The sequence below is a fragment of the Chinchilla lanigera genome, unplaced genomic scaffold, assembly GCF_000276665.1.
Source record: "Chinchilla lanigera isolate Chin_1 unplaced genomic scaffold, ChiLan1.0 scaffold00031, whole genome shotgun sequence".
Lineage (NCBI taxonomy): Eukaryota > Metazoa > Chordata > Mammalia > Rodentia > Chinchillidae > Chinchilla > Chinchilla lanigera.
Window position 1 is genome coordinate 10,715,369 of NW_004955432.1, and position 72,089 is coordinate 10,787,457.

Consider the following 72,089-nt stretch of genomic DNA (forward strand, 5'->3'; position numbering starts at 1 on the left):
GGCTATCTAACAAAAGAAATCTACAAGCATAAAAAACAGAAAACAAAATAAATGGAAAACGACAAGATGAAGAAGCAGAATGGATCAAGAAGCAAGATCCAGCAATATGCTGCATTAAAGAAACACAGGTAACCCAAAAAGAAATTCATAGACTAAAAGTGAAAGGATGGAAAACAATACTCCATATCACAGCAGCCCAGAAAAAAGCAGGAGTAGCTAATATATATGCAGACAATGCTAACTTTAAGCCACAACTGATCAAAAAAGCTGAAGAAACACTACATACTTGTTAAGGGAGAACTCCGAGAAGAAGAGATAAAATCATAAAAATTTATGCACCAAACACAGTTTATCCAACTATATGAAACAAATATTAACACACATAAAAAACTAATGAAACACTAACACAATTGTAGTGGTAAACCTTAATATACCACATTCACAAATAGATAAGTCAATGAGAGAAAAAATCAACAAAGAAATATTAGAATGAAATCAAACCTGTGAACAAACGGATTGGTAAATATCTACAGAGTGTTCCACCCCAAAGCATCAGAATACACATTATTCTCAGCTGCATATGGGACATTCTCTAAAATAGACCACATATTAGCTGACAAAACATGTTTAAGTAAATGTAGAGGAACTGAATTTATCTCATGCATACTATCTGACCATAATGCAATGAAACTGGAAATCAACAATACAGAAAATCACAAAACTACAATGAAAATTAAACAATGCCCTTCTGAACAACCAATGGGTCACACAGGAAATTTAAGACAAAATTAAACAGTATATGCAATTAAATGATAATGCTGATATAACATACCAAAACTTATGGGATCCAGTGAAAGCAATCTTATGAGGGAAATTTATAGAGATGAACTCACATAACAGGAAAACAGAATGAGCTCAAATAAACAGCCCAGTACTGAACTTCAACCTTCTAGAAAAAGAAGAACAAATCAAACCCAAAGCACAGATGAGCAGGAAATTATAAAGATAAGAGTAGAAATTAATGCAATAGAGACTAAGAAAAGAATATATATCTAATATATATCTAAGAATCAAACAGTTGGTTCTTTGAAAGAACAAAAAAATTCATAAACAATTAGCCAACTTCATAAAAAAGAGGCAAGAAAAAAACACAACTTCAAGCAATTAGGAGTGAAAAGGGGGAAGTCACAATAGATCCCACAGAAATCCAGGAGATCATAATACCTACTATGAGAACCTATATTCTAAAAAGATGGAAAACACAGAAGAAGTGGACATATACTTAGACACAAATTGCCCAAATTAAATCAAGAAGATATAAAAATTTTAAATAAGTTGGTATCAGCCAGTGAAATTGGCTGAAAATGTAATTAATAATTCACTAACAAACAAAAGCCCGGGCTCTGATGGATTCACTGTTGAATTACACAAAAATTTAGAGAAGAACTAATGCAACTAATGCTGAAACTCTTTACAGAAATTGAAAGGGAGGCAGTACTTTTGGAATCATTCCTGGAAGCAAGTGTTATCCTGATTTCAAAATGAGAGAACAATGCAACCAAAAAAGAAAACTACAGGCCAATCTCCCTAATGAACATAGATGCAAATATACTCAACATGATACTGGCAAATAGAGTACAGCAAATCATCAAGAAGATTATACATCATAACCAAGTAGGATTCATCCTAGGGATGCCAGTATGGTTCATCATATTCAAATCAATAAATGTAATACAGGGGGCTGGGGATTTAGCTCAGCGGCAAAAGCGCCTGCCTGGCAAGCGCAAGGTCGTGAGTTCGGTTCCCGGTACCGGAGAAAAACCAATAAATAAATAAATAAATAAATAAATGTAATACACCACAGTAACAGAACCAAAGATAAAAATCACATGATCATCTCAACAGATGCAGAAAAAGCATTTTAAAAAGTCCAACACCCATTCATGATAAAAACGCTACAGAAAAATGATATATATAGTCTTTACCTCAATCTTATAAAAACCATCTATGACAAACTAACTGCTAACATCATATTAAGTGAAAGCTTTCAAAAGCTGAAAGTGTTCACTCTAAAATCGGGAGTAAGATAAGGATGTCCATCATCCCCACTCTTATTCAATATAGTTCTGGAAACATTAACCAGAGCAATTAGACAAGAGGAAAAAGTGAAAGGAATAAAGATAGGAAAAGAAGAAGTTAAATTCTCATTATTTGCAGATGACATGATACTATACATAGAAGACTCCAAAAACTCCACCAAAAAATTTATAGATCTAATATTCAAATTTAACAGTGTAGTGGGGTACAAAGTCAACACTCTAAAATCAGTAGTATTCCTGTACACAAGCAACAAACTTACAGAGAGTGAGAAATTAGGGAAAGCACACCCTTCACAATAGCATCTAAAAAAAATGAAATACTTAAGACTCAATTTAACAAAGGAGGGGCTGGGGATTTAGCTCAGTGGCAAAAGCGCCTGCCTGGCAAGCGCAAGGTCGTGAGTTCGGTTCCTGGTACCGGAGAAAAACCAAAAAAAACAAAAACAAAAAACAAAAAACAATTTAACAAAGGATATAAAAGATCTGTACAGTGAAAATTACAGTATCCTAAAAAAGGAGATCGAACAGTATATCAAAAAATGGAGAGATATTCCTTGCTCTTCGATAGGAAGAACTAACATAGTGAAAATGGCCATACTCCAAAAACTGCTCTAAAGATTTAATGCAATTCCAGTTAAAGCATCATTAGCATACTTCACAGATCTAGAGAAAACACTCTTAAAATTCATTTGGAACCAGAAGAGAACTAGAAGAGCAAAAGCACTGCTGGGCAACAAGGACAAGTCAGAGGGCATCACAATTGCAGACCTGAAATTATACTACAAAGCTAGTGTGATAAAATCAGCATGGTATTGGCAAAATATATATATATATACAGGCCCGAGGATCAGTGGAACAGAATAGAAGGTGCAGACACAATCCCAAACATACTCAGCCACCTTTTCTTTGACAAAGGAGCCAAATACATTTACTGGAAGAAAGACAATCTCTTTAATAAATGATGCTAGAAGTACTTGCTTTCCACATACTGAAGACTAAAACTAGACCCATGCCTATCACCATGCACTAAACTAAAGTCAAAATGGATCAAAGATCTAAATATTAAAACAGAAACACTAAATCTACTGGCAGAGAAAATAGGGAAAAATCTCAAAGACATAGGTGTAAGCAGAGACTGCAAGAACAATACCAAGACTGCAAGGGAAATACTACAAAGAATCAACAAATGGGATCTCACCTTATTAAAAAGTTTTTGCACAACAAAAGAAATCACCAACTGAGTGAAAAGATAATCCAGAGTGTGAAAAAGCTATAATCAATTATCCCTCAGGCAAAGTACTTATCGCTAGAATGCTACAATATTTGAGAATTGAAAAAAATCAGACTCCTCCAAATTCAAAGACCCAATCAAAAAATGAGGATCTGAGGTGATTACACACTTCTTAGAAGAAGAAATACAAATTGCAATTAAATATATGAGAAAATGTTCAATACCCTTAGTCATTTGAAAAATGCAAATTAAAACAACACTGAGATTCTATCTTACCCCCGAAAAAATGGCTATAGACCAGAAATCAACCAATAACAAATGCTAGAGGAGCTGTGGGGGAAAAATGAATCCTTCTCCACTGCTGATGGGAGTGTAAACTGATACAAGCACTGTGGAAACTAGTGTGGAGATTCCTTAAAAAGAACTAGGATTAGAGGTTCCATTCCCTGCAGCTCTTCCCCTTCTGGGTATCTTCCCAGAAGAAATGAATACATCAAACCACCGTGATATATGTGCACCCATGTTTATAGCAGCACAATTTATAATAGCTAAATCTTGGAAACAAAGCAAATGTCCATCAACCAAGGAATGGATGAAAGTGATGTGGTCTTTTTATGCAGTGGAGTAGTACCCAGCCATAAAAAGGGATAAACTGGAGACTTTTATAGGAAAATGGATATAAATCCTGACCATACTCATAAGTGAAATAAATAAAACCCATATATGTAAACATCATATTGTCTCACTAATATGAGAAACTGAACAAGTAAATAAGATCCAAAATGGACAATAGATACAGTTAATTGGGAAGAAACTGTTCAAAAGAAAAGACAAACTCTGATGAGGGAAAGGGGAAAAGAAGGAAGGAAAAAAGAAAAGTATATATTTATACATAAGATAGTTAAGATAGTTATACAGCTAGTTTCTCTTAGTCCATTGAAAAGAAAGTTTTGTACTAATATTGTTTTGATAAGATATCTTGCCTAAATCTTCTGCTCTGAATAACTGCTATGAAGACAACAATATACAAAGTATTAATTATTGTAACTCTCCTACTAACCTGTTTTGAAATTCAATTTTATTCTTTATCTTTCTCTTTAAAAAAGTAGTATGAGCCTGGTTGTTTTCACTTGCAATAAGTATCATTCAGGTCTCACTTTTACTTTTTTCCTGCTGCTATAAGAATTAGATTTGTTGGTTGGTTGCTTACTTGTTTTTAGGTACAATGGATAGAAACCAGGGCCTGCACACTGAGCTATACCCCTGGCTCCTTTTAATGTTTTTATTTTGGCTAGATAAGGCTTTAATTTATGGTCCTCCTGCCTTAGTCTCTCAGGGTGCTGGGATTGCAGGCCTGTGCCACCATTCCTGGTTGAGAATGAGGTTTTTAATGAGTTCCTCATCTCCAAGTTAATCAGGAATTCTGTTAACAGTCAGCGGAATCTCCCATTTTGGCTGGTAGATTGCTTTCAACCATTTATTTCTGATCTCCAGGACCCTAAATGTTGATTTGTGTACTTTGAGGTAGTGCAGATTTAAAGAAGTCCCTGGAAACTTCTGTAATTTGTGAAGAATAGAAACCACATGGTACTATTAATGACATTGTTTTATTCTAGACTAATTCCCTATCATAAATCAAAGTAAGGGTTTAGTATGCACCATTTTTTGAAAATGCCAGTTTCCCAAATTGAATATTTAAGTGGTTTTAGTAGTGATAAAATTGAATAATTCCAAGTTCTGACTCTTCATCTTGACAATAATATATATTATATACTAGGATGTAATTTACATAACTATAATTAATTTATGAGATAGTTAAGCTTGATTGTGTCAACTTGATTGGTTGGGAGCCAGCCAGGGGATAGATAGAGTGCACTGCTCTTGAGCCTGTGGGGATGGGTTCTGGAGGTCTGAACTTGGGTTCTCTTTATGGACTCTAGCCTCTTCTTCTCTGTCACTGTTTCCCTTGCTCTGGTTGCTGCTGCTACAAACTAAGCAGTTTTGCTTCCCCATGTCCCTCTGCCATGATGTTTCTGCCTGAAAACTAACCAGCCAGAGATGGGTCTCCTTCAAATGCGAACCAAGTTAAACTTCTCCTCCCTCAAATTATGGGTGTCAGGTGTTGTGTCCAGCAACAGGAAAGCTAACACAATCTCTTTCTTCATCCATAAAGCAAGTGTTCCTATTTGTTAATATAATATTCTTCACAATAACAATGTGCTGCAGGGTTACGGCCTGCACTTACAGTAAGTTGAAAATTTTCAACAGAAACAGACTTTCAAAGAGTGCGTATCCCTGAGCCTGTGGTACAACTGTCTCACTGGGCATTCTCTGAATGTATTGCTGTGTGAAATAGTGTTCATTAAAGGATAAGGATTACAATGTACTAATTTGAAGTCTAAAATATACTATTGCAAATTAACAACAACCAAAGCACTTTAGAATTTAGAACAATGAAAGGTTTCTTCTTAGAAGGAGTATTTTTACCATGAACATATAAACAATTGCTGGTGGCTGATGATAATAAATCAAGATAGAGCTTTACTTGGTTTTATTATCATCTTTAAATTCTTTACAGGGAGTGCCTACTCTTATTGCCTGAACTTGGGGTGGACTGCTTCTACCATTCTGGCTTCCTAAAGCGCTGCTGAATGAGTATTTCATTTATGTTGAACAAAGTATTTCTAATGAATCAGCATGGTCAAAGTAGCCATTAGAGGGAATATTCAGTGTGGTCTTTGAATCTGAGAAGTCACTTAAGCTGCGTGGAATGGGTAAAATCCAGGTACATAAAATCAGTGAGATGAGTCTAATACTTTTAAAGAACCTACTTCTCTAGTATGGAGCAATGATTGGTATAAAATGAAAGAAGCAGAGAGAAAGGAATTCTTTTCAACTCTCCAGATATTGGGGCTGGGGATTTAGCTCAGTGGCACAGCACCTGCCTGGCAAGTGCAATGTCATGAGTTCAATCCCTGATACCAGAAGAAAACCAAAAAAAAAAAAAAAAAAAAAGTTACTGTCAACTCTCCAGATATTTTTTTTTATCCCAACTATAACAACTTGGACTTTGTGTTTATGTTGAAAATTTGAAACAGTGAAAGAGTGTGAACCAAGAGATGGCATGATTTTGGTCAGTAAATGCAAATTTTAGTTGATTCAGGAAATGCTCTTACTGAACTGAAAAAATCTTTAAAGAGGGGTTTAAAGTTATAGTTAAGTACATAACTTCTCTAGCACATAACCACCTTCTTTTGTTAGTTTGAGATCCTCTTCACCTATAGTGGGCAAATCTTGATACCTTTAAGCATATGAAGACTACACTGTCTCTCTTCTTTGCACTTGTTTTATAAAGAAGCATGTAATGCAGTTCTGGCCAATGTAATATGAAAGTCTGGTAGAGGCACTTGGAAAAGTTTCTTCTTGGCAGGTGAGGAAGAGACTAGCGCTATCTAGGCCTTTAACATGCATTGGGAATACCATGATTTGTGCAGGCAACCTCCTTGAGAGTATCATAATCTAACAATGATATGGAGGTTCTTAACCCACAGGGCAATCTATGCTCTTAGTGGCATCCTTAAACCGCTGACTCAGCCATCTCTGGAACTTCTCTACCTCTGGATTTTGGGTTATACTTGAGCCATTTGGGATCAGTTCTTCTGTTGTAGTCAAAAGCATTCTAACTGAAATGTTTCCCATACTCTTCATATATACTGCATTAAAATATGTTACATTTTGTGTAGACGCTATAAGGGTAGTAGTCATGCAGATCAAGACAGAACGTACTTCTGAATTAGGAAGCTTCAAGGAATTAAACATATTTTTCTTTGACTGCCACTCCACTATGGCAGCAGGTCCTTTATGTTACTTCTTGATAACAAAAGGAGTCATTTATAGGATTGTATAAGGTACATTGAATTACACATATCTGCATCCTCAAACATACAGTGACTTCTAGAATACTGTTGATTTCTGCTCCACCTCTTAAGGAGTTTCATGTGCTTACTTCACATTATACCAGGTATTCACAGAGTAGTAACACTTTCTTCCAATGACTCAAAAAGCAAGCTGGTGGTCATAGTTATATACAGTCTTTCTCATATTACAAGGGTATAGCATATTATATTTAACAGCTTCATTATAAAGGAACACTTAATATATGCCCACTAACTGTACTGTAGTTGCACAATTTTTTTATGATATATTACTAAATTTTCATAAAACCAGACCTAAGAATTAATATGACAGCAAGAAAATACAATAGATACATGATAGCTATCCACTTTTGTAATATTTAAGAAACTGACACTAAATGTTACATCAATTTTTAAAATGCTGAATGGAATTTTATTGTGTGGATTCTACAAATAACTCAAACTTCTGCTTATTTGTAAAGCTTAAACAATTCCTAATACATACTGTTGCTCTAGAGGACAAATATAGCTATATTATTTATAGATACTTGCTGCATTTTTAGTTTAATAAATTTCATTCCACAGAATTCATCACAAACACCATCAGAAAGAATAGTATCTGGTCTATTTATAACACCTTTACAGTTATCACAGTGAATTGTGAAATATAAAAGTAATAACAGGCATTTTTGTGAAGAATTTCTTTCACATTCAATGCAAGACCAAATTTAATTCTGGAAGAAACTCATTGAACACATACTGACCAGAATGCATTAACTGAGTTGTTTATTTCATATGGAACAATAAAATGAAATGCATTTTGTCTTTGCATTTCTGTAGCATAATAAAAAATACATTGAATTTATAAACAATTTGTTTAGTTATAAATTCACTTCCTCTGTAATACTTCCACCTCCTCAGATTCAAATTTAGCACAATTACTCTCTTGCTGATTTATTAAATCTAAAAATATTAGTAAACATAAATGAGCAAATATAATTTCTTAATAAGCCTCAATTACTTTTATAAACAATTGCAAATGTGTTGACACAGTTGAACAGTTATTGATCTCATTTTAAAGCAGATGATTATTAATTTACAAGGCAGGAATACACAAACACTAAAATGTAAAAATATTCCAAAACCTTACATGCAAAAGTACTATCATTTTGGTAGTGGCCCAGCAAGGTAGGGCAGTGGGAGCAAAACACTCATTAAGTCACATGGCACTCTTGATAACGTTCAGAAAATTGTGCTAGGTGCAGAATTCAGAAGGGATAACAAATACCTTCTGTAGAAAAAATATGAGGACCAATATGTCTAAAGCATTTGTGTAATATTGTCAGAGTTATGGCTATTTTATAAATGAGGGCATGAGGGTCAGAATAGTTAGATAATTTAGTCAAGGTAGCATGCATGGTAAACTACAAGAATTTACATCCAGTTCTCTGGGAAGTTAAGAACCATATGCTTTGGCTATACTTTTTTGTCTTTCTTTTTGGATTTATAATCTTTTGGGTCCAATAGAGACACAAGCATGAAACAATGAACAGTAAAAAGCCAATTATGATTTTCTATCAGAACACGTAGTCCAGAAAGTGTGCACGTGTGTGTGTGTGTGTGTGTGTGTGTGTGTAAGTTTAGAGGTGGAGGTAAGTAAACACAGACAAAGGCAAATGAAGAGGTTTATGTTTCTTACAGCTCTTGTATTTGGTTTAGATCTTCATTTTTCCCCATCTCCTTAAAGTCGACCATCTCTTCTTTTTACATTCTTACCCATCCATCCCCAATGTCTTCAGTCTTCTCTGAAGGGAGAAGTAAAAACAACGTTTTTGAAGAATGTGATTTGTCTAATTGGTCTGACATGTAGTAGAAGAAAGAGATACTGGTCTACCATAGACAGCATGAAGTATAAATTTCTGGACTTCTATGTCACCGGTTGCCCACTGACTTTGCTCTTATCAGAGTGAGTAGTGGGGAGTGAGGAGGAGGAATAATAATTAAATGCATATTTTTCTTCTTGGGACCAAGGGAATGTTCTAATCCAATTTTAATTAAATTTTAATAGTTTGATCTCTATCAGAATTTTGAGCCCATTTTCATTAACGTTTGTTAAGAATTCAGACAAGAGAAATATGTGATGATTTGGTATCAATGAACACCAAACAGCTTTGAGAAAGGTCTTATTTTCCTGAAGAATATGTTTCCGCCCTGAGGAATGCTCCCTGTTGTGAAAGCGTTTGGAACTTGGCAGTCTCTCTCAAACTTCCACTACAACAAGTAAAATTATAAATTTGTCTGTGATGTTCTGGTCGATATGACTGAACTAGAGATTTAGATGCCGTACTCGTCACTTGGGTGAAAAAAATACCATTAGGACTTGCTTTTTTTCTGGTAACAAAAGAAAAACCAAGGCATTACCTATTGGATGGTCCCCTGAGGGCATGCTAAATTCATGTATTTTTCTACTGCCTTCAATGTAAAACTCTCACAGAAATCTCATACAGCATGTAATTCTGGGTTGGAGATTTGTGGATACTTTAATTATTTTTATATTTAAGTCTCATATTGCCTCTTTCTATCCTTGATTGTTCATTATTTTAGAAAAGGCAATTTTTTCTTTTTCTACCTGGTTTATGATCATTTCAAGTGCCCTAGTTAGTGTCAATGGCTTTAATTATGAGTTTCAACATTGAGCCAGAGTGAATTGAATGTATATTATTTGAAATCAATTTTGGGTAAGTAATAATTACTCATCTCTTTATTAATTTGATGAATTTCTGCTAGGGATTTTCTTTTGTCTTCACAGGAAGAGAGTATAAATTACTAATCACTTTCAGTCAGTAGCTTTTTTGTAAATGAAATATGTTAAGTTTGTAACTAATCTCTGATACAAAGTTAGTGTTATAAAAGAGGTTTTCCTTTAGAGATAATTTTCTCTGAAATAAAATTCTGTATAATCTAACACATGTGAAAGAGAAAAATAAATGAGATTTGCAAAGACTAATCATCAAGAATTTTGTTGAATGGAAAAATATAATTAAATACTAGCAGATAACAGAGTTGGTTGTAGAGAAAGTCTCCTCAATCAGGCAGCCGGGGAGTATTGTGTAAATACCTCCTCTTCTCTGGGCAAAAAAGCTAATGAATGCAATACCACATCGAACCTCATGAGAATAAACACCCGTTTCTGACCTTTTACATAGCTAGACTCCAAAATAATTGAAAATTGGCATATTTTACACATTTCACTGACCCCTGAGAACATGTCTTGCAAATATACAGCTATAATTCTTACTCCGTAACCCTATTCAAAATAACAAAACTGTACGTGAGCCCAATAAGACAGGAAATGTCTTACCTTGGCATTCCCACAATGATAATAATGCTATACAGGCAACAGTTAAAGTACTATATGGATTATAAAAAGAATTAAACATATAAAAAAGAAAAATGTGTTTATAAATACAGGGAAGTAAATTTTAAATATTTTATAGTGTCTGACTTTTGACAAATACATATATACACACTCCAGACTTGCTAATCGAGTGTGTTTTTCTTTCATTCAAACATTTTTTTTTCTTTTTCTTTAAATATTTAAGTGTTTCCACTACTAGCTGGAAGGTATAGCTGAACAATAAATTGTCAGAAATAATATAGAAAGCTAAGAGAAGACATAATATTGAGAGGATTATCAGAGTTTGTCAGGTTACTGGAAGAGGAGAGATGCCATTATTAAAATATTTTTAATAGCTTTGAATAAAATAATAAAAATTATTAAGGATATTTGTCATTAGGAAAATTACCTGGCAGAGGACATTGTACAATATTAAGACAGCTCTCTTTACACTGAACTGATGTCTAATAGATTGAAATATAAGCTTTATACTGTAAATAATATCTATGCAGAGATATCTATAGGACATAATAAATATGTTTCTCTCACATAATTGCACTTTATTTAAAAGCCCAGCCATAACTCTAAACTATATATCCTGGGAAAAACAATATGTTCCTTTAGGGGAAGAGAACCTAAAATGTGGATCAAATGTAATAATTACAAAATTGACATACTGCCTTTAATGAATTAGTAAACAATAAATCAAGGCTCAGGCAATCAATGCCAGAATTCTACTCCTGCTTTGAAATTTGAAGATAATTTAGATATATACAATTTTTCTTAGAATAACAGTTCAAATTAAAATTACATATAAATCTCCCAATTCAAGAGGAAAAGCAGTTGAAATATACTTCTGCTAAATTCTAAATAGCCTCACATCATTTCCCAGTCTCTTGTGATTGACCCTCATAGATATCCGTAGTCAGACTAGTCAATCTTTCTGACTGCAGACTGACCCTAAATCATCTCATTTATGGTACCAGGGTAATTATTAATAGAGTCCACTTTCACTCTCGAAAGGGTCTTAACCTGAACAAATTATATAGTTGTCCTAATTAAATGAAGGCAACATATATGAAATTTTATTAGTGATACGGGTTCATTGTTAATGAGATTTAACTATGAAAGTTTTAATTATATAGTGTCTCTTCATGAACTAAACTTACTTTTTTTTTTTTTTTTTTTTTGCCTTTTTGAGACGGGATCTCGCTATAGAGTTCAGGATGGCCTTGAATTCACTTTGTAGCCCAGGCTGGTCTCGAACTTGCAAAAATTCTCCTGCCTCAGCCTCCCACGTGCTGGGATTACAGGCATGCGGCACCATGCCCAGTGTAAACTTCACAGATAAGTATTTTATTAAATGAAATGCATTTTGATATTTTGCAACTTATTTCAGCAGCTGCTATTTTTAAAAAGTCCAACTGGGATAAAAAAGTATTCTTGGAAAAACCCTTCCAGGAGGCTTCACTTTTCTAGAATGGGTTCTATTTGAGGAATCAACTTTAGGTTGTGCTCTTTCCTATCTAGAGAATGACTTGGCACCAACATTTGGCCAGAACTGTCCTGCAGAATTGCTGTATCACTTATTTATGTGTGATCATTTGTGAATATTAGCTCTAGAATTTGAGCTGCCATCCAATAAGACAGAATCTGTTTATCCTATGTTACACTATCCACAGCAGTGGCTAACTAGTCAGGTAACAGAACGAACATGCATAGGACACTATTCAAGGTGTTGGTTTAAATGCAAAATAGGTTGAATGATGGCTATTTTCTGCTTTAATTAACATTTATAGAAAACCTATTATGTGCCAGGCATTTTGACACAATTTTTTTATTCTAATAAGGATCTGTGAGGTGCATGTTACTTTCCAGATGGGGCAATAGAAAGCCAGAAACAGTAAGTGACTTTTTAAAAGTCACTTAGGTGGTAATTAATGGAGAGTTGATTAAATAAAGGCTGATTGATTCAGTCTGAGCTCTTTCTGCTCTACCTCTGTTCCAGTCTTTGATATCTTGCTGAAAGGAGAGTTTTCAGGGGGATAGAAGGTCATTTCCACAAATCTAAAATAGAACCCTTGCATAAGAGTTGAAATTATTTGTATTTTACAAGAAACATCTCAATACTTTCCTTAGGGGAAAAGGGGAGAAACAGGGTCATTTTTATTTTATTTTTCTACCATATGCCCTTAACAATTTTCTGAAAGAAACTGTCCATTTCAGTGGAAAGACTCTTACTATGCTATGACAGCCTCATTTTCTCTATTTCATTTATTTTTGGAACCTTGAAGTGGGCTAAATTGTGTGGTCTTTTCAACTCTAAAGCTGGAAATTTGGCTGTAAATTAAAGCATCTCAGAAACCAAAAGACAACAAAGAAGTCTGCGATCTTTTCATTTAGATTCCAGAGGTGAATAAATCACTTGATTATGTAGATATTTGAAGTATAGATGACAAGGTATCAAAATAGCCCCGCATGCAATCATGGTTGCCACAGATGTCGAAACTTTGCATGTGAGATGAAAGCTTGCCACAGTATTAAACAAGCAAATCTGGGGTTCTCTGATGCTGTCTTACTACTGGTCGAAAGCTTAGTGTTTCAGGAAGGCTGTCTCTTCTGATCAGCAGAGCAAGACAGTCCTTCTTGGTTCATGGTCACTGCTCATCTCCACACTGCTAGAGGAAAAACCCAGACCTCTGACTGCATCTAGTGTGATTTTAGAAGCTATAGTTCCCTCAGCCTTTAGACAGTGTGGAAGCATGCCCTTCCTATAACACCTGAACTTAGCTCTGGGGAGCAGACTCTGGAAAGCGCTTTCTAATGAAGTTGATTTTCAGTGTTACTTACTAAGAGCTCTGGGGATAAAATTGTTTAATGTGCTGTTATGGTTTGTGTCTGTATGTCCCTCCAAATCCTCATGCCGTCATGGGGCGGGCTTCTAGATATTTGATTGATCCATAGTCCAATGCTGAGATTATGGGTGTGAGTGCTACACCTGCCCTGGTGCAGATAGTTTGCATATGTAAGGGAGGGAAAGAGGCGGCTTGCAGCCACTCCTCCCTTTTGCTTTTTTGCTTTGCTGTACCCCCACCATGAACGGTTGCCCTCTGCCATGTGCCTCCCTCCCTTGGAGCCAGCTGAGTATGGACTGAAACCTCCACAGACTGTGGGCTCAATAAACCTTTTCTTCTTTAATTTTGGGCATCACATATTTTGTCTCAGCAACAAGAGAAAAGTAACCCACACATGTGCATATAAAAACTTAAATTATAAAGGCCTCTGCATCATCAGTCATGGGAACTACATGGCAAGAACACAGAAAGAGATGAGACAGGTCTATAGATTTCCCCCACATGTGTCACCACCCAGCCTCTGAGTGCTGTGGTGGGGAGGCTGGAAAGCAAGAGAAGATAAACAGCAAGATTTTGTAAAGTTGACCATGGTGATGATTTCAGCAAAACTGCTCTGGGGATTGCCACAGACTTCTTAGCTTTTCTCAGGGCCTGGAGGTAGAGGCCTGTGATACCGTGTTCAGTATCATGACCGTGATGATAGATACAAGACTACACATTTGTCAAAACTCATAGAACTCTATACCACAAAGAATGGTGCACACATGTACTATGTGACTTTATAAAACAAAGTGGACCAGGGTATAAAAAGAACCCCAAATGCAATAGAAATTATAGCAAGTGAACCTACTGTAAATGCATAACAGTGCAGGAGGCATAAAAGAACTAAACTCAGCTACTTTGGAGACGTACTCTGAAGACAGACAAAAAGAGATGCACTTATTTTACTTAGTAAAATTGTTTTTCTCATATGGCTATGTATTCATATTTCAGAAAATATTGTCTTTGTGTGTAAGAATTGGAAATGAAATACATGCATTTTGGAGACTATGAGAACCAGTTTTCTTGGCATCTATAAAGGAAAGAAAGTACATATGAGGAGAGAGATGATGAGAATGAGCCCTGTAGTACTGGGCTGTAATCACAGTGTCACTATGAACTCATGATTTTAAAATATATACATATATAGTGTAGATAGAGAAAGAGAGGAAAAGAGAGAGATACCGAGGTAAATTTAGATGTTTATACATGAGTTAGTATGCATACATATATTCTCAAACTGTGTCCATTGAAAGGGATAGAAGTAGAGACAGTGGTAGCAGTAGGTATACCCAACACATAGATCTTGATTTTAAAAACATTATCTAATAAAAGGGATCAGGGGTCCTTGGAGATGTACTTGATTCCAGGTCTGGGACAGAAAATATACAAGATGAAAATCTACCCTCTTGCAGTGACAAAAAATAAGGCAAAGCTCAAAAATGGATGGAGACACATTTAAAAATCAGAGGAACCAAAAAGAAAAGATCCCAGTGTCCAAATCTAGAATTATTTATAAAAGCAGTTTTTATGAAAACTGCTTTGAACTATACTCCATAAAATAAAATAAATGTATATGAGTAGAGTGATATAAATATTCATTTGACTAAATATATAAGTTGAAGAGATGAGACAGATCTTCCTTAGGACTGCAACTAGTAAATGAAAAAGGAGAGAGAAAAATAGAAAATTATCACAGGAATATCATAGTAAAACTTACCTCATATAACATCCACTGATGGATTCTAAAGTTAATGGGAAAAGTTTGAAAAGAAATAGAATCTTTCCATTTGAAAATACTTTATCCAAAAGTTTTATTAGTTACACAAGGGTAAATAGTCATTTCAGAGTGGAGAAATCTAGGAGATGCTACTTTTACAAAGTGATCTGTGTTAATATAGCGAGTAATTATATTGACATCATAACAGTGAGAAGATCACTGTATATCACTTCTGAATGATTCTCGCCAAAAGCTCATAATCTCAATCTAATCATTCAGTACTATATTGAAAGACCAGAGATGCCATTATCATAAACAACCAAGTTCATAGAAATTCTATACATTAGCTGTCCAGTACTTTTTAAGAGTGTTAATTTCACAGATCTGATGTCACAGATCCAGAAACACTATGCAGACATGGCAGCTAAATACAGCATGAGATTCAGAAAGAGCCTGGATCAGAAAAAGGACACAATAAGAAATCTTAAAATCTAAAGAAAGATTGCACTTTAACCAATGGTATTGTGTCAACCTTAATTTCTTAGTTCTGATAATTGTACTATGATTATAGAAGTCACTTGCACATTTCAGTCAAGCTGTGTAAAGGATATAACACAACTAGTTTTGCAATTTCTTTATAAATCTAAAATCTTATAAAAGTTTTAAAAATGTACCAAAATATTAAGAACAGTTATCTTTGAAAGGTGATAATATAGGTGAATTTCAAATTTTTTCCTTTGTTCTGTTTTTATAACTCCCACAAAGTACATGTAATATTCAGAAAAGACGTTATTTTAAACTTTAGGGAGAAAAACCCCTCATGTGTAGCTTTCTTTAGTGGTGAAAAAAATTAACAAACTGTGTTTGAATTTCAAAAGATAATGCAAAAAAGTTTTGTATCACATGGTAAAAAGTATCTGAAAGCTTTAATGGAAAAGATTTGGACTTTGATAGGAGACATTCCATATCAGTTATTATATGCTGTCATTAAGTATTCCTTCATATTTTAATTATAAGCAGCCTGTTTCTTGGTTTTGAATGCTGAAATAATCCTAGACATAATGAGTTTATTTGAAAAACACATTTTTCCTTTGAATAGTTGAAGAATGCTGTGATACTATCTTTTAGTATTGCGTTCAACCATATGTATCTATTATTGGTTTTCAGTTTTCAATATATTATGCATATACAAAATATACTTTCAAAAAACCTACATTTTTTTAGAAGATTCTGCAGTGTGTCAGAGTCATAATTCTGACAAGTTGTTATGTCACTCTGGGCCTGTTATAGATGGGACTGAAGGGAAGCCTGTTTCTCTTTAGATTTCTAGGTAAATGTTAAGGAGCAGCTGAGATGAGCAGAAACAGGGTAGCACTGTTACCATTTCTTGGAACTTGAAGGACCTGCGGTAAGAAATAATTATGTCTTAGTTTCTAAACAATTTGAAAAAAGAAGTTTAAAGTTAAAGTATATATACTTACATGAGAGTTGCAGAAAAAGGATATAATCAGTGGATTAATGGAAGATTTACATTATAAAAAATAAAAAGCTTCTCAAGCAGTCTTTTATCCATGTTCCTCCTCTCCCTCTTCACATCTAGACCATTTTTCATGTTATGAAAGAAAGATGTTAAAGTCTGGGGATCCAGCTCAGCAGCATAAGCATTTGCCTGGCAAACCTGAGGTCATGAGTTTGAGTCTTGGTACCAAAAAAAAGAAAGATGTTAAGATTTTACTCTCAAAAGTGGAATAAAGAAGGTATATCAAGACTATTTAGAGGGATTTATTAAACATGATATACTTGAAAGGTATCTACTTATTACATAGACAATATGTATTCACTTTTCATGGTGCAACGACAATAATGTGTAAGAATACTTGGTACTATCAACTTTATACTCTCCCAGCTTAAATATAAGAAGGGTCTATAAGCAATAGTTTTCTAGGTAATCATATACATACATTTTTAATTTTAATTTTTTTATTTTAAAGAAACAAAAACCAAAAACAATAAAAAATTTCAAAACAAGATGATAGAAAATTAACAATACTTGTTATATTGCATATTGTTATCTTCAAAGTAGTTGCTCAGATTACCAGGTACAGGCATGCAAAATTGATCAGACAAGATAAGTACTAACTGTTCCTTTCAATGAACAGAAATTAGTAATACAATTATCTTAGCTATTTTTTTGTATATATATATGTCTTTTTTCCCTTCCTTTTCTCTTTTCCCCCCATCCCAGTTGTTCTTTCCTTTTGAGCAATTTCTTTTCCTTTCACAATATCTATTGTACCTTTTGGATCTTATTTACTCTTTCAGTTTCTTACACTAGGGAGACTATATGATGTTTACACATGAGATTCTGATTTATTTCACTTGTGAGTATGGTCTCTAGTTACATCCTTTTATCTATAAAAGCCCCAAGTTTATCTTTCTTTATAACTGAGTAGTACTCCATTGTATAAAAATATCATATCTTTTTTATCCCTTCTTTGGTTGATGGACACTTGGACTGTTTCCAAGATTTAGCTATCACAAATTGTGCTGCTATAAACATGGGTGTACATATATCACTGTGGTATGATGTTTTTATTTCTTCCAGGAAAATGCCCAGAAGGGGAATAGGTGGGTTGAACGGGACCTCTAATCCTAGTTTTTTGAGGAACTTCTAAACTGATTTTCACAGTGGTTGTACCAGTCCACACTCCCACCAACAATGGAGAAAGATTCCTTTTTCCCACCAGTATTTGTTATTGGTTGATTTCTTGAGGACAGCCATTCTTTCTGGTGTGAGATGGAATCTCAGTCTTGTTTTAATTTACATTTCTTGAATGACCAATGCTGTTGAACATTTTTTCATATATTTATTTGTCATTTGCATTTCTTCATTTGAGAAGTATGTATCCATCTCAGATGCCCATTTTAAATTTTGGAAGCCTGATTTATTATTTTTTAAAAGTACAAATTAGCACCACAGCATTGCATAGGTATTTGTTTCATAATTCATTGAAGCTTATTCAGAAATGGTTGATAAAAATGTCATTATTTTATGATGGACACGTCAGTACTTAGTAGGATCTATATCTTCTTGAAGGAATCACAACACAGACATGGATCCATCCGCTGTTCACAGAGCTTTCATCATGAAAAGTGACAGAACAATTCTCTTCAACAGTGACTTAGCATCACCTCTATCCTGTATACAAGACTAGTATTTGGGATGAGTATCAGTTTTTTTGTTTCTGTGAACAAATACCTGCAAAAAACAACTTAAAGAAAGAATCATTTATTTTGGCTCATGGTTTCAGAGAGTTCAGTACATAGTTTAAGAGTGTTCAGCACTGTTGCTTTCAGCCTCAGATAGGCAGGAATGCCATGGCAGAACAGCATGGCAGATAAAAGCTGCTCACCTCACAGAAGCCAGGAAGTAGAGAGAGCAAAAGCATACCAGAGAAAAGGGTCAGAGACCAGACAGAGTCATGTGATCCACTTCCTCAAACTAGGTCCCACCTCCTCATAGTCCCTTCAACTATGAACTCCTTAGTCGTCTAATCCATTGATGAGGTTACCATATGCACAATTCAGTCACCTAAGAGTCTCTTAATCAGGCTGAGGATACAGCTCAGCAGCACAAGTGCCTGCCTGGCAAGCGCAAGGTCCTGAGTTCAATTCCCAGTACCAAAAAAAAAAAAAAGCTAAAAATTTTCTTAATCCACATGTTGATAATCAACATTAACTACCAGCGATATTTTTTGTCTTTGATGTGGGTTTGTTTTCAGAAGTCTGAATTTTCTATGCATTGAATCAGGAGCTTATTGTCCAGTATTTGACAGAAGTTCTTGAACAAAACATTACACAGAGCTTCGTAGTGATCTCTCCTTCTCCTCAGAGTAAGTTTTCAGTAGCATTAGTGAGGCATGTAAAATGTACAAACACCTCAAGGGCTACCGAACTGAACACTTTTATAAATGTATTGTATTAGTGTATATTAATATTCCACAATGATGGGATTTGTTTTGGAAAGTTGATATTTGTGTTGCACATAGCCTAGTTAGTTTTAAACTTATGTCCCTCCTTCTTCTTCCCTTCCCTTTGACACCTTCTCTACCTCCTAGTTTTCAGTTCTCTTTATCTATCTGTATATTTATTTATTGTTGATTACATTTTAGTTTTCTCATATAAGAAAGAACTTGTGGTATTTAACTTTCTGCATCTGTCTAATTTCAGTCACTATGATGGTTTCCAGTTCTATTTTCCTGAAAATGATATCATTTCATTCTTCTTTAATGCTGCATAAAATTCCTGTATATATATGCTATACATTCTTTATCCAATTATCTTTAAAAGATATGTAGGTTGTTTCCACGCCTTAGCTACTGTGAATTGAACTGTAGGTTGTTTCCACGATTAGTTATTGTGAATTGCATAGGTGTACAAGGATTACTAGAGTATGCAGCCCTTATTTCTTTTGGGAATATGTCCAAGACTGGTATAATGGGTCAAATGGTAATTCTATGTTTAGCCCTTTGAGGAATCCCTGTGCTGATTTTCTTAGTGATTGTACTAGTTTTTATTTCCATGGTAGAGAATTAATATCTATAGTATATAAAGAATTTAAAAAATTAACCCCATAAGATGATGCATTGATTAAAAGTGGGCAAATGAACTGAATAGATCCTTCTTAAGAGAAGGTCAAATGGCCAAAAAAGTATATGGAAAAAATGTCCAACGTTTTAGCCACCAGAGGAATGCAAATTAAAATTACATTGAGCTTCCATCTCACCTCAGTCAGAATAACTATCTTTAAGTGGAAAGCTTTTATAAGAACACATTTATTTTTTCAACTCGATATGGATGATTTAGTAACTTTGGTTACCACTCTCTGAGATAAGTAATTGGACTTGAATATTATTTTGCCTGAAAGGAATATATTATTAAATCATTTAGTTTAAGAAAAGTTTACACAGACAATTAAGCTATTCCTAAAATTATAGAAATGCAAATAGACTAATTTTTATTTGATTGTTTTAGAATTGATAATATACCCCAAGTTTACACCATCCAAAGTAATTACATTCAATACGTTTTTCCTCCTCCTTTAAAATGTCTCAGCCAATTAGGCTTAAATGATTATTTCAACACTAATAATGAATTTTCCCGAAGGCTTTTATGGGTTGCTATTTTATTTATTAGATTCATTACTAGTGGAACTCCCCACAGCTGCTATTGCGTGCCCTGGGGAGTGTGTGCTGAGCAGAACGACCGCAAGAGGGTAAGTAGGAGTTCATGTGCAGAGGAGGTGCTGGATGCTCTGGAGGTGCTGGGCTGCACAGTTAAAAGTGCAAAAGCTAAAATATACACCTAAGCCTTTCTCATTCAAATTTGTTTCCTCCCCCACCAAAGCTTGAGCTAATTGGCTTTTTAAGAACTTTGGGTAAAATCCATTCTTAAAACTGTAGTAGTGTTTGTTTTTATGTAGATTGCTTCCAGACACTAACTTTACAGAGGCTGCGTAGTATCTGCAAATATTAATGTTTACATGAACTGGAGTAGCATTCATGTCCTAAGCAACGAAGGTAAAATTTGACTTCTAACTTTCCTTCCCCTACAAACTTTTAGGGATTTTAGTGATGTTTTGACATTTCCATTCACATGTTTAGCTAGTGTACTCACTAGGATAACTCACCTTTTTTTTTTTTTTTACTTCTCACAAACCACGGCAGTTCTGAAATAAAACAGAAACAATACCTATACTACAAGTTTCATTACTAAAGAATGGTTTCGTAGCAATGGCTTCATTACTAAAGAAGGAAAACTAAATTGGAGATAAAAGCAGGATTATTTCATCAACAAGTTTACCTTTCAAGAAATTATATCTGCAAGTAATAATGGATTTTTAAAATCTGGCTTTAAATTCTAGCTCTTTGTTTTGTGTGTTCCTCTTTTTAAAAAATCTGTTCAGTAATATATTTCATGAAATAGAGAGCTGTAATCAGATATCAAATTTCATTAACTTTGTATTTCTGGTAGCATTTCCCTAGATATATGAATATTCATTATTCAGTGAATATATAATGAAGTGAATATTTTCCAAGCAAAGCTCAAATGAATAACTGTTTACATATTTACATGGAATGCATATAATGTAATTATTAACACTTCTATTTCCCTCTAGGAGATGGCAGGACTTCCCTTCCCAGCCCTCTTGAAATTTGGGAGGCCATGGAGCGGTTTTGGCAAGGACCCCTGAAGGGTATACCATTGTCCCTTGAGAAAAGCTTCCAGCTCTATTTGCAGCATCCCCTCTTTCCTCCCTTAGCATTAAAGTTCAGAGACGGAGCCTCCCACCGCATGAGCAATCAGGATGACAGGAAGCAGGATGACGTGTTCCTGGCCAACGTGTGATGAGCACAGCATGAGAAAGAAGTAGATATTGGTGTGCTAAGCTCCCGAGCATTTTGTAGTTTGTTATAATAGCATTCCCAGCCTTTACTGCCTGGTGTGTTGCAGAGATTTACTATTTCCTTCACGCAATGTTCAGGCGACAAAAGTGATCGAGAGGCAAACGAGGTTGGGGTGAAACCCAGTTAACTGTGTAAATAACAGCAGCTGACCCTGAGGAAACCAGAACAAGCTTCAGTTCTACTTCCTGTGTGGTCTTAGTCAATGCAATTCCTACAATTCTTGTTTTCTTTTCTCAGCATGACTGTCTGGCTCATATTGCCCCTAAAGTCTCCTTCACAATCATTGGCTTTTATTATTATTATTTTTGTTTCACTGGGGATATAGCTCAGTGACACAAGCTCCTGCCTGGCAAGCACAAGGTTCTGAGTTCAATCCCCGGTCCTGCAAAAAAAAAAAAAAAAAAAAAAGAAGCAAATGGAAGCCAGAAATAAAATTTAAAATTAATGATTTGGTTTAACTATTAATGAGTAAAAATTAATTGTGGCTTTAATTATTCTTAGTAACAAATCTCTCATGAAATATGTGTGGTAGAAGATGTAAGAATTTTAAAATATTGATATTCTGTACATTAAACACTTATCTCATCAGTTAAGAGGAGAATGAATCTCACATATATTGTATAGTTCTCAGCTTTTATAAAACAACTTATCCAGATAGTGAGTAGCATAGTATATTATTATTATTATTATTGTTCTTATTATTGTTGTTGCCATTGTTGTTTTGCTTTGCTGGGAATTGTATACATTGGTTGTATATATTACTGAATTTGAAAACATTCATTTAACCATTTAAAACATTTTAATGAGAGCTGTGTTTCCCCCTCCAGAACAGATTTATACTTTTTATTTTTCTGCTTCAACTATTATTTACTTAAATTTTGATTATAAAATAGTTACACATAACTAACATAGGTAGTTGCAAATAAATACACAAGGCTAATTGCACAGAGAGAAATTGTGTGGATATTTAGTAACTAATGAATGGTAATAAAAGTGAAGCAAAGATGAGAGCCTGTTTATTCTTTGGTAAAGTATTGGTGCCAAGTGATCCTTCCCTAGTTAAGAAGACAACATATTCCCCTCTGTTTCATCCTTTGGAATGGCAAAGTAATAAAGATGGCCTAATAATCCTCTAATGAGAAGGCATTTTCCCTCCTTTTAAATGAAATAGCAGAAGTAAAATCACTGTGTTACATAAAAGGCCAGATTGAAATCTACTGAGACAGAATTCTCCCACTTTCCCAACCTCAAAAATAAACCACTGGACCTAACATTTTGTGGACTAAGAGTCTTCTATACAACAAAACTCCCGTTGTGTTGTCAATAAGAATAATCATGAATTTTTTACATTTGGGAAATAAATACTTGTTTTATTGTATCTTCTTCCCACTTAAAGTGGAGGATGTTTTCATTGTCTTTTCTGTTTGTTTATTTTTTTAATGTGGGTACTGGGAATTGAACTTATGACCTTGCACTTTGCCTGGCAGGCACTTGTACCTATTTTCTTTTTGTGTAGGCTTTATTTTTTAAACTTTTACTTCTATTAGGACATGCTTTTAGGATGTAACCATTGCATTCATCACGGGGAGTTGGTACATGTACATAACGTGTCAATTCTTTTTTTAAAACTCCTTTTCTTTTCCTCCCTTGGCCTCTCTCATTTTTATCTTTTCATTATTAAACTTTAAATTTCTTGGACATAAAGGTATTTATGAATCCCTGAGTAAAAGGAAACTTAAGTACAATTGTAGGCATGGGTAAGTCTGGGCTATTTTATGTAATTACATATATAATATGCATTATGTATTATATCATATATATGGGTCCACTTACAAGAGCACTTCATTTTCTTCCTTGAGAACTAGGGTGATGGGATGAAACATTTTAAATTAATTAAACCTATTCAGATTCATCTCTGTTATGTGTGCAGAACTCAGAGGGATGTTGAATTAGTATCAACACGTCCCTAATCAGTTACTACTTACAACTCACAAGGAAAGTAACAGCAGGCAATGGATTAAAAACATTGTCACTATGATTCTCCCAAGAGGTAAGTTACCTAGTTAAAAATAAAACATGCCTCCTTATAACAGGGTGCACTATCTAAACGGCCATGTTTAATTAATGCTGTATAGACAGATTTTGAGCAGAATATAAAGATTTGTCTGCAGCTGTTACTATCTGCAGTACCATCTGCATAAATAACTGCTCATGTGGCATCATGACAAGTTAGAAATCTTTCTTTCCATACATTAATTCACCCCACAATTCATTATAATTTTTCTCTTTCTCCAAGATAAAGTAGCAACTATGTACAAGTAATACGCGTTTATTTGCTATTTAATCAACTTACTGTGAGCATGAGCAATCCTGCCAAATCAGAATAGTATTTTCATGTTTAAAAATCTGTTTTTATTGAGGGAAGCTAAATAAAAAGGTTCATTTCTCATAAACACATTTATTACTACTTCAGCTGATCTAATGAGATCTCAGTTTAAGTAGAATGGAAAGTATCTAAAATACTTGATGTGGTCCTGAGCCTTACTATAATTTTTTGGTAGTTGTTTCATTTCTTTGGTTGGTTTTTGAATTCATCTCTTTAGGAGTCCAATATTTTAATTAAACTAAATTATGTCTTCTACACTAATAAGCAAACTAAATTAAACTAAATTATGTCTTCTACACCAATAGGCAATATTTCATTATACCATACATTTCCCCAAGAGTTACTCAGTCAATACACAGCATATTTAATTGTTCATATTAAAGGACCACATATTGCTTTTGCATTTTATAGTGGTTAGATAAACTTGATATTCAGTTACTCCATTAAAACTGTGTTTTCCAAGAAAGTGTTTTAGTTTCTTTTTGTTTTTATGTTTTTAGTGAGAGAAGCAACAAGACTTTCATTTGTAACAATAAAGCTTGGAGATATTTCTCTATGGGGAAGACTAGAAACTAATGATCTGATTAGAAAGAGACACTGGATGTGGACTTGAAGCTGCGTTTGCAAAGCTTTAAATACAACTGAAATCATTAATGACTTAATTTAAAAAGTCATTTCTGATGGACTTCAGGAAGTTTCACTGCCTTGTGAATGGCTAATTCTACTCACACTCTACCCCTCTAACTATAAAACTTACGCATTCAGATTCCTAACAGTATATAAGGGGGGAAGTTGGATACCTCCTGTTTCTCCTGGAGGAATCTCATCCCTTCCTGGGTCCCTTGGAGAAGTCAGAGAACAGCTTCCTATGTTGCTCAACGTGATGACCCCAGAGACGAGGTCTGCATCCTGCAGAATGACAAACCCACTGTGACAGTGGTGTTCACTAAAGTGCTGTGCAACTGTCCTCCCTCATTTTACCTGCCTGATAAACTCTAGAATAAATGCTACTTCACTGTCTTTTCTCACTTCTTGACTATGCTGATGCATTTGTATTTTTGCTGACTTTGGTTCTGCAGGTGTAAGTCATTATGTAGCCCTCATAGGCTCTGTTTCAGAGTGGCTTCTCATTAGAGAGGCCCAAACAGATGACAAGCAGGCTTCCGTATAAGGGTATAGGATCTGAGGGAAAACTGTTTGCAGATGAATCTTCATATTCTAATTATTTGCTTAATTAGCTTTAAGGATTAGGGGTATAAAACCAGTATTTGGCCACTTACTCAATTCTCTCTGGCACAGATTTAGACAGCAGCTCTCCACTCTTCTCTTTTTAGCTCTTATCCTTGGTCATGAAATCACCCTTCCCAGGGCACCCCACCTCTCTGCTGCCTTTCTAAGTGGAATCTCCAGCCTTCATCGCTCTTCCAAGTAAACGGAAAGAAAACCGAACTCTACACATTGTCCCAGAATCCAGATAACTGTGTGAGTCTTCTCTTCTTCCAGACTTCAAACCATCCTTGCATCCTTTTTTACTGACCATTCCATCCAATTTATTTAAGTACCCGCTGAGTCTTCCCTGTGATCTTTGTTCAGTTGCCTTACATGATCAAGCCAATCACTACCTTGAGAACCTTCAAGCACGCCATGTTTACAAGCTCAAAACAATCCCCCTACTGGTATCTATGGCCATAGTCAAATGATTCTTTTATGCAATCTCTCTGTCATACTCTGGTGGTTATTGTCCTGAAATGTGGCATCTGAAATCCCATTTTCCAGTTCTTATTCCAGTACTTGCTCTTGGAAAGCTGTCTGCTTTTTTTCATCTATTTCATTCCTGTATTTCCTATAAGACACACATTTTATCTCCCGCAGGATGTCTTTCTCCCTGCACTACCAGACAATGCTGGTGTCCTCTAAACTCCCTAAGAACTTGTCTCTTATGGTCTGTTTCCTAGTTTAACTTTTCATATGTTTCTTGCTCTCATCTTTTTGAAATTGTCCACTTTACGAATGATGTGCCTATTTTGTGTGTCTCCTTTTAATGCTCTCTAAATCCCCGTAACATGATTTTGTATCATGAAAGTAAAAAGGTATATTAGAGTTTCATGTTAAGAAAATGGCTCTGACTTCCTTTAATGAGAAATGAATATTTTTCATAATCATTCTGGAAGCTGGGTGATCAAAGAAACAAAATGAATACAAACAAATGAAGCTTGACTACAGAGTAAGAAGCCCACCTAGTCATGACTCATAAGCACACAGCTGTCACTGCCACTAGCGGACATCTAGGCCACTGTCCTGGTATCTCACTGTGACATGGGACACTTGGTGCCTCTGCCCCTGGACACCATACATAATTCTCTGAAACACCCAATGCCCCAGATTCTGTCTTCAATAATTTCTCAGCCTCCTGATATGATGCAATCTTTGGATATTTTGATTGCACGTATTCATTGTTTAAAAATTTTTACACTGGAAGCATGAGAAACAAGAGCAAAATTAGACAAGTGGGGCTGCTTTAAAAAAATGCTTCTGCACAGAAAAGGAAACAATAAAGTCCATAAAGTCAAAAGACAACCTTGCTAATGAGAAAAGATATTTTCAAATTATGAATTTAACATCTAAAAATATAAAGAACCTCTATAACTAAACATTTAATAACAATAATAATAATTCAATAGTCATAATCCAATTTAAAAATGGACAAAGAACTGAAATAGACATTCCTCCAAAGACATACAAATGGCTAAGTAGTATGAAAAAAATGATCAGCGTCAGTAATAATCAGGGAAATGCAAATCAAAGTCAAAACACTGTATCACCTCATACCTGTTCGAATGACTGGTACCAATAAAGTAAAATAAGAGATAATGGTGCTGGAGGTGTCACTACTTTTCTAAACATCAGCGAAACGAGTGCAGAACCTGATGCGGCCAGTGAGTGAATCAGCTTTTCTTAAATTTACCATCTCCCAGATTTTACGTTCCAACTATGGTTATTATTATTTCGAGGGATGTTATCTGTTGTACCACTGGGCACAAAGTTTTGCACATCAGGCCATATTAGCACTGTACTAGCAGAACACAGACAGTATAGTGTGGTTCAGGGCATACACTTAGACTCATTGTCTCTCCGACACGCCTTCTCATTTTTCCTTAGCAAGCATGTGAAGTGGTTGGCGTAACTTTGGTAACTATTATGAGTTTCATAAATTGGCACTGTGTGTTTTGCAAAATATTTTGTCTATTTTTCTACATCTCTATGCCCTAAGAATTAGAGAAGCGATGACATTTGCAAGAAAATGCCCAGATAAATTAGACAGATTTCTTTCCTTTAAACTGTTGCTTTTATGTCACGTTTTTTCTTTTGTATTTAATTTTTGTGTGTGTGCTGGGAACCAAACTCAAGACCTTGCAACTTGCCAGCCATGCACTTGTGCCATGAGCTATATCCCCAGCTGTATGAAATTTCTTATTAAAAATACTTTAAATTTTTCTCTTTAACTTTGGTGTTCACTTTGATGTCACACCTAGCTGTGGCTTTTTTTCTTTTTTACACTAGTTCAATGTTAATATAGTGTATCAATCTGAGAACTTGTGTTATTTGTCTATTTTAGATAGTTTCTTTAATTTTTTGCCACCTGGAGATTTCTCTTTCTTCCATTCCTTCCTATATGCATTTTTGTTTTGTTTTATATCTGTAATATTGTATCAATCATTTCTATGTGGTGCCTGTTGGGGATGGATTTGTTTTTGTGAATATCTCCCAATTGATTTCCAGAGTGATCAACTCCTCTGGTTTTCCCAGGACATTAGCTTTAGGACTGAAAGTCCCAGATCTCAGAAATCCTTTGTTCCTGGACAAACTGGGATGATCTGTCACTCAATAATTTTTATTGTTCCATGTTATGAGGAACTTTTACAATCAAATTTACACTTACGAACTCTTTTAAGTAGCAAAAACGGTGGTAAGCATGTTCCTCAAGTAAAATCTTTCGGGCACTCTTTTTGTCCAGGCTTCCTGGAAAACAAAGTTTGATTCAAAAGCTTATCAGGAAGTAAATGTGAAGGGAAAAAGAAAAGTAAGTCAAAGAAAGAAGAGTAAAAACTTTAGGGAGCGTGCTTCTGCACTATTCACATTCTTCTTTGTAAGAAAAATAGTGTGTTACTGGGTCCCAAATAATATCTCCAAAAGGGCAATTCCTAGAATTCATAAAGAAAGAAACACACAATTTATGAGCTATTTCCTTATCTTTCATTGATTGAGGTCCTCTCGGGGACCATTAAATCCAAGACGGTTCAGACAGCCACTGGAGAAGCGATAGCTTCCGCCGGCCCCATCTGGCTGGTGAGGTCAGTAGTGCTGATGGACATGGCTTGAGTGGATGGGGGAAGTGGTGGCCACAGGAGCAGCAGGCAATGTCAGCATTCTTCTAGACTGGAAACAAGGGAAGTGGTGGAGTGTGGAGAGACTAGATAGGCAAGGCTGAACGGCTCTGGGTGGCATAAAAACTGAGTAAAATATCCCCCCCACCCCGGGATCTTACCACACATCAATACATATATGTTTTATCACTTAACTGTAATGAACAATGTAAAATCTGTCTCTTTGCAGCCAAATAATAACCTGCAAAAGGTAGGCTTTTACATGTTTCTTTATAGACTGTTGGCAGAAGGTTACTAAACAGTGTGATCACAGCAGGCTGGTGGAAAACGTAGCTCTATGCAGATATTCTGTAATTATAAATCTCATTGCAATGTATGACTTTCTAGCAAAAAGAAGGAGAGAATAAGACAGTATTTTTACCTGGTAGTCTGTGGTCATTTCCATTTCTCAGGCATAAGCAAGTTCATTTATCTCAGCATCTAGAGCCACAATTTGGTAATTTCGGTTCAGCTGTCCCTTACTTTCTTCATTTATTTACCCACTCCATTTATTGACTTTCTACTCCATGCCAGATACTTTGTTGAAGAGCAGTAATGATTGAATAGCTTTGTGTCTTGACTCTCCCCTAAAGAGACTCAAAATATAACCAGGAAAGGAGACAAGAAATAAATACATAAGACAGAATCTCTTATTCTATTTCCAGAACAGAGGACAGTTTTACTTTGTTTAAATTGTGTTTAACACTCTCAACATCTCTCCATATTTCAGTACGAAAAGTTACTTCTCTTACTTCTGGTTGAAGAAAACAGTATGTACATTTCCCTTAAATACAAATCTTCTTTTAGCATTGACCTCATTGATCTCAGACTGAGGAAGTGGCAGGGCAGGTGAGATAAAGCATTTTCTGGGTCCACCAGATAATCACCTCTGTCAGATGCAAAGTTGATCCTGTGGTTAAAAATCAGCATCAGAGAATCAGAGAATCGGAATCAGTCAAGGCCAAGATATAAAGAAAAGAGCCGTGGGAGCCTCACTATTTAGCATTAGTTCAGTGATTAAAGCATGATCAATGGTTTGGTGATTATTTTTGATCTGTCCTTGTCTTTTACTATTAGTTATGTAAAAGGTTGTTGGGTGGCATGTTATTTTTCCCAATTCTAATTATAGTACCACCTCACTTTAAATTTTGTGGAAATTTCTCTATTAATTATTCTCTTAAGCCATGCTGAAGTTAATCTTTGTCTTTCAAAAACTATAGCACTGATGGCTCATCTTTGCATATTGAACTTCTATCGAGACAGAAACTGAACTCCAAATCATAAGCAAAATCCCTGAAACTTGTACTGTTTTGAGGAGCTAAAATAACAGTAACAGTTTGAATGTATTCAAAGATACATAACATGCTTAGGTGTCAATGGTTAATTCTGACACATACGCATGGAGTTAAAGAAAACATTTCTAGGTCCAAGTCAAGGTGATCTGCGGCTTTGCACAAAATGGGAGCGGGGAAGCATTTATAGAATTACAGTATTTTCACCTGGGAGGGCCGGTGTTGTCTCCATCCATCTGTAGATTTTCAGTTTAGAATTGTGTCAGTTCATCTTGATAGTCAATTTGACCAGACTGAGCAACACCTGGTGAGGTGGTACAGTTGTAGGGGTACTCGCTTCACCCACAGGTTAATCCATACCTCAATGGGCAATGAGGACCAGGGCCTGAGTTGGAGGACGTGGGTCATGGAGTTACGACCTTGGAAACTGTATCTGGTCCTTGACGCCTTCCTCTTTGACTCCTTTTCTTCTCTCTGCTTCCAGCTGTCAGGAGGTGAGCAGCTTGCATCTTCCTGTTCCTCTGCCACGTTTCTGCCTTTGAGCCAGATGACTATGGACTGAACCTCTGAAGCTATAAGCCAAAATGAACCATTTCAGGATATTTGGTCCCAGGAACAGGAAAGCGGATCAATACAAATATTTTCATTAATTTCAGCCTCACTGCAGTGATTTGTCTCTATTAAACTGTTTGCATAATTTACCCAATTCAGGTCTCTAACCAACCATATGTTGCAAAGGGGGAAAAAGTAAAGAACGAAAGAAGTCCACAAAATTTCCACGGATAGATTTCAGTTGAAATGAGTGAGAATGTTACAGCCAGGGTCCTGTATTGTACTCTGAGAGTACTATTGTGCATCTTGGATGCCACCCTTGGCACTCTTACGTTACCAGTTGACAGTGCTTCTGTTTCCTAGGGATGCATAAAAAAATGACTGCCTACCAGTAGTTTAAACCAGCAGAACTAAAAGATGTGGTATTTTTATACAATGGAGTATTACTCACCTAAGATAAAAGATAAACTTGAGACTTTTGTAGGAAAATAGATGCAACTAGAGACCATACTAATAAGTGAAATAAATCAGACCCGCATGTGTAAATACCATACTGTCTTCCTAGTGGAAGAACCTGACAAAGTAAATAAAAACCAAAAGGTACAATAGATATTGTGAAAGGGAAAGGAACTGCTCCAGGGGAAGGAACACCTGGGATGAGGGAAAGGAGAAAAGAAAGAAGGAAGGGAAAATGCATATGGATATACAAGGATAGCTGGGATAATTATACAGCTGATGTCTATTGGTTTATTGAAAGGAACAGTTAATGCTTAAATTTTTCTTTTTCTGGCCAGTTTTGCATAATTATATCTGGTAATCTGAACAACTAACTTGAAGACAATATGCAATATAGCAACCATTGTTGAATCCCGACTATCTTGATTAGTGAAACTCTGTATCACTTCTAATGTTTTTAATTTTTTTTTCTCTTTAATTGTTTGATCAATCTTGTATTCTTACATCTGGTAATTTGAGCGCCTTCTTTGAAGATAACAATATGTACTATAACAGCTATTGTTAACCTCCTATCACCTTGTTTTAACATTCTGTATCATTTTTATTGTTTTTGTGTTTTGTTTTTGTCTTGGTTGTTATTTTGTTTTCTTTTCTCTTTAAAATAAAAACAAAAAACAAAAACAACAGAACTATGTGCTTTCACAAGTCTGGAGGTCAGATCTCCAAAATCAAATTGTTGTTAGGGGTAGGCTTTTTCTAAAGGCACATAGGGAAGATTTTTTTTGGTCTCCTTCTAGTTTGTGTAGTTGCCAGTAATCATTGGTGTTCATTTGCTTGCAGGAATCCTATGTGACTCACTCAATCTCTTCCTGTCCTCCTGCGGCAGTACTCACTGAATTTCCCTTTTTTAGGAAAATCAGTCATTATGTTAGGACCCATCATAATCCATTGTGCTTTCATTGGAAACCTCCAAAGAAGGTTTCCCAGTATGATCCCATTTTGAGGCTTTGAGTGAACATGAATATTTAGGAAACACTGTAACCCAATGCATCTGAGAAATATTAGTGGGGAATTATGTCAAATCTTTTAGTATTATTAAAATGGCATTCCTCCAAGAGAGGTGAATATTAATTCTAATTTCTTATTTGGGATAAGTTATCCCTTTTGTTTGAGAAGGCATTTTCTTTCCTGCATCAAAAACAAAGATAAATGTCATGAGCTTTTTTTTCTAAAGTGCCACAGTTAGAATGACAAAGCACAGCGCTGACCAGATCATTCTTTTCTGTGTGATCATCCCTGCTAAATGCCTATTAGTATAATGGAATACAAAAAGTTCCCTGACTGCCTTTGTAAATGCCTGATAGAAATTCAAATCAGAGCACTGTAGAGAATTACACAAATTGAAAACAGGAAAAATTTTCCAAAAAATTCAGGCATGACTTTGGAAATGAATAAATGGTGCTCCCTGGAAAACTGAGTCATGTATTAACATTATATTGCTTCATAGGATGAAAAAAAGAAACATCAGATATGAAGTTACACAGATTTCTTCATATCTAGCACATTTTCTGACCAAACTCAATTGGCTGCTGGTTTTTAAAAATTAAATTTAAATCAGCAGGTTTAAATAGTTTGGCTTTTCAAAATGGGTAAAGAATAGGAGATATCTCTATATCTTGAAAAATTCAGGACTTTAAGATCAGACCCACATCTAAAGAAGACAGTCTTATTGCCCCCACCCTCCCACATCCATATCTCTGCCTCCCCCCAACACTGCCTCTGGCAGACCCCTCCAACTATTCCTTCAGCTCCAGAAAGCTAGGTACATGCTTCTGTTGCTGATCCTCCTTCCGACTTCTGTGATCCTCCTTCCGTCTGTGAAGATTTTAGTAAGTCTTATACTAAGCAGTGAAAGCAGTGTTGTATGTGATTATTGCAGGCTTTGGAGTCAGACAGACAGAATTACAAATTTTATTTGTGACTTTGGGTTGCTTATTGGTTCTGGGCCAGAAGTTTATGTGTAAAATGAGGATATTAATAGTACTCCCCTCAAAAATTTTATGATGGTTAAATGAACAAAAATAAAGTGTTTATGACAGCCTCTGACCCCAAGAATGGTTCTGTTAACCTGTGCAATGTTGATACATAACAGAATAAGTATCTGTATTCAAGCTAGACCCTGGAGCCTCCTCATATACTGAACATAAACATAATTTTAATAGAATAATAATCCAGCCCTCATGACTGACAGATTAAGCTCAGTGGAATAGGACTCGTGAACATAGACAGTGTTTAACTAAATTTCAAGCTTAATGTTATCTGACAATAAAATACAGTCATTCAAATAACTTTCTCCAAGTTGATAAACAAGAGAAAAAGGCGGAGACACCAACCAAGAAACTAAAATTGTGAAGTTTGGTATGGACGACAGCAGTCTTCCTCTAATATAGGGAATTGAATCTTTTGAGCTTACTTTTTCTGCTCTCCCTCACTCTATCCTACTTTCTCTACTAATTCTGTTGGTATTTTCCCAGCCCTGGAGGAGCTGAAGGGAGGGGAGGAGAATGTGAAAAAAGAAGAAGCAAGATATATCATGTACAGGTACAAATTCCATATGATGAATGTTATCATTATGTTTATCTAAAGTGTACCAATAAAGTAAAACATTTAAAAATAAAAAATAAATAAATAAAGTCACTGGGGAATTTGCCACTTGACCTGGCCAGGAAGGAATCCCAGGACTGACCAGACAAGCACACCCTGGGGTCTCTTCAGCATAGTGCAACAGAGGTGACAACCAACCCACCCTCTTGACTGAAAAAGAGACTAACACTCCATAGAAAAGTTTTGCTGCAGGACTGAAGTGGTATCCTACTACTGAGACCAGGTGAAAGAATCCTTCAGTCATAGGCTGGGAGAGGGGAAGTGTTAAGCAGGGAAAATGGAATGAGACCAGGAAGTTCACAGGGCCTGTGTTCTGCTGAGGGAGGCCAGACTTGCAGAGTGAAATCATCAGAAGTAGTAGTCCTGAATAAGAAGGCAGCTTAGTGGTATCTTTGACCTGCAGCTGCCTGAATGCACTCAGCAAATATAGTGGTCTCCAGTATTACAGGCTAATATACAGGTGGTCTGTCTGCCCTAAAATCTTAATCTTAGTTCTGGCTAAGTGATGTACAGCAGTGACTCCTAGGGTTTTGTAATACCCAGTTATCATTTGATGCTATTGATGACACTGAATTTGCTACTGTAGCTGAGATAACATAACTACATATAACAACTAGTTTTCTCTCTATGCCAATATCTCAAATTCCAGGGAATCATAATCAATAAAATGGATATACTGCATGTACACACAGAGTCAAGGGGAAGCAAGGCAAAGAAGACCACTGGGGTCTCCTAACTTTCCTAAGACAAGCATGAGGGCACAAATGGAGAGGAAAGGAAATTCTCGGTAACAGAACTCTACAAAAATTTTATAGAAGGGATGAAGAAACTAGATGAGCTTAAAGAAGAAATGAGTTAAAAAATTCATAGCATTATCACTCAATATGCCCCAGGTGAATTTGGAGGAAATTAGTTAAAAATTGGATGGTTCAACACATGAATGACAGATTCAAAAGGATAAAGACACTTTAAAAAGATATCAGCCAGAAATGCCTGAAATTTAAATAAAACTGTATAGAATTCATAAATTGCAGAAATTGCTAGTGCAAATACACTGTCTGAAATTGAGGACAAAATGGTGAATGATGAAGAAATATTCAAAGAAGCTATGAAAAAATATAAGAACAAAAAAGACCACCTAGCTGCTACTACACAAAACCAAGAAGACCAACCTAAGGGTAATTGGACTTATAGAAGTGCTAGAAGATAAACAGATGGATTTTTTTTTTTTTTTTTTTTTTTTTTTTTTTTTTTTTGGTTTTTCTCCGGTACCAGGAACCGAACTCACAACCTTGCGCTTGCCAGGCAGGCGCTTTTGCCGCTGAGCTAAATCCCCAGCCCCAAACAGATGGAATTTTAATGTTTGCAGAAATTGTAGCAGAAAACTTCCCAAATTTGAGAAAAAAGTTCAACAATAAGAAAGCAAGGCTTACAGAACACCAAATAGCTGTGATGTAAAAGAGGCTCACCAAGACTTACCCTTTTTAAATTGCTAGATATATAAAAATGAGAATTTCTAAAGCAATCAGAGAAAAAAAAATTACATACAATGGTAAACCCATTCAAATTATAGCAGACTACTCAACACAAACCTTAAAGGCCTGAAGAACTTGGAGTGAAATATTTTAAACCATAAGAGCAAATAATTTCCAATGTTGACTAACCTAGGTAGGAAAGCTTTCTTTCAAAAGAGATGGAGAAATAAGATTATTTCATGAAAAAGATCAGCTGAGAAATTTATGACTATAAAACTAGCATTCCAGAAATTACTCAAAAATATCCTAGACAAAAACAACGAAACTAATACAGCTAAAGGCCCAAATGAAACGAAAACACCAAGCAAAGCCAATGGATAAATAACAACAAAAAAGGACAGGAAAAGAAAAACAAAGGAGTCACCAATGCAGAAAGAATGGAATGATGGTAAACAGTCAGCACATCTCAGTAATAGCTCTCAACATTTATGGCCTTGATTCCTCAATTAAAAGACACAGATTGGTGGAGTGAATCCAAAAACAGAGTCCAGCATCTGTTGTATTCAAGAAACTCAGCTAATCAAAAAGATATTCATAGACTAAAGATTAAGGGATGGAAAACGATATTTCATGTGCTAAGGCCCCAAAGCAAGGAACAGTAGCAATTTTAATTTAGGGTAAAGTTAAAACTGACAAGTTAAAACTGTCAAGTTAAAACTGACAAAGAATGTTGCTACATTCCACATAAGGAAGCAATCCAACAAGAAGAGATAGTGCTGGAAACTATTTATGTGGCAAATACTGGGGCACTTATCTCTATGAAACAAATATTGCAGAACATAAAAGATCAAATGAACACCAACATAATCAGAGTGGGGAATCTTAACACTGCACCGTCACAAAGAGACAGCTCAACTAAACAAAAATCGGTAAAGAAATACTGCAGCTGAAGAGTATTCCACCCCACTACTATAGAGTACACATTCTTCTCTTCAGTACATGGTACTTTTTCCAAAAACAGATCACATACTAGTCCACAAAACCTATTTAAATAAATATAAAAGAATGGAAATTCCCACATGCATACTATCAGAGCATTATGCAAAGAAAATAAAAGTCAATGACAGAAGAAATCACATAAAAGGTAGAAACACCCGGAAAATTAACAACACACTCCTAAACAAACAATGGATCACAGAAGAAATCAAAAAAGAAATTTTAAAACTAGAAGTTAATGACAATACTGGTACAAATCATGGAAATATCTAGGAGACTATAAAAGCAGACATAAATCAATAAATGTAATACATCACATAGACAAAAGCCAGGCAAAAACCCACATGCTCATATCTATAGATGGAGAAAAGGTTTTCAACAATACCCAATACCTCTTCATGATTTAAAAAAAAAAAAAAAAACTGAAGAAAAAACCTATCTAGGTATAGATAGACCACACCTGAATTTGATAAGAGCCATTTATGACAAATCAACAGACAATATCATATTAAATGGGGAAAAAAACTAAAAGCACTCCTCCTAAACTCAGGAACAAGACAAAGATGCCACTATCACCACTTTTGAAACATTCATCACCACTATGAAACGTTAGCCAGGGCAACCAGGCAAAAGAAATAAAAGGGACACATACAGGAAACAAGAATTTGAAGTATTATTATTTACAGATGGCATGGTTCTCTACATAGAAAACTCAAAGAACTTCACTCAAAAACTCAGAGAATTAACAACCAATTTCAGCAATGTAGCAGGATACCAAGTCAGTGCATAAAAATCATTAGCATTTGTGTACACCAATAATGAACTAAAAGGGAGGGAAATTTGGAAATAATACTATTTGCAGAAGTTTCAAGACAAATGAAATACCTAGGAATTAACCTAACCAAGGAAGTGAAGGGTTTCTACAAAGGAAAATACTGGACTGTGGATAAAGGAAATTGAAGATAACATCAGAAAATGAAAAGATGTTCCCTACTCCTAGATATGCAGAACAATTATTGTCAAAATGTCCATATTCCCAAAACTGTTACACAGATTTAATGCAGTCCCAATCAAAATACCAAGAGCATACTGTACAGATTTAGAGAAAACAATACTAAAATTTGTAAGGAAACCGAAAAGACCCAGAATAGAGTTAAAGCAAGTTTGAGCAGCAAAAGCAAAGCAGGAGGCATTTAATACTAGACTTCAAGCTATACTACAAAGCAACAGCAATACAAGTTGTATGGTATTGGAACAAAAACAGTTACTTGAATCAACAGAACAAAAGAGAGGCTAAGAAATATCCCCAGACACTTTCAACTATTTGATCTTTAACAAAGGGGCCAAACACATACATTAGAGGAAAGATAACCTATTCAAAAGTGGTGCTGGGAAAACTGGTTACCTGTTTACAGAAGATTGAAAATGGACCCATATCTCTTAACACGTACTAAATTTCAGTTAAAATGGATCAAAGATGTAAACATTATAACAAAAGCACTGAACCTACTGGAAGAAAAAATATATAAAGGACTTGAAGCTATGGGTGTAGGAAAGGATTTCTAAACAGAACTGGAATTGCTCAAGAAATAACAGCAAGAATCAATAAGTGGAATCACATAAAATTAAAAAGATGCTGTACAGCAAGGGAATCAATTAGTAGAGTGAACCAACAGCCTACAGAATGGAAAAAAACTATTTTCCAGCTACTCCTCAGGCAGAGTTGTAATACCTAGAATATATAAAAAAGTAGACCACCTAAAATAAAACTCACAAAAAGTAGACCACCTAAAATAAAAGTCCCAGTGAAGAAATGAGTAAGGGAAGTGAACAGACATTTCACAGAGGAAGAAATACAAATGGGCAACAAATATATGAAAAAATGTTCAGTGTCTCTGTCAATTAGAGAAACGCAAATTAGAACAATGCCAAGATTCCATCTTACTCTGGAAAGAATGGCAATCATCAAGAAATCAAAATCAAAAATACTGGCAAGGCTATGGTGAAAATGGAACACTCCTACATTGTTAATGGGAATGAAAACTAGTACCATCTTTGTGGAAATCAGCATGGTGATTTCTCAAAGAACTAAAATTAGAAATTGCATATGACCCAGCTGTCCTTCTAGGAATCTTTCCCAAAGAGTTTTAGACATCATAGTACTGTGACACACACATACCAATGTTTATAGAAGTACATTTCATAATAGTTAAATTCTGGAAACATCCTCTATACATGTCAACAGATGATTGGAGAAATAAAATGTGGAATATTACTCAGCTATAAATATTACTATATATAATGGAATATTACTCAGCTATAAAGATAAATTTTAGATAGTTATAGGAAAATGGATGCATTTGTAAATATACTATGGAGTGAAATAAAGTGGGCACACAGGGTAAGTACTGTATAGTACCTCTAATTTGAGTAAGGTAAATAACAAAGAGATTAATAGAGAATGGATTGAAGGAGACAAAGGGATTGCTTGCTAACAGGAAAGGTCAAAGAGAACAAGGGCAAGGGGTGAGGGAAAGAGAGGGGCAATAAGTAGAATAAAGATAAGCCATGTACAGCAACCTAATAACCTCAACGACTGTAAACATTATATGCCATAAGCTAAGATTAATAGTATCAATAAACATGATAATGGGGAAGGAGAAATCAGAGTAGAAGGAGGGTTAGGGGAGGAAAGGGGATTTTAAGAAAGGAAGCAATTTGTATTATGTACATGTATCCATTCCCCAGGAGGAGTATAAAATGCACATACTGCAAACATGCAGTAATAAAGTAAAAAATAAAGTCACTTGTTACACAATTAATGAGAAAGTACGGCAGCCAAACCAAAAAACCTTGTTGATTTTATAACTCTACCTATGTGAGTCGTCTTGATTTAATTAGTCTTCAGTCATCTTTTGATTTTACCTATGAAAATACGCTAGCTGGTCTTCGAGTTTATAAAGGAATACACTTGAACTAAATAGTGTCTCATTTACAATTCAAAATTTAACAGTCTCACAGCTGTTTTATAGTTTGTGTCTGGATGTCCACCCAAAGCCTCATGCAGTCATAGGGTGAGTTTTTAGAGTTTATGATTGATCCATGATTCAGTCCTGGGACTATGGGTAGGAGAGCTACACCCTCCCTGGGGCAGATACTTTGCATGTGTAAGGGAGAGAAAGAGGCTGCTTGCTGTCACTCCTCCCTTTTGCTCTTGCTTCTCTTGCTGTCTTCCACTGCCATGAACGGTTGCCCTCTGCCATGTGCCACTCTGCCTTGGAGCCAGCCCAGTATGGACTGAAACCTCCACAAACTGTAAGCTAAATAAACCTTTCCTTCCTTAATTTTGGGCATCGGGTATTTCATCTCAGCAACGAGAGAAAAGTAACCAAGACAGGCTGGAAGCTTTAAGCACTGAAAATCCAGGGTACATGTAAAGAGCTGAGTTTTTAACGCTAATATTTATCACTTGCTTTTCATGAATGAGAATGGATTGCTTATTCTGAAAGTTGAGAAATAAAATTTCTATTTCCTCTGATTGTTTTTCTCGGCAGATACCAAGACAATGAATGTGAAGAGCAATACTGTGTATCACCAGTGGCAGCAAAATGTGGACCAGCCATGGACGCTCCAGGCTGCTTAGCTATGCCTAACGTCCAAAGGCAGCAATATGGCCCATCCTCTTACCTAGCTACCGTCTTAATCTATGTGCCAGTAGAATTCTTTGCTGAAAACTCACCATATATGTTATGGGCTAAGTGCATCCCATTTTGCTGATGGCTTTTGAGTGAGATGAAGACTTCTTACAATAAGCAGGAGTTAAATCTGGTTCCTTAGAAAAAGAAATGGGAATAAAAGTGTTTTGGTTTGAATCTAGTCTTTCTGGACTGGAATGTCCTACCTGCCTAATCAACTTGAGGCTTAGGTCAGAGATACTGATCAATACTTTATGTCTTGCAATGTGAATTTTAATGGATACAGAGAACTACTAAACAGCTTTTCTCAATTATTCTGGCACTTGTGCTTAAACTGTGTCTATTTTTTACCCTTCACACAGGGAATTCAATGTTTACCCATATCTCATCAGCTTTATGAAAGGAAAAACTGTAAGAACTTTAAATTAGCAAAAAAAAAATTGTGGTTTCTGACTAACTTAATGACTACAATGTTGTTCCTCCAGGTAGTAAATGAACTCTTATGCTATTAATGAAGTCATAATTTTTAATTAAGTGTCTTCAATAGTCTCAGCAACGGAAATCTAGTGAGAGATAATAAAAAGATATGCCTTCTAGTAGGAAAGATAAAAACCAACATTAATTTATTTTCCAGACACTTGCTGGGATCTACTATTGCATCAATGCTTGGTGGAGAAACTGCATAACATTAGGTCCTTTTGTTAGTTCACACCAACTTATTTTTTTTCTGAACTAAAGAGGAATATTTTACTTTTGATGGTCAAAATTTTCTTTTCTATAAATTATTTTCACTTTTATTAGTAATTCACACTCCCTCAAATTTATGAAATTGTGTATGTGGGATATGAGGTCATACACTGTCAGAGATACTTTTTGAAAAGGTAACAGCTATAAAAAAATTCCCCATCGACAAAGGAGAAATGGGTTTTAAATATTAGAGTTTGTGATTCTGAGAGGCATATACAGTATGTTTATAATAGCTCTGGGTAAGTAATTAAACAAACATTTAGCAGTCAGATCTAAATGTTCCTGCTTATATGAAAAATAACCCATTTTTAGTTTACCTGGCATAGCTTACTACCAGTAGAAATTAATTGGAAACTAATTAAATTCCTGAAACAAAAGATTCTATTTTTTTAGTCTTATTGATTGATTGATTGATTGATTGATGCAGTCTTTTTGAGACAGGGTCTCGCTCTGCAGTTCAGGCTGGCCTTCAACTCACTTTGTAGCCTAGGCTGGTCTCAAACTCACAACAATCCTCCTGCCTCAGCCTCCCGAGTGCTGGGATTACAGGCTTGCACCACTATGCCGGCTGAAAGACTCTATTTTGAATGACACAGTTGTACATTTCATTAAAAAACAAACCACCTAGCATATATTTTTACACAGTATGCCTGCCCTTCAAATACCTACTGTGCCCCAGAAATGAGTATAATTTATATCAAAGACTATATAAATGTGACTGCAATCTAATATTCTGTCTGTATGTTAGCCTCCATTTTCTTCGTTTTCATTTTCTCACACACACGTTGCACTTATATTAAAACTTATTAGATGAAAATTTTCTGGTGAATAATTTCAAGATATATGAAGTCACAGATAAGCATATTAAAATCATAGTAGTCCTGAGTTAAAATGTTAAAAGATGTTTTATGACATAGGTTTGTAGTTTACATATTTTTAAAAATAAATTAAAATTTGCTGGTCACGCCCAAAGATAGGTCCGATACACTATTGTAAAAGATCAGCAGAACTAAATCTTACCAGTTGTTCTCTCTCACTTGTGATGAAGTTCACAATACAAACACTGGCACCTCCGGTACCCTTCATGACTTGTACATACAAATTTTTGTGCCTTTTCGTTTTCTGCTAGAATCATCAATGTACCATGTCCTAAGTGCTCAGTTCCCACAGCCTGCAGAACAGAGACCATTCTGTGACAATTTTGAAGACAAAACGTTGTGTAATCAACAAGGGTGATGTTTTCTATACCCCTATTGGTCTCTTTTAGAAAGCTGTATGAATTCTAAAAGGTATTTCTGAAATTATTATAATTATATGCAAAATTTGTAGTCATAAGAAATAAACACAGTATAGACTTTAATAGAGCTGTCTAGCACACATCATTCAGAACTTGTCTTTCAAGCGGTAACGTAGAAATAATTCATTAATTATTTAAAGAATTTTAACCTACTAATATGGATTTCTTTAACAGCTATTATCATAATACACTTGTATTCCTTGGAATTGTTTTGTGTGTATATGAACCAAATGAATGATTTGCCTTTAAAGTTTTAAAATTATTTAAATGTAAGTTTATTAACATGAAATTAAAATGTTAAAAGAATTTTAAAGACAGTAAACATAAAATTTATCTATAAGCAGATAAAGCATATTATCTCATTAACTTTTCTGGGTTTTTTTGTTTGTTTGTTTGTTTTGGGGATTTTTTGGTACTGGGGATCAAACTCAGGAGCTTGCGCTTTCCAGGCAAGCACTTGCACCTCTGAGCTATCTCCCCAGCCATCATTAACATCTCTGGAACACAAGTTGTCTCACTCTCATGCTCCAGTTTCCTCGAAAGTAAGAGAATTTATGTACTTTCAAGCAAATAGATTATTCAATAACGCAGAAATCACAATAACTTACAAGTTTCTGGAACTATTTATTCATTCATTAGATATAACTGAGAAGAAATGAATAATTATAGTCTTCTAAAATGTGAACTGAGCAGTTTTTATCACATAGCAACATCTGCTTCATATAGATGTTTTAAATGCTTTTTTTACACTCATTCCCAACTTCACTGTAGACATCAAGGAATCCATAATGCTAATAAAGTCAGATTCACACTATGATCATAGACATTTGAGAAAGTACAATAGGAACTTTTCCAAATATAATACGGATTCTTAAAGTCTGCAAAGTGGGCTTAATTAGTAAGACAATAAATTTTGACTTTTAAGTGACACAAAGACTTTGCAGAATACTTGCATTTACAATTGACAACATGGTTTATTTTACATTATCTTTTAGCTACTTGTTATAAATTATTAACTAAGCTTATTTTAGAGTCATATTTAATATACATGCAATTTGTATAAAAACACTTTATGCGTAGTGCTAACTTTCTGTTAGTTTTGAAGATTAAAGAAAGATTAAGACTTGGACTCGGAACTTGGAAAAACTCAATTTTTGTGGTAGTTCTAAAGGCTTGTGAAAAACGGGCTTTTCCGAGTTGAACTCTGGATTAAGACAAACTATGAAAGCCAGGACATACACAAAGAGACAAAGCCATGTGAAATTCACAGAATGATCCTGCGTATCTGCTTGACCATTGAACTGGAGGAAATCACATGAAGAAAACTAAACACAAATGACTCTTTTATCTTTTTCCTATATTATTCTTATCTAGTATTTGAACTACATGGAGATGGAAGGTCAATAAATGTAGCAAGAATTTTCCCATACAAATTGAGAAAATACTGTGAGATGTACAAATGATCTTTTATAAAGATTTTTTTATTTTAAAGAGAAAAAAACTAACAAAAAACAATGAAGACAAAAACAAAAACAATACATGACCTCAAAACAAAATGATAGGAATTAACAATGGTTGCTACATTACATTATATACTGCTATCCTCATCGAAATTGCTCAGTCCACCAGATGTAAGTTGCTCAGTCCATAAGATGTAAGAATGTAAGATTGATCAAACAATTGAAGACAATAACAAGCAATTAAAAAAATTGGAAATGATACACAGCTTCACCATACAAGATGGTAGGAGTTCAACTGTGGTTCTTATACTGCATATTGTTGTCTTCAGATCAGTCATTCTGATTACCAGATACAAGCATGCAAAATTGGTCTAGAAAAAAGAAAATTTTAAGCATTAACTGTTCCTTTCAATAAACCATAGACATCAGCAATACACCTACCCTAGCTATCCTTGTATATCCATATAAATTTTGGTTTTCATTTTACAGAGAAAAGGAAAAAAACAAAATAACAAAAACAAATACATAAACAAAACAGCATAGAAAACAATCAAAATGACACAGAATTTCAAAACAAGGTGATAGGATACTAACAATGTTTGTTATATTACATAATGTTATCTTCAAAATGGTTGCACAAATAACCAGATACAGGCATGCAAGATTGATCACACAATTACACATTAACTGTTCCTTTCAATAAACCAACAGATATTAGTAGTACAATTATCTTGGCTATACCGTGTATACATATTCCTAGTTTTTTCTCTTCCTTCTTTCTTTTTCCTCTCCCCGCCTTCATCCCAGTTAGGTAAATGGATGCAACTAGAGACTCACATAGGTAAACATGGGATTTCCTCCCTACTATAAGATCCTGAAAGAGTAAATAAAATCTGAAGTGTACAATCAATATTGTGAAAGGGAAAGAAACTGCTCAAATAGGAAGGTACAAATGATCTTTTAAGTATCCCTTTACTTTGTAAAACATTATTTGCAAGTTAATTTATCAGTTTAACTTTGTATCTCTTGAATGTGTCCTATTACAGTTTGGTGGATAGCTTCTCACCAAGGAAACAAATATCTTCTACGTCATTTAAAAGAATATTGATCATCAATATGACAAAGGTGTACAGGAAGTAGTTTTTTTTTTTTTTTTTTTTTTTTTGGTTTTTCTCCGGTACCAGGAACCGAACTCACGACCTTGCGCTTGCCAGGCAGGCGCTTCTGCCGCTGAGCTAAATCCCCAGCCCTACAGGAAGAAGTTTGCACCAGGTCACAGGAGGCAATCGTGCATGGGCTTTCACAGTCCTGTGCTCAGTAATATCATGCTGGAACTCGCAATCAACTGTGGTGAGATGAACTATACCACAGAAATAAAGTTACTATAGATCAGGGCTCTTTCCTATACCCCACTGGTTTACCGCTACCCATGGTTTACCATTACCTATGCATATGTAATGAAAGAAAATGAGAAATTTGCTAGGTGTAAAAATTGACCATTCCAGTAATAGAAATATCTGAGACAGTTGTATTTTTTCCAGAGCATATTATAGATTAATGTGATTCTAATAAAAAGTCACTATGATTTATTAAACTATTATCAAGGTATGTTGATCAGTCAAAACAAATAGGTAAGAATATCTTAGCTATTGAAACACCATAAAGGCCCACTAATTAAAAATATGGTAGTGGTACTGGTACAAGGATATGGTAAAGTATGGCACTGGTGCAAGGATAAAAAAACGGCTGAAACAAATATATTTTTAAAAAATCCATTCTATCATATACAAATAGATAAGCAATACCATCACAGGCAGAGAAATTTCTCTTATTTCAAACTTTTACCTCCAGGAAGTTGAAAGTTCCTCTGTTCTCTCTCTAATAACCCAAACCAGCTAGAGAAGCTTAAAAAAAAATCACAGGTTTTTAGAGCTCCATCAGATTGATAAGAATATAAAGAAATCTAAGTGGACTAAATTTCAGAAAATAACCTTTTTCTAGAAAAATTAACAGCTGCCTTTATTCCTGGCTGAGCAGTGCGGGGAGAAAGCAGCTAAACGTTCATCTGCTGTATGTGGGCTGAGATAAGGATGGAATTCCAAGGTACTTCAAAATAAAGGAACAACATCTTTGAGTACCGGTGCTAAGTTCTTCTTCTTTTTTCTTTTTTTTATTGTTGTCCCGGGAATCGAACTCAGGTCCTTGCACTTGCCAGGCAGATGCTTATGCTGCTGAGCTATATCCCCAGCCCCACTGCTAAGTTCTTTCAAGCACTATTTCATTATCACACTAAGCTTACAAGTGTATTACTACTACTAGCATTATAAAATTTTGATTCCTGTCTTACAAGCAGACTGAGATGGAGAGGTCATCTGCCCGTAGACCTAGTAGGCGTGGGAGAGCCGGAATTTATGCACAATGGGAATTCAGTTTTCAGTGCTACCCTGCTTGCAGCAGGTTTTTACTTACTCATCCATACAGCCGGATAACCTCATTTCCTGACTGAATGAGCCTAAATTAGCAAGTACTTTTTCAATTCCTCCTCAGAGAAATAAATTCTACATAGCTTGAAATGTAAAAGCATTGAAAAAATTAGGAAAGCTGATTTATTTTGTAGAAAAAGGTTTTTCTTAAGGATGCAGGTGCTAGGATGCTCTGCTCCAAAATTCTGATGCTTAAAGTACTGCCTATTTGTCATAGATTCAACATCTCTCCTCAGTCCAGTAAAATCCAAGTATTAATTTCCACGCTAATTTGAACCCTATCAGAGATATATATAATTATTTTCCTCACTGTAGAGTCCCATGCTTGATATACAAAGGTGTAAGTTATTCAATTATTTGCAAACGTATTTGGCATGCATGTTCCAGGGAGTTTGGACAGGTAGGATTTTTGTAAATGCTTTTGGAATTTGTTGCACCATTTAAAATACAGAACAGTGTCCCACCCATCATCCAAACATCTGCAAGTCTTATGTTTTTGAATAAAGATTATAATGTGAATACTGCCTACACAATGATTACAACTCCAAAACTTATAGCGGTAGAGTACTTTATGGCATTAGTGACACACTTGTGACTACACAAGATTACAATTCTTCCATATTTGATATTTCCTCCAAATTTTATCTGTGGGAATACTTTCTCCAAAGGTTTCCCAAACAGAAGGAAAAAGGGGTGCTGGGTGGAGCCTCGGAGAAAGACCACTGCTTCCAGAGTAGCTCCCTGACCACCAGCAGCTCAGCACAGTGACGTCGAGTGACACGAATGCCAGGTTTTGGCCCATTCTTATAAAAGAGATCAAAATAAGAAATGTTGAATCATGCAGTGATGAGAACTCTTAACATCATCCCCAGCCCTTTCGGTGGCAATCTCTACCTCCTCAGTGATAATACCCAACTGTATTTAAATAGACTTTTAATCCCTTATATTCTCATGCAATAGCCAAATTTTAATACTAAAAATTTCCCCTTCTTTTGCCATTACTGGTTTTCCTAAAACGTTGAGCTTCTCCGGTTCCATTGGTGATGATTTTACACTTTCATCTTCAAATCACTTTCTTTGGTCTTATGTTTCTTCCTATGTTTTGTAACTTAAAATTACTGTCAATGACTTGAATCTTTCTGAGCTCTGCTGTCATATAACTGAGAACAAAATGAAAACATCCTGAACCACTGAGGCATGTTTGACTGCCTGACAGAAATACTCACTTGAAGGTTTATACCATTACCTCCAAGCCAGAAACCACCCTATTGCATTCACCTAAAAATAACACCCTTTCCTGACATTTAATTCTGCCAGTGATAGTGAGAACTAACATTTATCAAGTGTGGACATTATTTGCATTTATTGACTATCGCGTCAGGCAGGTTCTGGTTTTCCTTAGACTTTGAGCTTCTGCAGTTCCAAGGGTGATTATTTTAATTTTTAGTACCTTTTCTACCTTTTTACATTATGTTTCCTACTCCTCTCAACAGTCTCATGAAGTAGGTGATGCAATGCCAGCAGCACTGAGCGAGGGAAAGGCTGAAGATCTGAACACAGGTCATCAAATTCAAACCCCACCTCTGCCTCACACCTCTGCCATGTCTGTTTCATCCCTTAACCTTGCTTAGATCGAATGGGTTTACCTAAGAAATAGACACCCAAATGTAGGCAAATGCAGCCAGAAAAACAGGACTCCGCCTGAAATGTCATCAGGGGTGAACAAAAACCTGAGAAACTGAGTGAAACCATAAATGGTCAGATTTGAAAAAAATATGAAGAATTACACAGATTTTGGAAACTGTAGCCATGATTTCCTTATTTGTCTGAAGCAAGCTGACATAACACAAATCTCATCCTTGATTCTGTTCAGGATCTGATGTTTCTGGACCATCTGTCTGACTCTACTTCAACAATGTAAGAGATGTAAACAAAAAAGCAACAAAGTCAACTAATGTATTTCAATAAAAAATTTATTAACTGGAACCTATACATAGGTAAATTCTAAAATAGTAGCAATACAATATTTTACAATATTTTATCGTATTTTACAATTATAGTATTTCATTGAATATTTTACAGTATTTTAGCAATTCATTTTTACTCAACAATTCACCTTCGTGTTTTTCTTCCTAGAAACATATACACTGCATGAAAGCAACAATCCTTTTAACTCCAAGTTCTGTGCCTGAGTATTTTCACTATTTACAGCATATAATAAAAGGGACAATTAATTATGCTTCAACACTTTATTTCCTCTCAGAGCTTAGCAATTACTTAACTTCATATTATTCGGTCACAAATGGTAATAAAATGTCCTACCTAAACAGTTAAAATCATAAAATATTATAAGTCAAGTCAATGAAACTTTTAAAATAACTACACTGACACACACATGTATATTGGGCCCTATTAGAAATATGCCAGAATAAAAAGCTTTATTAAAGGAGGCCTTGGAGGAAGAGTGAAGAGGAACCGTATAATCAAACATCATTAAGAAGACTGCAGGTAAAAAGAAATTGGACTCCAGTTTTAATCAAATAAAAGAGGACGGAAGCACAGACCAGGGAAGGTGAACCTTTTAGAGCGTGCAGTGGTACACACGACGACGATATGGCACGCGTGCCACAGGTTCACCACCGCTGGGACGGACCATCACAGCTGATGAAAGCCAAGGAAAACAGTCACCATTCCATCACGGGCGGGCTCACTACCTCAAGAGCTCCGATTCAGGCTCTGCGGGCATTCGGGTCCTCTCCCACTGATTTCCTTAAATGGAACCTTAACCTCTAGTTATGGTAGCAATAGACTGCTATTTCATGCGACAGCAAACAATGGAAAAAACAGTGGTTAAGCCACACTGACTCTGGGTGATCTCAAAACCCCTGAAAATAGGGGTGTAGATGAGTTAATAAGAAATGGTACTCAAGGAGCACTGTATCATCTAATGTGATCTATAAACAGGGAAAATTTTGTAATTTTCAATGGAAAAGCCCACAGAATTTGAAAATTAGTAATGTCTTGAGGCTGATTTTTATCAAAATGATACCAAGCTATCAGTTGGCACAAATTTCAAATGCACACCTAAATGCATCACCTCAGTTTAATGATCCAGTAAATGACAAAAAAGACAAACAATGAAAACAGCATCATATAGCACAGAAGCTTTGTTTGGCTCCCTTTGGATAAAATCTTCAGTTTTCCCATAGTTTTACCTAGAAATCCAGTTGTAGAATCAAATTGCGAGTCCTGTAAGAGAGAAAGGAAAATACCATATTTCCGCTCTACATATGTACATTCAAGTAACTGAATATACTGCTATTAGGGCGCATTTTAAATGACAGTTTTGTGTTTCATCAATTCAGGAGCCTATTTATACCCTTAGTAATCAGCCTGACTACTCCATGCAAAATAAAGCAGGTCTTTCAGCAAATAAAAAGCTCTTTCATTATTCAATTTAAACATTTACTTCAATCACAGAGACATTCAAACACTCAAAGTATGTAGGTATTATTTCAATTCTATGGATGAAAAAATATTCACAAGAAAGGCCAGTGCTTTGTACAATAGCCCACAAGTTTTCCCCTACCTCTGGCTGTGACACTGCTTTCCAAGGTCGAGTAATTGATTGCTACCAGTAAAGGAATTTAATGCACTTAGCAGTTAAATGGCCCTCTACTCTTGAGACACGTTTGTTTAGATAGCTGTGTGAAGTACAGTGAGTCCACTAACAGCTAAGAGTGTCACGTGGACGTGGTCAATGAGGTAAGGGCTACAAATACGAAGAAAAACCACCATGTTAAGGCACAGTTTGAGAAGTCCTTAAGAGGAAAAGACCAGGTATAGATTAGAAATATTACACCTTCACAGAAATCTCAACATCCTGAGACAAAGGACCTCAGCTTAATACTAGATTTGCATAGCTCAGTCTCAGCTTAGCTTGTGTACTTTGGACTTGGAGTTCTTCCCCAGGATACTTCTTCCCCAGGATTATCCATCGGAACCACCCAGAGAGCTTTCTGCAAAACCTATGCCGCGAGCCCTCGCTTGAAACTCTGAATTAACAGTACTAAGAGTGGAAAACAGGTGTGTGCATTTTCAAGGAGTTCTCTCGGTGACTCTAGTAAGAAGCGTAGTCAGAACACCAATTTCAGCTCCATACTGACTTTGGAATAGCACAATTTTAAAAGCGCATGGAGTAAAGGGGAAGGTCCCGAAGAAAAGTTTGACATCCAAATAAACATCGGCAAAGGCTCTAACAAAAAAGTTACTATGTGGCTTAGCTTATTTACAGATACAGGGCACGCAGGCTACTACTGAGCTTTATAAGGGTTCTGCTAAGCAAGATGAAAAATGCAAAAAATAAATCTTATGGCTATGACAAGCTGATTAGAGACACGTGGATGGGAATCCAGGATTTATAATTTCTAGCTCTATTTCAAAAGGCATAAAAGTTAAAATTTTATTTATCCCTCATTAACAGGTTATATTATTAGATCAAACATCTTAAAAGTTAAAACATAATTACTTTTTTTTTGCTAATACCATGCTACAGTAGCTTTGTAATATAGTTTCAAATCAGGGATTGTGATGCGCCCCCCTTGCCTAGAATTTAGGATCAGTGGAACAGATTAGAAGATCCAGGTACAACTCCAAACACACTCAGCCACCTTCTCACTGACAAACGGGCCAAACACCTTCACTGGAAGAAAGATAGCCTCTTTAACAAATGGTGCTGGGAAAAGGCTTACCACATGCCGAAGACTAAAACTAGACCATGTATCTCCTCATGCACCAAACTAAAATTGAAATGGATCAAAGACCTAAACATTAAAACAGGAATGCTGAGTCTCCTAGAGGAGAGAATAGGTAGAGCTCTTACGGACACAGGTGTAGGCAAAGATTTCATTAGCTAAACCTCAATCATATGGGAAATAATACTTTATTGGTAATTTCTTTTGTAATATAAAAGCTTTTTAATAGGATAAAAAAGTTTTTGTATTACAAAAGAAATTATCAATAGAGTGAAAAGACAAGCCACAGAGTGGGAAAAAATTTTAGCAAAAAAAAACTGTTAGTCCCTCAGACAAGGGAATAAGGGAAAGAACTGAAAAATTTCAGACTCCAATTTCAAAGACCCAAATCCAAAAATGGGCATCTGAGATCGTATTCATCACAGTGAATTTGTACCTATATATGCTATATCTTGATTCCTTTTTTTCCTAATCCCTTCCACTCCCTTCAACCCCACTTCCCCTCCTATTTACAAAGCTTTGTTTCCATTTTATCGTTATTTTATAGTTTCCATTTTATCTGAGATGCATACCCACTTCTTGTAGTCAGAAATACAAATGGCAAATAAATATATGAAAAATGTTCAACATCACTGGTCATTTGAGAGATGAAAATTAAAACAATGCTGAGGTTATGTCTCACTCCAAAAAGTACAGCTATCAAGAAATCAACCAATAACAAATGCTAGAGAGGCTGTGGGAGAAAAGGAACCCTTGTCCACTGTTGGCAGGACTGTAGACTGGTGTAATCACTGTGAAAGTCAGTGTGCAGAGTCCTCAAGAAACTACGATTAGAGTCTCATTTGACCGAGCTATTCCCCTTCTGGGTATCTTCCCAGAGGAATTAAAAACATCATACCACAGCAATATACGTGCACCCATGTTCACTGCACCACAGTTTGCAAGCGCTAATCCTGGAAATAACCCAAATGCCTATCAATTGAGGAATGGATAAAAAAAGGTTTTTTGGTTTCTTTTTTTTTATACAATGTAGTATTACTCGCCATAAAGAAGGATAAACTTGAGATACTTCTCTGGTGTTAGAAACCTTAAGTGTAAATAAGGACCAAAGTAAATAATAGCTATTGTGAAACAGGAAGAAATGATTCAAAAGAAAGGGGAAGTAGGATGAGGAAGAGAGAAAGGAAGGGAAATAAAAAAGATAAAATAAGGATAAAATGGAAACAAAGCTTTGTAAATAAGGAGGAGAAGCGGGGTTGAAGGCAGTGGAAGGGATTAGGAAAAAAAAGGAACCAAGACATAGCATATATAGGTACAAATTCACTATGATGAATACGATAATCAAAAAAAAAATAAAAAGAACATTTGAGAACTTTAAAATAATCATAATTACTTACCATTTCAGCTAATAATTTATTCTGATTTTTAACTTCATGGCCTATTTCAATGGAAAGCTACAAAGAAAGAGATCCGTTACTACTCATAGAAAGGTATTTGAGTGTTACAAGGTAAAATAACATCATATGTAACCATGTACATTTTTTCAAATGAAGCTGTATTCTAAAAATATTAAATATACTCTACTACAAAACTGTCTACTGAAATGAACGTAAAATAAATTTAGAATTTTTTACTCCTTCTAACTGTAGGTATTTTCTCTCCATTCTGATCTCACTGTTCAGTCAGTTCTGACTTAGTTTTACTATACACCCTGATCCTTTTATGTCTGCAGGCCTTGTTCTGTGTTTTACTCATAGTAAAGTACTTACCTATGTATTTCTTCCTTATATCTTAAAAGATACAGAAGCACTCACATGACTAATTCAAATCCAGATAAGTATTTAATATGCTCCTAGTGAAATATATTACTTTTGGGGGGGGGGTCTTTTCAAAACAGGGTTCCACTATACAGTTTAGGCTCGCCTTCACCTCACTTTGTAGCTCAAGGTGGCCTCGAATTCTCAGCAGTCCTCCTGCCTCAGCCTCCCAAGTGCTGGGGTTATAGGTGTACACCACTATGCCTGGCTATTACTTTCAATATATGTCTAAACTGATTAATTAAAGTTTAAAGATACTTCTACTCCATAATAAATTGAAAATAAATTTTACAAGTTAGTGTTATCTACATCTGCAAGCAATGCAGCAAAGATCCTGAGCCCATGAGATAGAGAAGTGTAGCTAATTACAGCTTCAATATAAACCAAAACCTAATACTTCATACTATAAATTCTTCAAAATCTTCACTTCCAGGATAACTAAATAAATATAACCAACTACTGAAAATCATAGCAAGCCATTGCAATGATTCTTCTCAATTTAATTTGTGTGGAAAACATAAAATACTGATTTAATAAGCCATATTAGAAGGCTGTAGATCAAAACACGAGGTTTCCCTCAAAATTAAACCAGATAATAAAGCTAGATCGCCTAAACCACCAACTACTTTCAACAAATGCCATTAACGCCAATGAAAAGATTTCTAAGACATCACAGTTTTCTTCTACAATGTATCAGGGATTAACACTAGTTTTGATATTTTAAAAATGTATTTAATTCTCATATCCTTCCAAATGCTATATTTTCCAAATTATTAACATCATACAATTATTACTAGGTTCATAGATCTACTCCTTTTGATTTAATATGACCTTCAAAACAATACTATTTGAGAACACAACAGTTTCCATGCTGAATACAATTTGCTTTTCCAAAGACTATACTGAAGCACCAATTAAATTTTGGCAACATGGGCTTCTACTGAATGCTTTATAAGTGTATAACATATGTACTGCAACACAGAATCAATCAAATACACAATTAAAGTCAGTGGTGTGTAATTCCTTTATTACAAATTTACTTAGCTAATACCACCAATAATTACGTTAGGTTCTATGCAGAACATAAAAAGAAAAAAAAGGAAGACAAAACCCCACATTCTGATTTCTTTTACATACAAATAATTCCAATGGGTATCACTATGAAATAAATGCTACAGAAACGGCACAAGCAGTTTTATGCCATAGGGAAAATAGTAACTTTTGAATGGAGCTATTAATCAGTAAGCTTGAGGAAGGAGCGTATGCAACCATTAGGGCCTTCCAGGATAAGCAGGACTCCAGTCAGCATAAGGAAAAGGGTACTGAGGCAAAGGGACCGTGCAGGACATGGAGGATGGGACAACAAGCACACAGGGGACACAAAGAGCACTCTCATTTGTCTGGGGAAAGCACACAGGCTGGAAATGTGGAAGACAAGGTCTAAGAAGCCGGGGCCAATCTCTGAAGGACCTGTCCAATCAAGCTATAGAGTGTGAAGTTTATTAAGTCATGGAGGACACAGAAGACTTCTGGGAGTGCAGGATGCAATTTTAAAAATATTCTACAAAGATGACAGTACGTAGCTCAGGCCAGAACTAAGAGCCTCTCCCAATGGCTCACCTATGAAACCTGGGGTAGTATTAGAAATAGAAAAGCAGAGATAGAGAGAAGTATGAGAGAATGTATGATTTTAGAGGGTAACATGAGTTTAAAAGGTAAAAAAAGGAAGATTAAAATTTATTTATACCTTGGGAGATTAGAAGAGAAAGAACAACTACATGGGGATGGAAGGGCAGCTCTGTCTGACATGTAACTGAAAACAATGCCCAGTATTTTTTAGATTGTAATATACACACAGCAACTGGAGTTTATGAAAAACATCAAACCAAACTATCTTCTGCTTTCCTACATTTTCTAACCTACTTAAAGTACAGTCTAAATTTAGACCTTACCACTTTGACCTCACTAAGCCACAGTATTTGAGTAGCTGAATTTTTTATTATGATCTCAAAAAAAGCACGTAACTGACAAGAATATACTCATAAATACAGAAATACAATGTACGTAAGACCTACTCCGTACTTACAGATTTTATAGCAGTTACTTTGCTTCTCAGACTTTCAGTGAGCCTCTCGTTTTCTTCTTCACAGGCGCTGTACCCACTATTAGCATAGCCGTAGTTCCCGTAGCTGCCGGGCGGGGCTCCTTCACCTGTGAGGACCACAGCCGCAAGTGTTGTGCAGCAAAAACAAGCCATTTTTGAAAGGTTAAGAGTTAGCAAGAACCACAAAAGACTCGTGGAGGGCGTTGCAGACCATGTACATCTATAATATTCATATTCCAAATAAATTTTAAAAATGTATAACCAGAGAACAGAACAGGACCCCCTTCTCACAGACTATTCAGTTCACTTCAATACACACTTATTGATCACTTACTGATTGCTGAGAAGACATATAATTAGGCACTGATATGCAGGGATTTTCAGAATACATTCCCTGGCTCAGTAAAAACATAGGTTTTAATAAAAGATCTAAAAGTAGTAACATCAACTACCCGCTAAAGCACTTTGCTGTGAAGGGAAAGGGAGAAAGATAACCTAATGGGAGAAAAAGCCGAGGGCAGAAGCATGGTCTGTTACCACTATCTCTTTCTCTTAGAGAGCTGAACAGAAAAGAACCAAGGGGCAAGGGGAATTGGCGACACAGCTGCAGCCCTAGGAGATGGATGGAAAAATCTCTTATGGAGAATGTCAGCCAAGAGTTCCTCGGAGTGTTAATCATTGTTCAACAAATACATGAGGAACCACCATGTATCAGATCCATTCTTCTTTCTGGGAGCTACTTTTATGGAGCTTATCTTTGAGTGGGTGGCAGAGAATACAGTCCCCACCGCCCTGTAATTGAGGCCATCAATGTTCCCAGTCATGGAAAAGGAACTATCTGCTAAAGAGTGGCAATCACCTGGAATAAACAAAAAGGAAATTAATGAAAAGTGGTAGGACTGCTCAGAAAAGGAGGATAAAACAAACCTGGCTACAGCAATATATTGTGGTGGCCCTGACCCTGCCAGATGTGTGTTCTTTCTACAGAAGGGCTCCCTGGTCTCTTTAGCCTCTGAGAAGCCACACTGTTAGGGTGAACTACAGTTAAAGGTTTAGAGTGTTAGGCAGCTGAAGAACAGAGCCCCAAGGAGTTGAGACTGCTTAACAAATTATGGGCTTAACAAATTATGCTTAACAAATTATGGATTATGGGCAGTAGACTGTACAGAGTTTGAAACAGATTCAAGAGTTCACTAAATATATTTTAATAATATTAAAATTGGAGGCATCCATAAGCCAAAGAACAGATGGAGGAGCACTGACAGGAACAGCTGGAAGGACAGGATGCGGCAGTCAGTGGTGGGGGCTGAAGGATGCTCAAGGTGTGAAGAGGAAGCTCTAAGGCACGGTACAAATTTCATTTTCTCTAAGAAGTAAATCTCCTGAACTCTTATAGTTCTGACTATACCACTACTATTGCTCTCTAGACCATATTACAAAGGCAGAAAGCAAGTTTGGTTCACACACCACTGCATAGCCCCATAAATATATAGACACGTACACAAACAGTAAGGCACACTCAGTGAATGCATATTAATAAACTGATTAAAGAACATAATTTGAGTTTACTGTTATTCGAATTGCCGAGAATGGACTCATATATACTTCTCTGAGCACAGAAACAGTGTCTCATGGTTTTATCTCCCCCTGTACCGAATATGCACTTTATGTGCATCAGCCATCCAACTTATTCAGTGTCTACCACCACAAAACCCACGACAAAATCTTGAACAAGGATATTCCAGAGGAGAGAGGTGCTTAACTCAAACTTTCCTTCAACTGCTGACATACCATACATCTCTTAAGTCCTCAAAATGTATTATTCAAAAGTTAAGAACTCAAGGACTGGACATACTAATTTCTCCTCACTTAACAATTAAAATTGGGCCGGGGATATAGCCCAGCAGCACAGCACCTGCCTGGCAAGTGCAAGATCTTGAGTTTGACTCCTGGTACAAAAAAAAAAAATTAAAATCATCACTTAGAAATGAATTCTCTGTTGATGGGCACATGGTCTGCTTCCAGGTTTTAGCTAGTATAAATTGTGCTATTAAAAACATGAGTAGGTACGTGTTCTGTACATGTACACATCCTCTATGATGAATGGAATCATTATGTACTGTAAATGTGTACAAATAAAAAATAAAATAAAATGAATTCTCAATATATTACCCAATAGTACTCTGTGTAAATTCTACATTAATATGGTCCAAAACCTTTAAGAAAAGAAGAGTGTATTCTACTTATTTTATGCGACTATGAAGCCAAGTATATTAACATTTGCTGGAAAAGTAATTATTGACTGGTTGAATTTAATCACTTGATAATTTCATCAATGAATTCACCTAAATTAGTGATCATTTGGTTTATTTCTTTTCTTTTAGAGAGCTGAACAGAAAAGAACCAAGGGACAAGGGGAACTGGGGACCCAAGTTGAAGCCCTAGAAGACAGATGGAAAATCTCTTATGGAGAATGTCAGCCAAGAGTTCCATGGAGTGTTAATCATTCTTCAACAAATACATGAGGAACCACCATGTATCAGATCCATTCTTCTTCCAGGAGCTACTTTTATGGAGCTTATCTAGTGGGTGGCACTGAGAATATAGTCCCCATCACCCTGTAACTGAGGCCATCAATGTTCCCAGTCATGGAAGCAAAAGAACTATGTACTAAATTTTAACTTTAGAATTCTTCCATAACATTCTTTTTAAGTGAAATTCTCAATGATAGAAATCTTCCAGTGCACATTTCTAAGATATGATCTTCCCTCAAACTGTCACCCAGCCCCAATATAGAGAAGAATAAAGAGCTACAGTTACTATTGCAAACTCTGTCACTACTTTTTGTATGAATTACTGTTAAGAACAGTTGTATAAAAGCTAATGAGGACTGAAGACCATTCTCACCCTTTGTGGGTTTAGACAAATGCTGCCTCTTTTGGGTAAGTTCTATCAATAACCGAACCAAATCATTAAGTGAGACATGTGAAGTGTGATGGCTTCTGCACATGAGTATCTATCAGATTCACTGTTATTCCAAATTTAAAATTCCAGATCAATAGACACACTGATACTTAAAAAAAAGTTAACACCAATGTAAATGATAGTAACACTCACATATCCAATCACACCTCAACACCAGGAAACTTTTCAAAAGGCAACATGCTCTATCCTAGAAATTCTAATTTAGTTGATCTGAGCTGGGATCCAGACAATAATACTTTTAAAACTTCCTAGATAATTCTAATATACGCTGAGGACTGGACCTCACCCCTTCTCAATTCCCTCTCCTGCAATTTAACAAGGCACACTGCAGCACAAAAATTTTCAAACAGACCAGAGACTTACTGATGAAATGTAAATTCCATGGCCGGGCAGGCAAAGAGCTCCACAGCCGGATCTTCTCATGCCTCCTACTTCAATCAAACTGACTTGATCATCATAATCTCTTGAACACATCATTCATAATTCCAGTCTTACTTTTTTTTTTTTTTTGGTCATCCTCCCATCTGGAACTTACTTCTCCCACTCTCCATCATTCAAGATTTAGTAGAATCCCAATGTCTCCACAAAGTATACACTCAGTGATCTATCTCTCAAATCTCTGAGACTTTCACTCTGTAGAACTTACCTGGTACTTGTAGATGTATAGCTACCACCTTGTATTATGATTTATCTTTGCATATATTCCTACTCTTCAGCTAGACTAGAAGTCTGTGGAGCACAAATAGGGTGACAATGGACTACACAGCTAGAACTTACTCAAAGATACAATAAATGCTTGTTAAGAAAATTATTTAGGCATGTGAAACTAAAATTCTTCGAAATTACTGTTTATCGTCTTCAGTTTTCCTGTCCACATTGTTTCTATGATCCAATTTTTCATAATTCATACATTTTAAAAAACCTGTTGTCCTCCTATGATGTATTCATCAATGTGTATGTCTATATTTACTGGCAACTTTTACTGACTTTAAATACCTAACATTTTTGAAGTACTCCATTTTTTCCTTTTTCCACGTCACAATGACTGACAATGTAAATGTTGTATCTTTTTTCAAATGTCTCATGTATTTATTCAAGTATGCTGTGCTTTGATTTAGAAGTTCTCTTCTCAAACCACCTCTTCATAGTTTCAGAACAAGAAAATGCTACTCTAGCATCTGTGAGTTATTATAAAGGTCTATATAATCGTCTGGGGCTAATTTATCCCTGCTACTTAAAACGGCAGTTTCCTCACCCACAAAATCAAGAAACACGTTAAGTCATTAATCCTTCCTACAGTCTCCTGCTTCACCAGTGGAACAAGGTTTAGATAAGAAACGCTCTAAGTGAAGCCTCCTTTGACCCCAACCTTACACACAAGGGCCTTTAACAACGATGACGCGTACATGTACCTTTGCGAGTCCCAGCTACCAGTCTAATAATCATTACTAATGCTTAGCAGGCAACACCTACTCTCAGTTTCGCTTCTCAAGAAACTTAAGATCCAGCAATGATCAGCAAAGAATGAGGAGCTAAAGCTAGGCTCTGGGAAACTAGTTTCCAAAACCACAGGTCAAACGGTCAGTCACACACACACACACACACACACACACACACACACACACACCTCGACCTCCGAGTTGGCATCTGTACACACCGCACTCCTAGTTTCCCTCTAACCTACCGTCTAAACGTCAGTCTTAATCAAACTTAAGGAAACTTCTGGACCTAGGACAAATGATGTGTTTCCACTTCGCCCGCCACCAAAGATCCCCTCCGACCTCCCGCCTGAACCCCAGCGACGGGACACTGCCCTGCCTTCCGCCCCCGCCCCAGTGCTCGGCACTGCCGGTGCTAGGGTCCCCAAACTTGAAACTCAGCCCTCCTCTTACCCAGGCCCGCACGCCTCATCCTGCCAAAGGGGTAAGCCAAATGGTGGGCGAGAGGAGACTGGGTCGTTAAGGGTCGGGGGTTACAGCACCGCGAGTTCAGTCCCACCGCCCCCGTGGAACACCAACTTCTTGTCCCAAAGCGCCACGACAACAGTGGAGACTAACTACCGCGCCGGATGATGACGACATAAACCGCCGACCGGCGCTCTGCGAGAAGCATTGCGTGGTATTCTGGGAAATGTAGTCCACAGCTCACAATGGGCCCAAGCAGGGGGCGTGGCGGATGTCATAGCCTCAGCCCGCAAAGTTCACAGAAGAGGGACGAAGGCGGACACAGTTCAGACCAAATTATTGACCATGGATCCCCTCTGCCCCGCTCATGGCCCCCACCACCTTGCTTTCAGATGTTGGCCCCTATCTTAGAACCAGGAGATGTGCTTCTCCCAGGTCACACTTAGAGGATGGTTGGCTTAATGTCTCCTGATTCGGGCAATCTTTCCCTCTCAGAGTCGGATAAGGGATAGACAGAGAAAACTTTGTCAAGATTCTGATTTTGCAGACAAGTAATTTGAGACCCATCATAGAGAAGGAAGGAAGTAACCAATCTGAGCCTGATCGCCCTCACTAGGGTGACAAAAGTTCCTTAGGGGACCCTTGCTAGGCTTAAAGCAGGTAAGGAAGTGTAGAGGCTCCTGCAGTCTCCTAGGAGTTCTTGTTGGGCACTGGTCGCACTTCTAGCAAAAAGCAAGACTTTTATCTATTAAAGGGACTAAAGGATTCCTACTTGCCCTTCTACTTGGACATTTTTAAATTGAAAAAAGCACACAGATAATTCTGACTTGTACAGTATGTCAGGGACTTAGAGACTGGGCGGGGGGTGAGAAGAGAGTGACACCAGGTTGAACCTGAGGGTTTCTTCTTTATGTCTGGTTAGTGTGAGGATACAACGAAATAATGGTTTTTGGAAAACATAGAAACGTAGAAGGTATTCAGAGCCACCTTTGCAGTTTTGTTGTTGCTGTAAGACAATGGAACAGCCTTCATACTGGAGATGTCTGAAAATGTTATTTCTGAACATTTAGTTCCATAGTTTCTCAGTATAAACACTGAGTATAAGAGGGATTTAAATCCCTACCTTAAGGGTACTTTTATAACATACATTCACTGTTTAATAAGAGTTATTAACCTGAGGGGCTGGGGGTTTAGCTCAACGGCAAAAGCGCCTGCCTGGCAAGCGCTAGGTCGTGAGTTCGGTTCCTGGTACAGGAGAAAAACCAAAAAAAAAAAAAAAGAGTTATTAACCTGGAAAATAAGCTTCATCAGTTGTTTTTTGAGATAAGAAAGTCTTTATAAATATAAATTAAACTGGCATTCTAGAAATCCAATGGAATTAGATGACAGCTGCAAACAGGGGCGATTATAACCAAAAAGCACCGCTGGTTCAGTAATTGGAATGATATCCAGGCTTCTTTTTCAATTTACAATCTGACAGTCTCTTTTGAAAAAAAAAAAAAGTATACTCTATAATCAAAACATGTTAGGAAATATTTTAGTTAGAAAAGGGCTTTCAAATTATTACAAATGTAATAATTGTTATTTGTTAAAATCTAATGTCATTTTAATCAAAACTGGCCATTTAAATGATTTAAAACAGACTCATCCTACTTCTCTTATGTGGTAGTAGGGAGACATAAAAATAAAACATGGTTTAAAGAAGCAAAAAAAAGTATAACAAGAATATAATTTGAGAAGCAAAACTTATTCATACTGAATCTGTGTCCTAAAAATTGAATGATTTCCTGTTGCTACCATCACCAGTTGTATTTCATATTCAAATGATGGAAAAATATTTTTAGTACACTGAGGAATAATTATTACAACTGGTTACAGTTAACACAGAGATTATAAAGATCCTTTTACATTGTTCTATATTATTTCATTTTTAAATTAAAATCTTTTACTGACTGAAGGCAAATAAAGTTCTTGAAGATGAATAGCATCTATATCTTTTTCTCTATTCGTACATGATAATCTTACAGGAAAACCTAATCTTTGGGGTTCTTGAGGAGATAGTTGACTGAAAGTAACAAAATAATATCAATTATCCTTTATAGTAATTACTGAAGCAAGAACATGAGTAGAAATGTCTGAATTTTTGGACAACTTAGAACCTTTTTTTCCTGTTTTTCTGTTTCCTTTGCATTTGTATTCTCTCTTTGTAACTAAATTTTAGGACCAAGCCAAGGGAAACTACATATTGAACTCTTAAGCCTGACTAAATACCTGTTGACAAATTTCCCATCATGAAGTTTAACATCATAGTTTGAACTGTCAGAAAACATTACACATTATAGTTGAAACTGTAAGGAAAACATAGTTGAAACTGTAAGAAAATATAAACTAAAATCAAATGGCACTTTATTTACAAGTGGGCCACAAACAGAAACAAGAAATAGCTTTTAAGTTAGTTGATGGGCACTTAAAACATATTTTTCAGTCACTGAAATGATGGTAAGTTTCCTAATTCAGTCCAGAAAACACATGGCCATCATGGTTTTTATGTACATCAGTCAAAATCTACATAAACCATAGAACAACTGAAGCACTGTATGCTTTCGGAAAAGACCAATAAAACAATGTAATCCTCCTGATAAAATAAAGCAATACCATTAAAGAAGAAGCAGATTTTAAGATATGTGTATATTTTAAAATATACATATATATTTTAAAAATTTATATACATTGTTTTTTTAATTTAAAAATTAAATTAGCTCAGTGGCTAAGTGCCTGCCTGACAAGCATAAAGTCCTAAGTTTGATTCCCAGTACCAAAAAAATTAAATATGTATCTATACACAAAAATTTAGATATATATTTTTAAAATTGAAGTATATTTAAAGACTTTAATATATATTTAAAATATATACATTTAAATATATATATAAAATGTATATTCAAAAATTTATATTTAGTTGTGATTATTCTTGTTTGAGAAAGAATGAGTTTTACTTAAATGTTCCAGACCATGCATAGAGAAACTTCAAGGAGTTTTCAAAGAGCCACCAACGCTACCTTCCTTTTCCGTAAGTCAGGGATATTACCAATCCTGATGTAATGCTGGTCACCGTCCTTAGTAAGAATGAGGTACACAGGGCTGGAGCTACAGCTCAGTCAGTAAAGTGCTTGCCTACTGTGCAGAAGACCTGGGTTTAATCTCCAGCAGCACCTGAAAGAAGAAACAGCACAGTTCCAGCTAAAAGTCCTCAGCAGAGCTAGCTATATAATTTACAGGGCTCTGCGCAGAATGGAAACACGGTAGCACTTTTTCAAACAAAGGAAAAGTGTGATTAAAGATCCTAACATATATATTTCTTTTCTTTCTTCCATGGTTACCTCAACTTGTCATGTTGTTTTTATTCACCATTCAATGTCCTTCTAGTAATGAAAATATGAAACTTTAATTATCAGCATAAATTTTACCCTCCATCTTGATATTGTGTGATGATACATTTAAATGCAAAATATAGGTGAGATTATTAAAATTATACAGTTTTTCTTTGGTGGTTCTTACATGAACATGTATTTAATTCTTACCAAAACAGTAGAAACTACACAAACCAACTTCACTGTTTTTATCCAACATTTTAAACACATATTTTACTAACGTTTTGCTTTCAGTTTACTAATGAGTTAAGAGGGCTTTTTATTTGTTGTTGTTTTTTTTTTTTTTTTGGTTTTTCTCCGGTACCGGGAACCGAACTCACGACCTTGCGCTTGCCAGGCAGGCGCTTTTGCCACTGAGCTAAATCCCCAGCCCCAAGAGGGCTTTTTAAAAAGGAAATATGGGTTACCTTATCCTTTCCTCTGCTTTTGGGCTATACAGTTCAATACAACTGACTGATACAAGGATGTAAGATGAGAAAGAAAATATGATAGTGTTCTTTGGACCTTTTCTTCTGGTTCCAGCACAACATGTGGCTTTTGGGGGCTGTCAGTGTCCAGATTCAGGCACAGACCTACCACTCTTCCTTTCACTCATTTTGCGTCCTGCTGAACTCCCATGTATCACCACAGGGCCACTGGAGCTCTGTGTTCAAGGGGCATTGTACACGATATATTTGAATTTGTGGCAAAGAACCATGAAAATGCATATTGTACATACTTCCTCTGCTCAGGTGCATGCTAGAACATTCCCTTAGTCTTCATTTATAGAACACAGGGTCAAAGAAAAAATTATTAAGAATTCTGTAACAGTAAACCAAGGACAGAATCCTGAGCAAGGGTTCCATACAACCGTAAAGATCACATGTCCGTGAACCTATCCAGCTCTTGAGAGAGAGCTCCTCCAAGGAATGGGGCCATAGCTGGTAGAGTAAAATAAAGAAAATGAGTGAATACAGGAGAGACCTATAGTCACCAAAAAGATTGAGTAAATAACTGTTTACACAGCAGTGAAATTCACCGGGTGGGGCATTGGCCAGAGGTGTGTATGGGATGGATATGCAGAGGTAAGGAACTTTTGGAGCCATAGACCCCAAACCTCCTGGAATGCATGGTTAGAGATGAAAAGATGGCCTTCAGAAACTTAGGTCCAAGTAGGACCAAAACACATTGCCTAAGGAATAAATGCTCTGGCTGTCATCCTCCCTGCATTCTAATTTATTACTTAAATTGGCCCTAACATCAATCATGTAACAGACTCCCAGGTCTTTCCCCGTCCTTCCTGGTTCTATCAATAAAAAGTTACAAAAGCTTCACTTTTGGGCTGTCTTTATGAGACTCTCTCACACTGAGGGCCCTCCAGGCCTGCTTGGAGTTTGAGTTGGACGTTGACTCTGAGTAATCTTTTCATCCTTTGCCTCACCTTGTCACAGCAGTGAACTGTGACACACAAGGGAGAAAAATAAAGTAGAGTATTATATGCATGTGATGCCCTAGGCAGGAAAGGAAAGAAGAAGGACTGGAAGAACTGTAGTCACTCTGTCCTCTCAAACCACCCACCAAGCTGGTTTTTGTCTAGATTAAAGGTTCATATGCTTAATGAGCCATAGATGAGTTGAAGTCTTGTAACTTTGCTTGTACAAGTAGTTAAAAAAATTCCTTACTAGGTCCTCGTTCTGGAAAATGATTCCTTCCTTAACATCAGTTAATCAGTAGCTGTTGCTTTTTTTCAAAATATTTATCCCACAGTAGAGCAATACTGTAAAGCTATGATTCAAAATGGGCATATTTCATCTGCTGTCCTTTTAATATTCCAATTTCAAAGACATCTTTGACATTTCTAAAACATCATTTTAGATTAAAGGGATGGGTTTTAATTTGCATGCTTAGAAAACATTTGTGTTGTGTGTTTTAGAAGGCACTGCATTACCTATCATTCACAATCAATTTCATCAAGTTGATAGCTCTTTCATCTTAACATTTATCATTCAAGAAGTATATTGAATTACCATATTGATACATTCAAAGTCAAAGGGAAACAAAATATACAACTTAGTTTCATTTCTAGACATTTGACAGACATATTATTTTATTACTGCACTTGCTGACTTCTTTTTTCCCAAATGGTGCAAATTAGTTTTATAGATATGAGAGACAAACTCTAATCAGTTTTTCTGAGATTTAAATATGGTATCAGTTTTCATGTAACAGATATACACCTAAATTTCTGTTTTCTAAAATACAACAGTCTCATAAGTCTTGATTTCTAAATTTGGGCTAAGGCTATGTCACAGATGTACATACCCAAGTAAGCTCATCTGTTTGCCTGGGTTTATTGGTGCAGAAGTACTATATAGTCAGTGCCCAAAAGATCCAACTATGTTACTTTGTTATTAACCATACCACACAGTCAAACGGTTTTTATATATTTAATATATGGTTCCTTTTGTTTTTATAGGCTGCATTGATCTACTTCTGAACATTAAATAGCGTCAAAAATGACTTAATTACTGGGGATATTTCTCAGTGGCACAGTCCCTGCCTGACAAGCATGAAGTTTTAAGTTCAATTCCCGGTACATCCCCCTAAAAAAAAGAAAGAAAAGGAAAAGAAAAAAATGATTTAATCACTGTGCAAATAGAGATTATTACTTGGAACCCATCACCCAACTGATAAAGTTTGATATTCCTTTATTCATGCCAGGGATATAGCTCAGCGGCACAAGCACCCACCTGACAAGTGCAAGGTCTGGAGTTCAATTCCCAGTACAAAAACAAAACAAAACAAAACAAAATAAAACTTATTCATGCTTTCAGTAACTTTTTCATGTAACTGATTTGTACTGACTTCTTCATTTCCTTTATAGTATATCTATATTAGCAGACCCACATTCCACATCATATATGCAATAATGCCACTGTAGTACAATGAAGGCAAGATAAATGTTAAATAAATGTCATTTCAATTGTATATTCATATAAAAATATAATTACTTCTACCTCTTTCTTATACAAAATTAATTTGAGTTAGTTAATAACCTAAAGTGAAAGAGAAAGCAAACCTTTGAAAGGAAGATACAGAAAGTCGCTGATTTATGAACATCTGAGTTGTGAACTTCCGATAGGAAGCGACTTCACATTACAAGCATTCATAGAGCTGAACAAAAACTTCACCTTACATTTAAAAATAAATGAGCAAACACGAAAAAATCTACTTTTACACCAGTTTTCTTTTGTGAGTTCACATAGATACTGAATTCACAAAATTATACATACATAATAATGTACCTAAATGGTGTTACAGTCTACACAAAATCTCTTCTCACATTGTATTATAATCATGCTCTTACAGCCTCAGGAGGAGATATTGTTGACCACCACATGTGTCTTAGTTACGGGATCCTCAGTCTTCATTCTTTTCTAAAAATTTTTTTTCTTAATTTTAGCTGATTGTCCCTCAGACAAAGGACTTCTATCTAGAACATATAAAGAATTAAAAAATATCAGCCCCTCCAAATTCAAAGACCCAATCCAAAAATGGGCAGCAGAGATGAACACACACTTCTCAGACAAGGAGATCAAATGGCAAATAAATACAGGAGAAAATGTTCAACATCATTAGTCATTCGAGAAATGCAAATTAAAACAACACTGAGATTCCACCTTACCCCAGTAAGAATGGCTAGCATTAAGAAATCCACCAATAACAAATGCTGGCGAGGCTGTGGAGAAATAGGAACCCTTCTCCACTGCTGGTGGGAATGCAGACTGGTGAAACCACTGTGGAAATCAGTTTGGAGATTCCTCCAAAAGCTAGGTCTAGAAGTCTCATTCAACCCAGCTATCCCCCTGCTGGGTATTTTCCCAGAAGATCTAAAAACATCATATCACAGCGATATATGTGCACCTATGTTCATAGCAGCACAATTTGCAATTGCTAAAATGTGGAAGCAACACAAATGTCCATCCACCGAGGATTGGATAAGAAGACTGTGGAACTTTTATGTAATGGAATATTACTCAGCTGTAAAGAAAGATAAACTCGAGGCTTTTATAGGTAAATGGTCACAACTGGAGACCATACTCATAAGTGAAATAAATCAAAGTACATGGGCAAGCACCGCATTGTTTCACTAGTGTAAAACCTGAAAGAGTTAATTTAAATTAGGAGGTATGATAGACATTGTGAAATGATAGGAAAGCACTCAAGGGTAAAGGGCAAGTGGGATGTGGGGAAAAAAGGAAAGGAGAAATTTTGTATGTATGTATATGCAGGATAGTTAACATGGCTGTTCTACTGTCCTCTATTTCTTTGCTGAAAGAAACTGTCAGTGAGTCCTTGGTTGATCAGTATTGAATGTCTCTATCTGTTTTCGTGAGAAACCACTTTGAAGATATCAGTATGTAATATAACAAGCATTGTTAATTCCCTACCACGTTGTTTGTAACTCCGTACTGTCTGTACTGTTCTTTTGCTATTTTGTAAAATGTTGTCTGTCTGTTAATGTTTTCCTCCTTTTATTTTTAAAATTAAAAAAAATTTTTTTTTCCTTTTTTGGTAACGGGAATCAAACTCAGGACCTTGCGCTTGCCAGGCAGGCGCTTATGCCACTGAGCTAAATCCCTGGCCTTCAGTGTTCATGTTTCATTCTGACAAATAATTTCTTTGCATCAAGTTGGGAGACAAGCCCTTTCACTTAATTAATTTTCATATTTTTCCAGGGATGATGGTTTCATGTGGTTGTTCAGGCTGACGTACATCCATAAAACATATGGGAACTGGCTCAGAGGCTTTTGACTTGAGGTGCCTCTTTAACCACCAGAGAGAAGACCGGGGACACAACTGCCAGGACTGAAGGACGTGGTGCATCACCCGCTGGAAACATATCCTGTTTGCAGCCTTCTGTTGTCAGATGTCTCAGAGAACTGCCGTCCACACCAGAGTCCTCTACCCTAAGATCACTCCGACTTAACAAGGCAGTCAGACTATCAGTCACTGAGAGGTACAAAGTCGCCCCAATTTGAGGCAATCTGGGCCGACTTTAAAGGGCCATCTGAGTTTCAGAGCTGACTCTGTCACCAAAGCAGCTGTCTCGTAGCCCAATATTCTTTCCTGGGTCAACTTCCACCCCTGTCCACCAGCAACTCAGAGCTCACTGTCCCGTGAGCTTCCTGCATGCTGCCTCCTTCTCAGTGTTGGCTTCCCAGAGGACCTAGAACTTTGCTTCACCATTTCGTTCTGCCATGATGTTCCAGCTGACCATGCCCTGAAACATGAGCCAAGTTAAATCTCTCCTCCTTCAAGTTATGGTGTCGAATATGTTATGCTAACAATAGGAAAGCTGACCCATACATTAACTGTGATCTAACCCACCAATTTATTTCAAATATAATTTTTAAATGAACAATAAAGTCAACAGTGAATAACAGTGGCATCATGTTATAATGTTTGGAGCAGACATAAATAGATGAATCAATAGAAAGATTGAGAGGGGGGCGCAGAGAGAGAGAGAGAGAAAGAGAGAGAGAGGGGCGACTTCAAAAATGAACATCTACCATGGAACTTGATTGCATAAGATAGATCCAGACTTTGGAGAAGCCCTGACCCAGGGAAGTCTCCCATCTGCACTGTGCCTCTGGAGCTCTGTAGTATCTTCTTTTTATACCTGTCATCTACTTTATTCTCGCTGAAGACTGGATTGCCATAGTTGCCCCAAAATGAAAGCCTTAAATCTGTATGCCTTTGACCGACCCATTTGATTCCTGCTGTAATCTCTCATAGGTCCCCTGGAAAGAACATATGATTCAAATATAGAACATATTTTCAAATATAGAGAAAGTGTCCATCCCTGATCAGTTCAACTGGCTGACACCAGTGGTGAGTGGGTAGGGTTTCTAGAATTTGGGGCGGAACATATTTTCTAAGAAGTAAACCTGAGGAAAGGAGAAAGATTGTGATTCGCTAGAATATCAAGCATATGTGAGGACTGGAGCATTAGCACAAAGAATGCTGGTTATTGTTATGATCAACAAACAGATTTTGTTAAGTGATTTAGAAAAGTAAAGGCTATGTACTTATTTATATCCCTGAGGCTTTTGTTATCAAAAACTGGCCATTAAAGTTATGATTTATTAGTACAGACAATATCTTGTGTCCTTAACCCAGGTGTATTTGGCCATATATGTTTACGCCAATGATTTTTTTTTTTTTTTTACTGTATTTTCTTTAGGGGGATTAGAAGTCATCTTTCCTCTGGAGGCAAGGATAGAGATCTGATGTGATGAAAGCACACTAAGTGCTCTGTGGTGGAGGAGGAGTGTCGAATTGTAACCTTTACATAGAGTCTACAGAAGCTGCCTTGAGACAATTCTCATTCTCTCAGATTTCTGTCACATCCCCTTCCTATGCACAGGGATTCTGAAATCAGTTACAATCCTTACAATTTAATGAAATAGATTTTTTCATTAATTTTGAATTCTGCTCTAGTAAAGCTGTGTTTTTTTTTCTTTTCCATTGAAAGACGATTTCTCATTCTGAAATGGAGTCAGTATATAATTTGCAGTAGTAAAACACATACCTTTATTTCAACACTCACTCCCCTATAAATGCTGTTTACTGCTAAATATGACTTTTTGTTCCCTTAAAAGCGCTTTTTGGGCACCCAGGTCAAAAAATTAGTCTGATTATTAAGGATCCACAAGGAGTTTTGCTACAGAGAGAATTAGAAAATTGATTTCAAATGGGGCACAGATGATCTGGCACCATTATTCCAGTCCTTGAACTTTATTAAAGTGTTAGCTGCCGTATTTCCGGATATTTGATATGATTGTCCAATTCTAGGCTAGCATAAATTTTTACAGCTCAATTAGAAAACTGTGGAGAGAAAAACTGTTTTTAAATGATAATGTGTGACTTAAATATTCATGCTTCGGCACCCTTCTGAAGTCAGGGTTATTTCCAGCTTTATTTGTTAAAGAATAACTTCTTTTTCTTCCAGGTGCCTTCTGTTAGCAGGAGGTGGGGGCCAATAATAATAACATGCATTGCACACGATCATGAATATTTATCTAGGGCTCTATCCCTACACTGGAGAGCCCTAGAAGACAGAAGTTGTGAAGAAGATTTTCCTCCATGCCAGATGAGAGGTGTCCTTTTTCCCCCGGTGGAGGAAATAGGCAGGTTGCTCCTTGAGTGTGTCATGTCAGCATATCCCACTGATACTCTCCTGGGTGAAGGTTGACTTCACTGATGAATGAAGGTGCTCAACAAACTGTCTTGCTAGTGAAATAATGGAGTAGCTGACCAGACTGTGTCAAAACATCTGTTTATCCAGAATCCTTAAAATAAGATTAGCCAATTTAGCGCATTATTCTGTGTGACTAAGTTACAGGAAGCATTCAGCAGATGTTTACAGTGTCTGCTAATATCCACACTGGTCTTTTCAAACCTGCCTGGTGACCTTGTTGTACAAATGACCCCAAACTGTAAGCCAAGGGATGGATGTGAGAGAACTGGGACAGAGAGTGGATGGCCATGTGTCATTTATCCATAGAGGGTGCTGACACCCTGTTTGACCCTCTAACTTACGTCCTTTTCTTTCCTCCCAGGCATTGCCACCATTACTTTGAACATTGCTGCCTAAATGTCACAGCAGTTTCAAACTCAATGTTACTCTCCCTAAAATCAGCTTGCCTTCCTGGAATTTTTTAATCCCTGTTAATGATGTCTTTAAGCCTCCAAGCTCTGGGTTGTTTTGACTTTTTTATTTTTTCCTACTACACCAACCCACCTGCATCGCGTATGGAGACTCCATTTGAAATTTCCTTTTCATTTGACCCTTTCTTTCTGTTTTTAAACTAACAATATTTACACAGGTTTCACACACTTCTAATTTTGCTGGGGCTTTTTAACTTCCTTGTTTTCAGTCCTACTGTCCCAATACACCAAATTAAAACCCCCTGAACTCTAATCTTGTCTCATTAGTTTTAACAGGCATTTAATTAACTCTTCACAACATGCTGGGCAGAAGGGTGAAGTGTAAGTCCCCCACAGCTTGATCCTGTAGTTTCCCTGATTAGACCTGTAAAAGGCCAAAGGACCATAGGATTGAAGAGGAGGTAGTAGGTTAATAATTTTTAAGAAGAGAATGAATAAAGGAATAAGCCTCAAAGAAAGAGGTACACCAGAAAGAGGTACACCAGAAATACAGAAGGTTTAAAAAAGAAAAAGGAAATGCAGAAGAAGTGAATGTTGGGTGATACTGCAGTTGTGAAATAGAGCAGAATGTTTCATTTCCTGTCATACGACCCCTATGTTTGGTTGTTCTACTGGTAGATGGTGCAAGACAGGAGCTACCTGTTCTTTGCTTTTGCCAGGACTTGAGCGTGTCCTTGAACCCAGCTTGTAGGAGAAGGAATTCTAAAGCAGCTTAATTGATGGAGACATTGAGTTGGACTCTTGTGATTGACTGTTTTTCCTTGTCGGCTTCTCCTGTACTAATGGTCTCTAAACCTTAACTGATTGGCCTATGGAGTCGTTCCTGTAATTCATATCCACTCCTGTTCATGCAAAGTGCTCCATTCTGAAATGTTCTAGGAGAGTCAACCTCTGAGATGCCTTTGTTGATGATCTAAAAGCTTACACTCACCTGCCAATTTCCAAATCATACTTCCACCTTTCTTAGTGACTTTAAAAAATTAGCTTTAAAAGACCCAAATATCCATTAATCAATGAATGAGTGAATATAATGTGGTATATTCATGTAACACTAGCCTACTGATAAAAAGTATCTAATGCCAGTCTTGCTAATTTTACCAGGGAGATAATTAGGAACTCTCCCTGTGATTTTGGAAACGTGGGTATGATCTTCACTTTGCATGTTTCTAAGGAGCGCCATACTGGACATATGACGTTCTCCAACACTTTGTTTTATATAAAATCTGTCTCACCCATATCAGGAACTTCTGAGTGGGTTATCAGTCAAGGCACTCCTTCCAGCTCCTCTGTGCAGGGGTCCTCCTCTACTGAGCACAGTGTTTGCTCTAAAGTGGGCAATATCATCCAAGAAGTCCAGTCAAAGTCCTTTCTCCTTGAAAGTCTGTCTATGATACACTAGGTTAAGGATAACAGAGTCAGGCTGTGACGCGAAGAATTAAAAGAGAGTGAGATCATCATAGAGACAAAAAGAGATGGAGATGAGGGTGGAAATATAGAAATGAGATAGAACCCTGTGATGGCATTGTTTGGACTCACAATCTAACCATGTTGATCATAAGATTTGATATGTGCTAATAAAATCCTAGAGAAGAATACTAAATTAGGTGGAGGACCTTTTTCTGGAAGTCCTCTCTCTTCATAATATATGTGCTCTAAGTCTCAATAATTTCCCTCATTGTTGACCAAAAGTAATTTTTACATAGTTCATGGACAACCATGAGCATACTTAGAA

The 72,089-nt window shown here is 36.2% G+C and overlaps 1 protein-coding gene and 1 long non-coding RNA gene across 2 annotated transcripts; both read right to left on the bottom strand.

Moving 5' to 3' along the window:
- Positions 1 to 28,283: 28,283 nt before the first annotated feature.
- Positions 28,284 to 30,334, bottom strand: LOC102011354. Its single transcript, XR_261523.2, has 4 exons — positions 30,032 to 30,334; positions 29,420 to 29,442; positions 28,915 to 29,119; positions 28,284 to 28,545 (listed from the first exon to the last, which is right to left on the bottom strand). It is a non-coding gene; the product is annotated as an uncharacterized LOC102011354 (long non-coding RNA).
- A 17,270-nt stretch (positions 30,335 to 47,604) lies between these two features.
- Positions 47,605 to 59,376, bottom strand: Bet1 (Bet1 golgi vesicular membrane trafficking protein). The gene is made up of 4 exons (XM_005388040.2): positions 59,202 to 59,376; positions 54,307 to 54,431; positions 51,801 to 51,857; positions 47,605 to 48,898 (listed from the first exon to the last, which is right to left on the bottom strand). The coding sequence occupies exons 1-4, from the start codon at positions 59,218 to 59,220 to the stop codon at positions 48,743 to 48,745; spliced, it is 357 nt and encodes a 118-aa protein (XP_005388097.1). The 5' UTR covers positions 59,221 to 59,376; the 3' UTR covers positions 47,605 to 48,742.
- Positions 59,377 to 72,089: the final 12,713 nt, after the last annotated feature.

What these genes read in the sequence shown, in the direction of transcription:
- Bet1 (XM_005388040.2), bottom strand. An exon ending in AAGTAACTGCTATAAAATCT is followed by an intron (nt 51,858 to 54,306) that starts GTAAGTACGGAG and finishes CTTTCTTTGTAG; the next exon opens with CTTTCCATTGAAATAGGCCA. An exon ending in ATAAATTATTAGCTGAAATG is followed by an intron (nt 48,899 to 51,800) that starts GTAAGTAATTAT and finishes TCTCTCTTACAG; the next exon opens with GACTCGCAATTTGATTCTAC.